General features: G+C 43.6%; 1 protein-coding gene across 1 annotated transcript; it reads left to right on the top strand.

Moving 5' to 3' along the window:
• Positions 1 to 39457: 39457 nt before the first annotated feature.
• Positions 39458 to 53866, top strand: LOC138671667 (uncharacterized). The gene is made up of 3 exons (XM_069759837.1): positions 39458 to 39709; positions 51895 to 52563; positions 53254 to 53866. Exons 1-3 carry the CDS (start codon positions 39458 to 39460, stop codon positions 53284 to 53286), a joined length of 954 nt encoding a protein of 317 aa, XP_069615938.1. The 3' UTR covers positions 53287 to 53866.
• Positions 53867 to 72089: the final 18223 nt, after the last annotated feature.

Genomic DNA, 72089 nt, shown 5'->3' with positions numbered 1-72089 from the left:
GGTCAGGAAGGTGTTTCAGGTCCTGCGGGCTAATTCCTTGTTTGTAAAGGGCTCAAAGTGTCTCTTTGGAGTCCAGAAGATTTCTTTCTTGGGGTATATTTTTTCCCCTTCTACTATTGAGATGGATTCCGTCAAGGTTCGGGCTATTTGTGACTGGACGCAGCCTGCATCTCTTAAGAGTCTGCAGAAGTTCTTGGGCTTTGCTAATTTCTATCATCGTTTTATAACTAATTTTTCTAGTGTTGTTAAGCCTTTGACGGATTTGACTAAGAAGGGTGCTGATGTTGCTGATTGGTCTCCTGCGACTGTGGAGGCCTTTCAGGAACTTAAACGCCGGTTTTCTTCTGCTCCTGTGTTGCGTCAGCCTGATGTTTCGCTTCCTTTCCAAGTTGAGGTTGATGCTTCCGAGATTGGAGCGGGGGCGGTTTTGTCACAGAGAAGCTCCGATTGCTCGGTGATGAAGCCATGTGCGTTCTTTTCTAGAAAATTTTCGCCCGCTGAGCGGAATTATGATGTGGGTAATCGGGAACTTTTGGCCATGAAGTGGGCATTTGAGGAGTGGCGTCATTGGCTGGAGGGTGCTAGACATCGTGTGGTGGTCTTGACTGATCACAAAAATCTGATTTACCTTGAGTCTGCCAGGCGTCTGAATCCTAGACAGGCTCGTTGGTCACTGTTTTTCTCTCGTTTCAATTTTGTGGTTTCATACCTGCCAGGTTCAAAGAATGTGAAGGCGGATGCTCTTTCTAGGAGTTTTGTGCCTGACTCCCCTGGAAATTCTGAGCCCACTGGTATCCTTAGGGATGGGGTGATTTTGTCGGCCGTCTTCCCAGACTTGCGACGTGCTTTGCAGGAGTTTCAGGCGGGTAAACCTGATCGTTGTCCGCCTGAGAGACTGTTTGTTCCGGATAGTTGGACCAGTAGAGTCATCTCCGAGGTCCATTCTTCTGCGTTGGCAGGTCATCCTGGAATATTTGGTACTAGAGACTTGGTGGCCAGGTCTTTTTGGTGGCCTTCCTTGTCGAGGTATGTGCGTTCTTTTATGCAGTCTTGTGAGGTTTGTGCTCGGGCTAAGCCTTGCTGTTCTCGAGCCAGTGGATTGTTGTCACCTTTGCCTATCCCGAAGAGGCCTTGGACGCACATTTCCATGGACTTTATTTCGGATCTCCCTGTCTCTCAAAAAATGTCTGTCATCTGGGTTGTGTGTGACCGCTTTTCTAAAATGGTTCATCTTGTACCCTTGCCTATGTTGCCTTCCTCCTCTGAGCTGGTCCCTCTGTTTTTCCAGAACGTGGTTCGTTTGCATGGGATTCCGGAGAACATCGTTTCTGACAGGGGATCCCAGTTTGTGTCTAGATTTTGGCGGACGTTCTGTGCTAAGATGGGCATTGATTTGTCCTTTTCGTCTGCATTCCATCCTCAGACGAATGGCCAGACGGAGCGAACTAATCAGACCTTGGAAACTTATTTGAGGTGTTTTGTTTCTGCTGATCAGGATGACTGGGTTACCTTTTTGCCGCTGGCCGAGTTTGCCCTTAATAATCGGGCTAGTTCTGCTACCTTGGTTTCTCCTTTCTTTTGTAATTCGGGGTTTCATCCTCGTTTTTCCTCTGGTCAGGTGGAGCCTTCTGATTGTCCTGGAGTGGACATGGTGGTGGATGGGTTGCATCGGATTTGGAGTCATGTGGTGGACAATTTGAGGTTGTCCCAGGAGAAGGCTCAGCAGTTTGCTAATCGCTGTCGCCGCGTGGGTCCTCAACTTCGTGTTGGGGACTTGGTGTGGTTGTCTTCTCGTTTTGTTCCTATGAAGGTCTCTTCTCCTAAGTTCAAGCCTCGGTTCATCGGTCCTTATAGGATCTTGGAAATTCTTAACCCTGTGTCGTTTCGTTTGGATCTCCCGGCATCGTTTGCTATTCATAATGTGTTCCATCGGTCGTTGTTGCGGAGGTATGAGGTACCTGTTGTTCCTTCGCTTGAGCCTCCTGCTCCGGTGCTGGTGGAGGGAGAATTGGAGTATGTTGTAGAGAAGATCTTGGATTCTCGTGTTTCCAGACGGAAACTCCAATATTTGGTCAAGTGGAAGGGTTATGGTCAGGAGGATAATTCTTGGGTGGTTGCCTCTGATGTTCATGCTGATGATTTGGTCCGCGCTTTTCATAGGGCTCATCCTGGTCGCCCTGGTGGTTCTCGTGAGGGTTCGGTGACCCCTCCTCAAGGGGGGGGTACTGTTGTGAGTTCTGTTTTTGGGCTCCCTCTGGTGGTTACTAATGGTACTGGGTGTTCTGCTGTCTCTGGTGTCCACCTGTTCTATTAGGATTTGGGAGTTTCCTATTTATCCGGGCTTTCTTGTCATTTCCCCGCCGGCTATCAAGGTTATCAGAGTGTTTTGTTACCTCAGCTTCTGGCTTCAGTAATCTTCAGGACAAGCTAAGTTTTTGATTTTCTTGTTCCACGTTTTGCTTTATTTTTGTCTTGTCCAGCTTGCATATAATTGTTTCTTTGCTGCTGGTTGCTCTAGTGGGCTGTAATTGCTCCTCATGTTCCATGAGTTGGAACATGAGTTCAAGTAATTGCAGGATGGTTTTTTGAAGGGTTTTTTGCTGACCGCGCAGTTTACTTTTGTTTCCTCTGCTATCTAGTTTTAGCGGGCCTCATTTTGCTGAATCTGTTTTCATACTGTGTATGTGCCTTCCTCTCATTTCACCGTCATTATATGTGGGGGGCTGCTATTTCTGTGGGGTATTTCTCTGGAGGCAAGAGAGGTCTGTGTTTCTTCTAATAGGGGAAGTTAGATCTTCGGCTGGTGCGAGATGTCTAGGATCAACGTAGGCACGTTCCCCGGCTATTGTTATTTGTGTGTTCAGGTTTAGGGTCGCGGTCAGCTCAGGTTCCATCACCCTAGAGCTCGTGGGTGCTTGTCCTTTTGTGATTCCCTGCCATTGGAATCATGACAATACGGACCGTATTGTCTTACGCCGAGTGTGACTCCAGCCTAACACAATGTCAAATGTGTCACTAAAAACAATCTCAGAATCACTGGAATATGTTGAAACATTGCAGAGTTATTATCACATAAAGCAACACTGATCAGAATTGTAAAATTTGGCCTGGACAGGAAGGTGAAAACAAGCTGGGGGGTGAATGCATTAACCCTTTCGTGCCCGGGCCTGTTTTTGCCTTCGTGACCGGGCAAATTTTTACAATTCTCACCACTGTCACTTTATGAGGTAATAACTCTGGAATGCTTCAACGGATCCCGGTGATTCTGAGAATGTTTTCTCGTGACATATTGTACTTTATGATAGTGGTAACATTTCTTCGATATGACTTGTGTTTATTTGTGAAAAAATGGAAATTTGGCGAAAATCTTGAAAATTTCGCAATTTTCAAACTTTTAATTTTTATACCCTTAAATCAGAGCATCATATCGCACACAATAGTTAATAAATTACATTTTCCACATGTCTACTTTACATCAGCACAATTTTGTACATCAGAAGGGGAGAATGATGTGAGCAGTCTTCAGCACCTGGCACCAGGGAACAGAGCTAACTGTACCGCTTTTTCCCAGGGCTGGTACGTGTCACACTGATGACATACGGATATCATCAGTGTGAAATGAAATACTACTAGAATCCTGTAGAAAACTTCTACCCTCTGGCAATAAAATGTCCAGGACTAAAAATAAACCATTATGGATAAATAAGACACTACAAAGTTTAAGAAGACAAAAACAAAGGGCATTAAAAATCTAGCTAGCTAGCAAAGCTAGCAAATTTATCCACAGATAGCCAGCGATATTAAAATAAATCCCCCAAATTTTTATAAATACATCAATGCCAAATAGAAAAAAAGATTGTACAGGCCCCTTAAAAGAGGATAATAACAAGATAATAATAAAGGACAAAGAAAAGGCTGACATATTAAACAGGCACTTTTCATCCGTGTTTACCCATGAACTAACTGTTCCAGGGATCATTCAACAAGGCAAAAATCAAAGTTGACCACCTGATATAACTAGTTTAAAACAAGAAGTACGTCTGCTTCTGAGCAAATTAAACATTCACAAATCCAACGGGCCAGATGGCATTCATTCACGGATACTGAGGAACTCAGATCGCTGTATCTTATATTCTTAGACTCTCTTAGGGGTGGTGCCACAGGATTGGAGGATGGCTGACGTGGTACCAATATTTAAGAAAGGTAAAAAGGTGGATCCAGGCAACTACCGTCCAGTAAGTCTGACATCAGTAGTGTGCAAAATTTTTTACGGCATTATAAGAGATGATATGTAAATGTATTGCAGAGAATAATATAATAACTGACAACCAGAATGCATTCATGAAAGATAGGTCGTGTCTAACTAACATGTTGGGCTTCTATGAGGAGGTAATTGCAAATCTGGATGTTGGTAAAGCAGCTGATGTGATTTATGTGGACTTTGCAAAGGCATTTGATACTGTACCACATAACAGCCATATACTGAAGCTACAGAGGCAAGGACTGGGGGAAACTATAAGCAGATGGGTAAAGAATTGGCTAAATGACATTAAACAAAGAGTCATCATAAATGATACGTTTTCTAAATGGGATATAGTCAGCAGTGGGGTACCACAGGGATCTGTACTAAGACCAATTCTTTTTAACCTCTTTATTAATGACCTTTTGGATGGGATTGAGAGTAAAGTGTCAGTCTTTGCTGATGACATCAAACTATGTAAGATACTTGGATCGCCCCCCAAGGGCAGTGGGGTACTCGGTACCGGGTTCTTCGGTTCACAGGGGGATGTCACGGTGGCTGACCCTGTCCGTGGCCCTGGGACGTCCGTGCAAAAGGGAAAGGTCTTTAAGGGGAATGTTCGTGACGCCACCTGTGGTATTCGGTCAGAGTGACCGACGCTGCTTTAAGGGATACGCTGGGGTGATGTTATGGCAGCTAGATGGTATACCTTCCCACAGGTGAAGTGTATCCCCAGGGCTTCCCGGTGTGTAGATGGCGAATGATGAATGGCGCAGTGAATAACAAGGACACAAGGTTGCAGTCTCTCTCCCTTTACTGAAGACTTCAGCATCCACAGTCCAGGGTACCAGATCACAGGGCAGGCAGAGTCCGGCCGGTTTGGAGGCAAGTCCAGAGTTCCCTTATCCAGGTGGAAATCAGTAGCCTTCCTTTGCGCTGCGGTGGTGTAGTCCCTTACTGCCTATGGCTTCACATAAGGGTCTCATAGATGCGATGTTTCGCTCTCTCTGTCCCCCATATAGGATAGGACAATACCCGTATGACTGGTGACTTGAGCCTGTTTATAGGGTCTCTTAGATGACCCAGCTCTGTAGTTATCACCGTGCCTCCTGGGTGTAAGTGCGGATAGGTAACTTGCAATTAGCTGTCCTGCCGGTCTCTGAAATAAGGCATAGAGGTCCTGACTCCCTCGGTGTTCTGGCTACCGGGATGTTGCACCTCAGAAGGAGACAGCTTGAGAAGGGCTGGTCCCCTTCTGGTATCCTCTCATTTGCGGTGACTCCCTTCACGCTCGCTGCAATACAGTTCTGCCTTTCAATGTCTCTTTCTGGGAGCTGCAACTCTGAGGGCATGCACAGGTCCTTTAACCTTTCATCCTCCTCAGACTCTGGTCTGGAACTGGCTAACTTTCCCCTACAGACTACCAGTTATATATATGTGGGGAGTGACCTAATAAATAGGGTCAGGAGCGCCCCCTGGTGGCCTGGAGTGTGAAATGCGTTGCATGTTTGTGATACCTGGATGCAGTTATCCTTCTTTGCCTCCAAACGAAGCATCACTCTCCCCGAGAGGAAAGCAATACCACTGTGATGACCAGGACCCTGGGGCGACGCATACTAAAATCTGACCTTGACAGTATAATTTTGCAAAATGATCTGGATAAGATGTCTGAATGAGCAAACACTTGGCAAATGAGGTTTAACCCCTTAGTGACAGAGCCAATTTGGTAGTTAATGACCAAGCCAATTTTTACAATTCTGACCACTGTCATTTTATGAGGTTATAGCTCTTAAATACTTCAACGTATCCCACTGATTCTTGTCATGATCCCGGTTGGGTTTTGAGTCCTGTTTTCCCTTTTTCCCTGTCTGGTCATGTCAAGAGTTAACCTTTCCCAGCCTCTGTCTGGGTTCAGGTTGGCTATTTATCGCCGCTGCTTCCTGCAGGCGATGTCAGTTGTAGTTTTTGCCTAGTGCTGCTGTAGCTGATTGCTCTGATTTGTCCTGCTGCATTTGCTGTCTGAACCTGTGTCTCTGTTTTCTACTATTCCCGTCTTGACCTCTGGTAGCCTCACTGCTGCACTGCAGGTCAGCTCTGTTTAGGTGCAGACCTGCTTCCTCTCTACCGCTATCTAGTGAAGCCTGCACCTACCTGCATTGCAGCAGCATGACAATTCTGAGAAAGTTTTTTCGTGACATATTGTACTCCATGTTAGTGGTAAAATGTCTTTGATATAACTTGCGTTTATTTATGAAAAAAATGGAAATGTGGCCAAAATTTTGAAAATTTTGCAAGTTTCAAACTTTTAATTTTTGTACCCTTAAACCGGAGAGTGGTGCCACACAAAATAGTTAACAAATAACATTTCCCACATGTCAGCTTTACTTCAGTACAATTTTGGAAACATAATTTTTTTGTTAGGACGTTATAAGGGTTAAAAGTTGACCAGTGATTTCTCATTTTTCCAGCAAAATTTACAAAACCATTTTTTAGGGACCACCTCACATTTGAAGTGAGTTTGAAGGGTTAAAATAACAGAAAATACCCAACAGTGACACCATTATAAAAACAGCACCCCTGAAGGTGCACAAAACCACATTCAAGAAGTTTATTAACCCTTCAGGTGCTCCACGAGAACTAAAGCAATGTTGAAGGAAAAAAAATTAACATTTTACCTTTTTCACAAAAAAATTTACCAAATTTTTGGATTTTCACAAGGGTGTCAGGAGAAAATGAACCACAAAATTTGTTGTGCAATTTTTCCTGAGTATGCTGATACCCCATATGTGGAGGAAAGCTACTGTTTGGGTGCATGGCAGGTCTTAAAAGGAATGGAGCACCGTTTGGCTTTTTTACAGCAAAATTGGCTGGAATCAATGGTGGGCGCCATGTCGCATTTGGAGACCCCTTGATGTACCTAAACAGTGGTAACCCCACAATTCTAACTCCAATCCTAACCCCAACACACCCCTAACCCTAATCCCAACCCTAACCGCAACCCTAACCATAATCCTAACCCCAACACGTCCCTAACCCTAATGTAATCCTTAATCATAACCCAACCCTAACCCTAGCCCAAACCTAACCCTTGCCCCAACCTTAACACTAGCCCAACCCTAACCCTATCCCAATTCTAACCCTAGCTCTAGCCCCAACCCTAACCTTAGCCCAACCCTAACCCTAGCCCCAACCCTAACCCTAGCCCATTCCTAATCCTAGCCCAACCCTAACTCTAGCCCCAAACCCTAACCCTAGCCCAACCCTAACCCTAATAGAAAAAATGGAAATAAATACATTTTTTATTGTATTATTTTCACCTAACTAAGGGGGTGATAAAAGGGGTTTGATTTACTTCTTTTTATTTTGATCACTGTGATAGGATCTATCACAGTGATCAAAATGAACCAATAGGAAAAAATGTCCTATTGTTGTTGGGTGCCGGCGGCAGATTTCAGAGGGTGCACTGCGCATGCGCCTGCCATTTTCAACTCAGACGAAGACGCCACCGGCTGGGGGACATCACTTTTGGGAGGCCTGCAACAACAGATTATATTTCTTGCTTATTTATGGGCTGTTGAGGAGGACTCTTGCCTCCCGATTTAGGGAAGGAAGAGGTATCAAAGCTAAATGTTCCTCCATCTCTAATTCCGATCTTGTAGTAGAGGCACCATATAAAGATTTATTAAAGTTAACAAATTCTGACAAAACATGTTTCCCACAAGTCTCCTATCCATGCCCCTAAGTCCCGTAATTACGGAGGGTTCAGAAGTCCGATTTTCCATATAAACAACTGATTTACCTCATTTTCCCTATTTTCATTGTATTTCTGCCACACATGGAAGGAGCTACTTAGCTCATTATCTCTGAGAAGGAAGGTGCATGCAGGCATAGTCACCTGCCACTGGGACTTATGTTCAGGGATGGGATTCTGAAGGTACAAAATAATTTAAATAACATTTACCATATGTCTATTTCACATCTGCATCATTTTTCAAACATCATTTTATTTTGTTAGGATGCTAGAAGGGTTAAAAGCTTAACAGCAATTTCTCGTTTTGTAAATTTCTTGACAAAATCTAATTCTATAGGGACTTTTTCAGATTTAAATGGACTTTGAGGTGCCTATATATTGGAAACTTCCTAAATGTGATACCATGTTAAAAAGCACACTCCTCAAATATTAAAAAGCACACCCCTCAAATACTTCAAAAATGCTGTCAGGAACTTGTTTAACCCTTTAGGTGCTACACAGGACTTAATGCAAAGTGGAATGCAAAAAAAATAAATAAATATATACATTTTACCTCTAAAATGTTGGTTTAGCCACAATTTTTCACTTTTACAAGGAATAGCATGACAAAATGGATACAAAATTTGTTACCCAGTTTCTTCTGAGTGCACTGATACCCCACATGTGGTCAGAATCCTCGGTTTCTACAAACGGCAGTGCTCGGAAGGGAAGGAGCACCATTTTGAATTTTGGTTGAAATAGATTGCAGGCGCCATGTAGCATTTGCAGGGCCCTTAACCCCTTTCTGACATTGGGCATAATAATATGCCCACTTTGGACCCGTTCCCTTTGATGTGGGCTTCGGCGCTGAGCCCACATCTTTCCCGGCACATGTCAGCTGTTTTGAACAGCTGACATGTGCCTCTAGCAGCCTCGTGTGGAATCGCGATCCACCCGTGGCTGTTAACCCGTTAAATGCTGCTGTCAATCTCCCATGGAAACTATTAAAGCATGTAAAAAGTAAAAACAAAGTTTTTAAAAATACTAAAAAAATAAAAGATGTATAAAAAGTTCAAATCACCCTCCTTTCGCCCCATTCAAAATAAAACAATTAAAAAAATCAAACGTACACATATTTGCTATTGCCGCATTCAGAATCGCCCGATCTATCAATATAAAAAAAGTATTAACCAGATTGCTAAATGGAGTAACGAGAAAAAAAGTCAAAATGCTAGAATTACGCATTTTCGGCACCGCTACATGGCAAAAAATGCAATAATGGGCAATCAAAAGATCGAATCTACACCAAAATGATATCTATAAAAATGACAGCTCGGCGTGCAAAAAATAAGCCCTAACCCAGCCTCAAATAATGAAAAATAGAGGCACTACAGGTCACAGAAAATGGCACCATTTTTTTTTAACCAAAATTTGGATTTTCTTTCACCTGTTAAATAAAAAAGAACCTAGACATTTTGGTGTATGTGAACTCGAAATGATCTGGAGAATCATAATGGCAGGTCAGTTTTATGATTTAGTGAACATGGTAAAAAAAAAACAACAACCTTGGAGTTGCACTTTTTTTTGCCATTTTACCACACTTTAAATTTTTTTCCCATTTTCAAGTAAACGATATGCTACAACCAATGGTGTCATTCAAAAGTACAACTTGTCCTGCAAAAAACAAGCCCTAATATGTCCATTTTCACTGAAAAATAAAAAAGTTATGGCTCTGGGAAGAAGGGGAGCAAAAAACGAAAACGCAAAAATGGAAAATGGCACAGGGTTACGGGGTTAAGATTAGAGATGAGCAGTGTTCGAGTCGAACTGTTCGCCAATCTCAAATTCGTGCTGTTTTGGGTGGTGTTTCTGTTTCTGTTCGATAACTGTTCGTTCAGCAAAAGCCTCGCTTGATTTGCACATTAAAACTGTTTATCATTGTTAATAGACTGTTTCAGTGTATAGTGGGTGGGGGGGCGGGGGATAGATCTGTGCTGAAATAATGCCGATCTCCATTTTTTTTTTCTTTCCTGCATTTACAGTGGGGCGGTGCAGTCTCTCAGCCTATCAGCAGTGCGCACACACACAGCGATATGCATGTGATGCACACAAGCAAGGGCATGTGTCATTGGCTGTGTATGTCACATGTCCTTGCCGTATAAGAACCAGCCATTTGCCCCGACGCCACCATTTCCTCACTGCTGCAGCTTAGTGGGCGCTATACAGGCAAAGAGTGTTTTTTGGAGCGTATTGTCAGAGAGATAGGTTTAGGGAGTCGGGAGGAGTCGGGGCTAGTTGTAATATCAGCCCTTTTCAGGGTAGGTTACAGCAGTTCTTAGCACTGTTTGCAAGACAGGTCTGTGCCAGTGCTGTGCAAGTGTTTGTCACAGCATTTGGTGTAATCTAGCTCAGCCAATCCTTTAGGCCTTGTAGCATTGTCTTATAGTCATCTGAGTAGCCCGCCTGTGAAACAAACTACACCGCCTGTGTATCTCTATTTTCACTGCATCAAATCCAGTTAATAGTTTAGGGCCTAGGAGCAGTGTCTGCACGTCAGCAGAGTAGCCCGCCTGTGAAACTAACTACACCGCCTGTGTATCTCAATTTTTACTGCATCTAATCCAGCTATTAGTTTTGGGCCTAGGAGCAGTGTCTGCACGTCAGCAGAGTAGCCCGCCTGTGAAACAAACTATACCACCTGTGTATCTCTATTTTCACTGCATCTAATCCAGTTATTAGTTTTGGGCCTAGGAGCAGTGTCTGCACGTCAGCAGAGTAGCCCGCCTGTGAAACAAACTATACCACCTGTGTATCTCTATTTTCACTGCATCTAATCCAGTTAATAGTTTAGGGCCTAGGAGCAGTGTCTGCACGTCAGCAGAGTAGCCCGCCTGTGAAACAAACTATACTGCCTGTGTATCTCTATTTTCACTGCATCTAATCCAGTTATTAGTTTTGGGCCTAGGAGCAGTGTCTGCACATCAGCAGAGTAGCCCGCCTGTGAAACAAACTACACCGCCGGTGTATCTCAATTTTTACTGCATCTAATCCAGTTAATAGTTTTGGGCCTAGTACCACAGTTTGGCCACTCAGTTCTGCTCGGTTTTCATCCATCGGTTGCTGTGCCAACAACTACAGATACAGAGTTGCCAATTAGTTAAGCACTAAAATGAGTGGCAAAAGGCCTGCTGATGGTGGAAAGGGGAATAGACGTGTTGGAAAGGTTATGTCTGTGGGGTAGGTGGTAAAGCAACAGTAACATCTGCAGAAGAAAGACCATCTTCCAGCAAAAGTAAGATGTCTACTTCTTTTCGTGGACAATCTGATATGATCCCTTTCTTACGACCATCGCTACAAGCATCGCCAAAAATTCCGGATGAGGCACCAAAACAGCAGGTGCTTGAACGGAGTGCTCGTTCAAGTGGGCTCTCCTCCATGTCTACTTCAACATCACAACTACTCCAGTCCTCAGAGTTGTCACCCCAATCGCACTTACTTCCTCACAGCCCCCAAGTCTCCAGCTGCCCGTCTGAGCATGGGGTAGCACACATGGTTGAGTCTGTAGAGCTGTTTACGCATACTATACAAATACAGTAATCGATAAGCACGTAACAACGTAAGTGGCCGAGAACATATTCAATGTAAAAGCTCTCCCAAATATAGGCAAAAAATATATAAAGGAGTGTCACTTCCTCATTTAGAACAATATACTAGCGAAAAAGGGAAAATAGACACCAAAACATATAAAAAATATATATAAATGATTTATTTCGGTCTCAGTATCAAAAAAAATAACATACACACAAATATACACATGACAGAATACATAAAAAATTCCAACACGTGGAGAGGAGGAAAAGGCAACCAGTACACTAAATGGTAGGACACACATCCATGAAAAGGCCTGATATCACTCCCCCTTTGAGAAAGCAATTAAGCGAAACGCGCGTCAGGGGTTGTGGGAAGGCCACACAGGAGTCCGGACTTACTATGGGTGAGTTTATTTTTCCTCATTGTTATGTACAAACATGATTTATATGAGAATATGAGGCTATGGTCTCCAAGGAATGATTCCTCATTGTAGGATCATGTTTAACTCAGGGACCGTTTGATACTTACCCAGGTCTTTTCATGGATGTGTGTCCTAACATTTAGTGTACTGGTTGGCTTTTCCTCCTCTCCACGATTTGGAAATTTTTTTATGTATTCTGTCATGTGTATATTTGTGTGTATGTTATTTTTTTGATACTGAGAACTAAATAAAACATTTATATATATTTTCCATACGTTTTGGTGTCTATGCTCCTTTTTTCGCTAGTATATTATCTTTTTATGTTACGCATACTATAGCCTGGGAATCAGAGGTCTGCTCCAGAGCTTCTGTGAATCCAGACGAGGAAATGATCTGCCCTGATGCCCAGAATCTTTGTGAGTCGGATCCAGATCCAGATGAAGAAGGTTCTGAGCATAATGTAGACCCTCGTTCCCAAACTGTAACTCCTGTTGGTGGAGACAATGAGGAAGATGATGATGAGACTGAGATACCTGATTGGAACGAAAACTTGACTTTTCGATCGGGGCAGGAAGAGGTTGGCTCTGAGGACGACAGGTGTGAGAACACACAGGATGATGATGATAAGGTTGTAGACCCCACTTACTGTCAACCCCCAGTCCGCCAGTCCATGAGGTCAGTAGAGGAGGTGGAGGAGGATGCTAGTGACGAGTCTGACGACGAGACGGAGTACTGGAAGCACGTCAACAACTGCATCCTCAACCCCAACTGTGCCTCAGACCAGAAGTCGTGGTGGCTCTTCAGGTCGCACAGGCTCTAAGCCTTGCATAGCCTGGGCATATTTTGACATCGCAAAGGATGACCCAACTCATGTTGTCTGTAAGATTTGTCAACAAAATCTCAGTAGAAGCCAAAAAATCACTAGCTTGAGTACTTCATGCATGAACCGTCACATGGATATGAGGCATAAGTTGCAGTGGGAAGCACACTGTGCTACAATGCAGCCTAGTGGACCGGGTCAACCACCGTCTGCCCCATCAAGTGCATCCGCGTCCTCTTCATCCTCTGTGACTGTGGGGACAGCAGTCGCACATAGTTTTGGATGCAGACCTTCCACCTCTTTACCCGCAACAGCTGGTGTGATTGGCAGGTCGTCAGGACATTTGCTAGTGGGAACACCTGCTGGTGTTGAGCGCTCTCTGACATCGACACCACATTTTGATCAAGGCAACATAACATCTCCGCCTGCACCTTCCTGACAGACCAGCAGTTTGCCGGGGGCACCCTACTCAACTCTGTCTAAGCACGGCAGCCAGCCCTCAGTCCCTCAGATGTGGACAAGTAAAAGACCATTTCCTCCTAGCCATGACAAAGCTAAGAGGTTGAATTTCTCCATCAGCAAGCTGTTGGCTATAGAAATGCTGCCTTTCCGCCTGGTGGACACAGAGGATTTTCGAGACCTTATGTCAGTCGCAGTGCCCCAGTACCAGATACCCAGTCGCCTCTACTTCTCAAAGAAAGCTGTGCCTGCGCTACACCAGCATGTCGCACACAACATCACTGCTTCCTTGAGAAACTCTGTGTGCGACAGGGTGCATTTCACCACAGACACTTGGACGAGTAGACATGGACAGGGGCGTTACATGTCGGTGACTGGGCACTGGGTAACTACGGCGACATCAGGAGAAGGAAGGGGCTGTTGTCCAAGTCTTGCCGTCGCCACGAGTTGCTCATCGATCCTCTGTATCTAGAAGTTCCTCCACTGCTTCTGCCTCCTCAACCTCTTCTCGGTCCTCCACCTGCACCCAAAGCCTGTCTGGTAATGCCACCCACGTTGTAACTGCGCAGAGGGAATCCTGCACACCTCCTCACTATGCTGTCACCAGGGCTCAACGGCATCAGGCAGTGTTTACATTGTAATGTCTGGGAAATGTGAGTCACACAGCAGAGGAGTTGTGGTCAGCTTTGGAGACCGAGTTCCATCAATGGTTGTCTCCACTCAACCTGAAGCCAGGGAAGGCTGTGTGCGACAATGCTACAAACCTGGGTGAGGCCCTTCGCCGGGGCAATGTCACACACATGCCTTGTATGGCTCATGTTTTGAACCTGGTTGTCCAGCAATTTTTATCCCACTATCCCGGACTAAATGGGTTTCTGCAGAGGGCACGGTCGCTGTATGCTCACTTACGCCGTTTGCATCCCGCAGCCCGACGACTTGCATCTCTACAGAAGTCGTTGGGCCTGCCAGTTCACCGGCTGAAATACGATGTGCCCACACAGTGGAATTCAACTCTGCATATGTTGCAGCGACTGTGGCAGCACCGACGAGCCCTGGTGCAATACGTTATGACGTATAGCCTGGGCCAACGAGATCAAGAGGTGGGGCAAATCACGCTGCAGGAGTGGTCTCAGATCAGGGACCTATGCACCCTTCTGCACAGTTTTGAAATAGCAACGAAGATGTTTAGTGCTGACGATGCCATTATCAGCATGACCATTCCGGTGATTTACATGCTGGAGCACACCTTACACAGTGTTCGGAGTCAGGTGGTGGAACAAGAGGAGGAGGAGGAGGAACAGGAGGAGTCATATGCGGAAGGGATCATATCTCCAAGGTCAAGAAGGTTGGCAGCACCAAGGCGGCTGACATTGGAGGCTGGGGGAGAGGGGTTACCAAGGGCACATGGTAGCTGCCAAACTGTTGAGGAAGGTGCATGATGCGAGGAAGAAGTGGAGGACGAACTGGCGCTGGGCATGGAAGACTCATCAGATGAGGGAGACCTTGATCAAATTTCTGTTGTGCGAGGTTGGGGGGAGAGGGCAGACGAAGGAAGCATGATTCTCACCTCGCCACCACCAAGATAACAAGGACTTGGTCCTCCTGGATGCGCAAGACACATGAGTGCCTTCTTGGTGCACTACCTGCAACATGACCCTCGGATTGTCAGAATCCGAAGTAATGCCAACTACTGGGTTGCCACACTGTTAGATCCTCGGTACAAAAGCAAATTTGGCGAAATAATTCCTGCCATAGAAAGGGATTCACGCATGCAGGAGTATCAGCAGAGACTGTTACAGAATCTAACATCTGCTTTTCCACAAAACACCAGTGGTGCACGTAGTCAATCTCTGAGTTCTAACTTGCCAACGGTGGGACTATCGAGTCATCACTCAAACCGTAACAGTAACATCGTATCTGGTGGTAACAGCAATTTTTTACAATCGTTTCAAGATTTTTTTAGACCATCCATTGCAAGGCCACAGGAGACAAGAAGTCTGACGCACAGCCAACGCCTAGAGAGGATGGTACAAGAGTATCTCCAAGTTAACATCGATGCCATGACTATGGAACTGGACCCTTGCTCATTTTGGGCTTCCAATCTTGAAAAATGGCCTGAGCTCGACACTCACGCCTTGGAGATCTTGTCGTGCCCCGCAGCCAGCGTTCTCTCTGAACGTGTGTTCAGTGCTGCTGGTGGTGTGCTGACAGATATGCGCACGCGGCTGTCCAGTGACAATGTAGACAGACTAACGTTAATGAAGATGAACAAATCCTGGATCCACAAGGACTTTTCTACCCTTGTGTCATCTTGGGGAGATTAAAAGCTTGATGATTTTTGAAAATCACCTCACCAACCGTTTTAAAAAACTCGGGCGAAATTGATGCCACTTAAGTAATGTCTGTGGCCGAATTTTTGGAAAAAATGGAGACTCTTTTATTTAGTCCCCTTGCTGGGTTTTACATGACGTTGCCATCGTCAATTCCAGGTGGGTGGGGTCGTCTGCAGAGCTGTTTCCTCATATTATGGCCTGGGATTCAGAGGTCTGCTCCAAAGCTTCAGTGTCTGCTAGTCAGCAGAGTAGCCCAGCCACCCACCGCCTGTTTACCTAAGTACTATTTTTAATGGCATGTAGCCCAGGAAATCCTTTTGGGCCTAATAGAATTTGGTGCTACACAGCAGTGTACCCCCCCCCCCATGGAGCAAGCTACACCGCCTGTTTACCTAAGTACTATTTTTTAACGGCATCTAGCCCAGGAAATCATTTTGTACCTAATAGCATGTTGTGCTACTCAGCAGAGTACCCCACCCATGAAGCAAGCTACACTGCCTGTTTACCTAAGTACTATTTTTTAACGGCATCTAGCCCAGGAAATCCGTTTGGGCCTAGTAGAATTTGGTGCAACTCAGCAGCGTACCCCACCCATGAAGCAAGCTACACCGCCTGTTTACCTAACTACTATTTTGTAACGGCATCTAGCCCAGGAAATCCGTTTGGGCCTAGTAGAATTTAGTGATACTCAGCAGCACACCCCACCCATGAAGCAAGCTACACCGCCTGTTTACCTAACTACTATTTTGGAATGGCATCTAGCCCAGGAAATCCTGTTGGGCCTGGTAGAATTTAGTGATACTCAGCAGCGTACCCCACCCATGAAGCAAGCTACACCACCTGTTGATCTATTTACTAATTTTTAACTGCATCTAGCCTAGGAAATTGTTTTGTACCTAATAGCATTTTGTGCTACTCAGCAGAGTACCCCACCCATGAAGCAAGCTACACCGCCTGTTTACCTAAGTACTATTTTTTAACGGCACCTAGCCCAGGAAATCATTTTGGGCCTAGTAGAATTTGGTGCAATTCAGCAGCGTATCCCACCCATGAAGCAAGCTACACCGCCTGTTTACCTAAGTACTATTTTTTAACTGCATTTGGCCCAGGAAATCCCTTTGGGCCTAGTAGCAATTTCTGCTACTCAGCAGAGTACCCCACCCATGAAGCAAGCTACACCGCCTTCTTTCTTTCTCAATCTAACCCCTCGGCTCTGGGGTGTCCACTCTCCCTCCAGCTCTCTCCTTCTCACAGGTGGACTACCGCGTGTTTACACACTGTGGCGAATCTTTAAGGGCCCAGGCATAAGAAGTCGTCGAGGTAATGGATAATATGTGCCGCCTTACAAATGTCCATGACGACACATTCGAGGAAGCAACTAAACGCCTCAAATAGTGAGCAGGATATGGAGCACCCCATGGACAAACAGCGATCTATGTAGTATGCTCCTTCACAGAAGCAGCCCAAGGGGAGGACACTATTCGGAGGCACAGGTAGTAACCGAAACGCCCCCTCAATGTCTGTTTTGGCCATTAGGGTGCCCCTTCCCAACTTCTTGACCCGCCTGATTGCCTCATCAAAGGAGGTAAAGTACATAGTACTGTACTTGGTTCCGCGTCGATGTTGTCGTTTACTGACCTGCCCCTTGGATATGACAAATGGTGGATTAGTCTGAATGTATTGAGTTCATTTTTTGGCACAAGTCCCAACGGGGGTACCACTACATCTTCTAAGGAAAGTGTTCTGAATGGACCCGCTGCCATTCTACCTAAAGATATTTATTTTTTTTGTCAAGATGTCTGGGTGTTGGTAGAGTGAGTTTCGATTTTTACTCCAGCCTTTCTTGATTTTAGAAGGGCATGACATGCCTATATCTGTGTCTCCTCCTCCTTTTACTCCTCCACCTCTTTTCTTTTCGCATAACTATATGTAGTTGTGACTTTTCCATGTTTGTTGTGTCTTCTGAGCAGTTTGCCAGCTTTTGGACACCTTTGAAGGTGTTTTCTATGTGTTTTCCATGTGTTTGTATGTGTTTGTGCTTGCCTGCCATTGGTTTCAATGGGGTTCGACGGTGTTCGTCGAACGTTCGACGAACAGTTCGGCGAACACCTCCCTGTTCGAACCAAACCGAACTGAACCCGAACACTAGGGAGGTGGCTCAACACTAGTTAAGATGCCTAAACAGCATAAAGCCCCCACAAGTCACCCAATCTTGAAAACTACATCCCTCAAGGATTTTATCCAGGCATATAGCAAACATTTTGAACTCACCGGTATTATACAGAATTTGATAACATTAGGTCGTCATACTGAAATTTTTCATTTTGTTCACTAAAATGTTGCTTTACTCTCAATTTTCCACTTTTACAAGAGATAGCACAGGATAATGGACCCCACAATTTGTTTTCCAGTTTCGTCTGAGTGTGGTGATACCCAACATGTGGTCAAAAATCTCTATTTGGTCAAACAGTAGGGCTCAGAAGGGAAGGAGCACTATTTCAATTTTGGAACACAAAAGAGGGCACCATGTTGCATTTACAAAGCCCCTGATGTACCTAAACAGAAAAAAACACAAGTGACCCCATTTTGGAAACTGCACCTCACAAGTATTTTATCCATGGGTATAGTGACCTTTTTTAACTCACATGTATTACATAGAATTTAATAACATTAGGTTGTGAAATTGAAAATTTTCATTTTTTTTCATGAAAATGTTGCTTTAGCCTCATATTTTTCACTTTTGCAAGGGGTAAAATGAAAAAGTGAACCCACAGTTTGTTAACCACATTCTTTTGAGGGCAGCGATATGCCGCATGTAGTGTTGAGCGATACCTTCCGATATCCAGAAGTATCGGTATCGGATTGGATCGGCCGATATCCAAAAAATATCGGATATCGCCGATACCGATACCAGATACCAATGCAAGTCAATGGGACACAAATATCAGAATGTAAATAAGCCCTTTCTGTCCTTCTACATCCTGTTCCGGGGGGGGGAAGAGTGTGGGCAGTGCATGGGCGAACACTGTGCGTGTCTGTGTGTGCGGGTGGGGTCTGTGCGGGCCTGCCGGGGATCTGTACAGGCCTGCCGGGGCTCTGTGCGGGCTGCCGGGGCTCTGTGCTGGCTGCCGGGGCTCTGTGCGGACTGCCGGGGCTCAGTGCGGGCCTCCCGGGGCTCTGTACGGGCTGCCGGGGCTCTGTGCAGGCTGCCAGGGCTCTGTGCGGGCTGCTGGGGCTCTGTGCGTGTGTGCAGGCATCGTCCGATGGGACTACAAGGGAGGAAAGTATCCTTCCACACTGTATTCCTCCGCCGCTGTAAAAAAATAGTCACTATTCTCACTTTTGGCATTGCTGTGTGAGAAATTTTCCCACGCAGCAATTGCCATAAAGTGAGACTTTGAACTATAGTAACCTCAGTGATGCACTGCAGGAGCCATTGTCTCCTGTCAGTGTGTCACTGAGGGTCCTATAGAGCAGTGACATCACCCGATGTCACTGTTCTATAGGGGAGATCGTCGTGGGACACTCGTTATTAATTGGACCACGGCGGACAGGTAATATACTGTTTATTATTTATGGTTTTTGCAGGCGCTGAAGTATGGTAAGTATGGTTAAATGAAGAATATTAAAATACTTTTTTCCTAATGTGTGCGTGTTTTATTAACCCTTTATTACTATTGGATTAATAATGGATAGGCTTCTTATTGATGCCTCTCCGTTATTAACCCGGCTTAATGTCACCTTACAATAGAAAGGTGACATTAACTCCTTATTACCCCATATACCACCGCTACACGGGAGTGAGAAGAGAGGGGCTAAGTGCCGGAATTGGTGCATCTCACAGATGCGTCATTTCTGGGGCAGCTGTGGACTGGTATTTGTAGCCGGGGGGGGCCAATATCCATGGCCCCTCTCTAGGCTATGAATATCAGCCCGCAGCTGTCTGCGTAGCCTTTGTGGCTATAAAATATAGGGGGACCCCATGTCATTTTTTGGGGGGGTCCCCCTATTTTAATAGCCAGTAAAGGCTACGCAGACAGCTGCGGGCTGATATTCATAGCAGGCTAGAAATATTGGCCCCCGGCCATCAGCTTTCCCCCTCTGGCGCAGAAAATTGCGCGAGAGCCCAAGCCATTTCTTTCCCTTTTTTTAAATTCAACGCTCATTAAGACCTTTTTCACACTTGCGTCAGTATGGGTCCATCGCTATGCGTCGGGCCGACGTACCGACGCACGTTGTGAAATTTGCGCACAAGGTGCGCAGCAGATGCAGTTTTTCAACGTATCCGCTGCCCATTCTGAAGGAGGGGGCGGAGTTTCTGCCACGCATGGGCGGTAGAAAATGGCAAACGCGACGGACAAAAAAACGTTCACTTGAATGTTTTTTCGTGCTGACGGTCCGCCAAAACACGACGGATCCGTTGCACGACGGACGCGATGTGTGGCTATCTGTCACGATCCGTCGCTAATACAAGTTTATGGGTAAAAAAAACGTATCCTGCGAGCACATTTGCAGGATCCGGTTTTTTTCCCAAAATGACGAATTGCGACGGATTGCTAAAAACGCAATTGTGAAAGTAGCCTTAGAAACATTGGCCTTTCTATTACATATCTATGGATATATCTATCTATAAATATATTTATAGATAGATATATCTATAGATACATAGATACAGTTCCTACAAGTAGTATTCAACCCCCTGCAGATTTAGCAGGTTTGCACATTTGGAATTAACTTGGCATTGTGACATTTGGACTGTAGATCAGCCTGGAAGTGTGAAATGCACTGCAGCAAAAAAGAATGTTATTTCTTTGTTTATTTTTTTTTTAAATTGTGAAAAGTCTTTTCAGAGGGTCATTTATTATTCAACCCCTCAACCCACCAGAATTCTGTTTGGTTCCCCTAAAGTATTAAGAAGTAGTTCAGGCACAAAGAACAATGAGCTTCACATGTTTGGATTAATTATCTCTTTTTCTAGCCTTTTCTGACTATTTAAGACCCTCCCCAAACTTGTGAACAGCACTCATACATGGTCAACATGGGAAAGACAAAGGAGCATTCCAAGGCCATCAGAGACAAGATCGTGGAGGGTCACAAGGCTGGCAAGGGGTACAAAACCCTTTCCAAGGAGTTGGGCCTACCTGTCTCCACTGTTGGGAGCATCATCCGGAAGTGGAAGGCTTATGGAACTACTGTTAGCCTTCCACGGCCTGGACAGCCTTTGAAAGTTTCCTCCCGTGCCGAGGCCAGGCTTGTCCGAAGAGTCAAGGCTAACCCAAGGACAACAAGGAAGGAGCTCCGGGAAGATCTCATGGCAGTGGGGACATTGGTTTCAGTCAATACCATAAGTAACGTACTCCACCGCAATGGTCTCCGTTCCAGACGAGCCCGTAAGGTACCTTTACTTTCAAAGCGTCATGTCAATCCTCGTCTACAGTTTGCTCATGATCACTTGGAGGACTCTGAGACTGACTGGTTCAAGGTTCTATGGTCTGATGAGGCCAAGATCGAGATCTTTGGTGCCAACCACACATGTGACATTTGGAGACTGGATGGCACTGCATACGACCCCAAGAATACCATCCCAACAGTCAAGCATGGTGGTGGCAGCATCATGCTGTGGGGCTGTTTCTCAGCCAAGGGGCCTGGCCATCTGGTCCGCATCCATGGGAAGATGGATAGCACGGCCTACCTGGAGATTTTGGCCAAGAACCTCCGCTCCTCCATCAAGGATCTTAAGATGGGTCGTCATTTCATCTTCCAACAAGACAACGACCCAAAGCACACTGCCAAGAAATCCAAGGCCTGGTTCAAGAGGCAAAAAATCAAGGTGTTGCAGTGGCCTAGTCAGTCTCCTGACCTTAACCCAATTGAAAACTTGTGGAAGGAGCTCAAGATTAAAGTCCACATGAGACACCCAAAGAACCTAGATAACTTGGAGAAGATCTGCATGGAGGAGTGGGCCAAGATAACTCCAGAGACCTGTGCTGGCCTGATCAGGTCTTATAAAAGACGATTATTAGCTGTAATTGCAAACAAAGGTTATTCCACAATATATTAAACCTAGGGGTTGAATAATAATTGACCCACACTTTTATGTTTAAAATTTATAAAAATTTAACAGAGCAACAAAACTTTTTGGTTTGTAAGATTTATGCATCTGTTAATAAATCCTGCTCTTGTTTGAAGTTTGAAGGCTCTAACTTATTTGCATCTTATTAAACCTGCTAAATCTGGAGGGGGTTGAATACTACTTGTAGGCACTGTATATCTATCCATATATCTGGCTGCTTTCACACATCAGGTTTTTGCCATCAGGCACAATCCGGCGAGTTTTGAAAAAAATGGATCCGGCGGAAAAAAACTGATCCAGCGAGAAAAAACGGATCCTGCGGAAAAAAAACGGATCAGGCGGAAAAAAAAATGGATCCGGTGGAAATAACAGATCCGTTTTTTTTCAAAACGTAAAATAATAAACAGTATATTACCTGTCCGCCGTAGTCCAATTAATAACAAGTGTCCCACGACGATCTCCCCTATAGAACAGTGACATCGGGTGAATTTTATTAAATTGGGATGTGAAATACAACATTTTAGTGGTAAAAAGGTTTTTATTTATTTTCTGCAAATTTGTCAGTTACACAAGGGTTAATAGGTGAAATTGGACCCAACAATTTATTGAGCATTTTCTCCCGAACGTGGTGATTCCCTATATGTTGTCGGAAACTACTGTTAGTAACGTGGGAACAACCGATATTTCCAGTGACAGATGAGTAGAGGCTAGCTCTGTGCTGGATAAGTTAGGGTTTTTGTTGGTAACATTTTAGGGTAGATAAAAAATTTTAATCACTTCCAGAATAAGTCTGGGATCACATTTTTTAGTGGTTTTGTTTGCTCTTTTGTGTGTGTTGTTTATTATATATTTTAAGTAACTTTTTTTTCTACTTTTTCTTCCACCTAGGCTGGAGTCACACTACAGCGAGATACGGCCGAGTCTCGCAGGTTAAAAACAAGCTCTGGCACCAACCCTCCGGATTGGAGCATGCAGCTCCATGTATTGCTATACGGCCACACGCTCCGCTCTGGAGTGCCGGTGCCAGAGCTTGGTTTTAACCTGTGAGACTCGGCCGTATCTCGCTGTGTGTGATCCCGGCCTGAGTCCCACTATGGGACATGTATATTCTGTATATTTTTTTACTTTGATTGCGGGTCTCATGCACTGCAGTACTCGTGTACTGCAGTGCCGGAGACCTATCAGTGGCTCACTTACAGAGCCTGTAAGAGCCGCCTTATAGCAGGATCTTTCAGGTCACCGTACCCTGGGATCATCAGATGGCAACAATAGGCACGTGTGGTCTATCCTACCAAAGGGGGTCTTTTAACCCCCTTTTAACCACTTAGATACCGTGATTGACAACGGAATTTAAGAGGTTAATCGGCCCCGATCAGTTTAAAAACTGACCGGGGCTGAAAACGCAGTGCATCAGGTGTCATTCACAGCTGTTATCCATGGGAATTTAAGCCACGGGAAGGCGCTATTCACTTAATGCACAGCTTTGTTAAAAAGCAGCGCTGAGGAATAATGCACCTTAACAGCCGCCGTTAAAAGGTATATCAGTCGTTAAGAAGTTAAACTTGGGATTATTCAATTTGGAAAAATGAAGACTATGAGCAACCTTATAACAGGGCCTTTGTGACTTTTATTGAAAAATGTAATATTACAAGTTATGGGTACTAGATTCTATGATGGGACATTGATCCAGGGAACTAATCTGATTGCCATATGTGAAGTCAGGAAGGAATTTTTCCCCTAATATGGAGCCATCAGCTGTTAGGGCAGCTTTGGCGAACCTATGGCATGCGTGCCAGAGGGGGCACACAGATCACTCCCTGTGGTCATGTGCGCCATCGCCGTTCGGCTGCAATGGCCCCTACTTCAGCTGGATCTCTATAATCTGGCATACATCCAGCTGAAGTGTATTGCAGTGCACGAACTTGCAATACATGCTGCTGGCCAATCAGAGGCCAACAGATGATGTCGGCATACACGTGACTGGGCGCATGGCAGTGTTGTCATGCGCCCCCATCGTTTGGATGCTGAAATCAGCTTCCAGCTTCAGAAGACGACAAGGCGCCTCGGCAGAGAGGAAGGAAGATGAGTAACAGTAGGATGGCGGACATATACCAGGATAGGGGCACATACAGTATACAATGATGGGAACATATGACATGATGGGGGCGCATATACATTGATGTGGGACATGTACCACAATTGGGATGCATATAAAATGATGGGGATATATATCACAGGATGGGGGTGCATATACGATTTACAATGATGGGGGACATATACGATGATGGGGGCGCATATATGATGATGGGGCACAAACAGGTCCTTCTCAAAAAATTAGCATATAGTGTTAAATTTCATTATTTAACATAATGTAATGATTACAATTAAACTTTCATATATTATAGATTCATTATCCACCAACTGAAACTTGTCAGGTCTTTTATTGTTTTAATACTGATGATTTTGGCATACAACTCCTGATAACCCAAAAAACCTGTCTCAATAAATTAGCATATTTCACCCATCCAATCAAATAAAAGTGTTTTTTAATAACAAACAAAAAAAACAACAAATAATAATGTTCAGTTATGCACTCAATACTTGGTCGGGAATTCTTTGGCAGAAATGACTGCTTCAATGCGGCGTGGCATGGGGGCAATCAGCCTGTGACACTGCTGAGATGTTATGGAGGCCCCGGATGCTTCAATAGCGGCCTTAAGCTCATCCAGAGTGTTGGGTCTTGCGTCTCTCAACTTTCTCTTCACAATATCCCACAGATTCTCTATGGGGTTCAGGTCAGGAGAGTTGGCAGGCCAATTGAGCACAGTAATACCATGGTCAGTAAACCATTTACCAGTGGTTTTGGCACTGTGAGCAGGTGCCAGGTCGTGCTGAAAAATGAAATCTTCATCTCCATAAAGCATTTCAGCCGATGGAAGCATGAAGTGCTCCAAAATCTCCTGATAGCTAGCTGCATTGACCCTGCCCTTGATGAAACACAGTGGACCAACACCAGCAGCTGACATGGCACACCACACCATCACTGACTGTGGGTACTTCACACTGGACTTCAGGCATTTTGCCATTTCCTTCTCCCCAGTCTTCCTCCAGACTCTGGCACCTTGATTTCCGAATGACATGCAAAATTTGCTTTCATCAGAAAAAAGTACTTGGGACCACTTAGCAACAGTCCAGTGCTGCTTCTCTGTAGCTCAAAAGTGGCTTTACCTGGGGAATGCGGCACCTGTAGCCCATTTCCTGCACACGCCTGTGCACGGTGGCTCTGGATGTTTCCACACCAGACTCAGTCCACTGCTTCCTCAGGTTCCCCAAGGTCTGGAATCGGTCCTTCTCCACAATCTTCCTCAGGGTCCGGTCTCCTCTTCTCGTTGTACAGCGTTTTCTGCCACATTGTTTCCTTCCAACAGACTTACCATTGAGGTGCCTTGATACAGCACTCTGGGAACAGCCTATTTGTTGAGAAATGTCTTTCTGGGTCTTACCCTCTTGCTTGAGGGTGTCAATGATGGCATTCTTGACATCTGTCAGGTCGCTAGTCTTACCCATGATGGGGGTTTTGAGTAATGAACCAGGCAGGGAGTTTATAAAAGCCTCAGGTATCTTTTGCATGTGTTTAGAGTTAATTAGTTGATTCAGAAGATTAGGGTAATAGGTCGTTTAGAGAACCTTTTCTTGATATGCTAATTTATTGAGACAGGTTTTTTGGGTTATCAGGAGTTGTATGCCAAAATCATCAGTATTAAAACAATAAAAGACCTGACAAATTTCAGTTGGTGGATAATGAATCTATAATATATGAAAGTTTAATTGTAATCATTACATTATGGTAAATAATGAAATTTAACACTATATGCTAATTTTTTGAGAAGGACCTGTATACAGTGATGGGGACATATACCAGGATGGGGGGTACATATACAATGATGGGGGACATATACCAGCATGGGAGCGCATATACAATGATGGGATGACATATACAATGATAGGGGACATATACAATGATGTGGCACATTTACGATGATGAAAACAGTAAAGAAAAGATTTTCAGCTCACCCCATTATCGGTCGTCTCTTGAACTCTGGATTCACCCCTACGCAAGGATTTGCCTTAGGCTCCAGGTGAGAAGTCAATGATCCAGATCCAGCCTTTTTGGAAGTGCATTGAACAGCAAGGTGTATTGCTGCTGAGGGGAAAAAGAAAAAAAATCTCTTTAAATCTTCAGCTTAGCGAGTGTGAACTGAGCGTAAGTGCGAACGGCGGTGTGTGACTTGTGATTCAGTGACTTTGGATTCAGGGAGTTTCCAAGGGAGGAATTACTGAATTGCTGTCTGTATTTTATTAACACTTTGCATTTATTTTTTATTTAGCTTTTTTGTCTGGTGCAATCCCCATTAGGAAATATGTTCCACTATTGTTAATGTCATCCAGTGCACATCTTGCCACATGTATGCAGTCCTTGAGCAGCCGGTCGAGGGTGCATACTGGTGTATGAGATGTGAGCATGTTGTGCATTTGGAAGCCCAGATTCTGGATCTACATGTGCAGCTGGCAACACTGAGATCCATTGACAACATGGAAAGGAGTCTTCTGCTCACTGAGCAGACGCTCAGTGGGATAGATGAGGGGGGATGGTAGGATGGAGCTGCAGGACAGTGGAGCAGCAAGCTGGGTGACAGAAGGCCGGGTAGAGGGAAGAGTGTCAGGGAGTCTAGTCCTGATCTGGCACACCCCAATAAGTTTGTTAAGTTGGCAGATGAGGGGGGTGCCAGTACAGGGGTAGCACTGCTGCAGCCAGGCATGTCCTCTGAAAGCCGGAGGAGTGACTGCTCCAGTAAGGAGAGAAATAGGGGAGCAGTGCAGGCCAGACAGGTGCTGGTAGTGGGGGACTCAATTATTAGGGGAACAGATAGGGCAATCTGTCACAAAGACAGGGATCGTCGAACGGTGTGCTGCCTACCTGGCGCTCGAGTCCGACACATTGCTGATCGGGTTGACAGATTACTGGGAGGGGCTGGTGAGGACCCAGCGGTCATGGTGCACATTGCCACAAATGACAAAGTTAGAGGTAGGTGGAAGGTCCTTAAAGATGATTTCAGGGAATTAGGCTGCAAGCTGAAAGCAAGCACCTCCAACGTGGTATTTTCCAAAATACTGCCTGTACCACGTGCCACGCCAGAGAGGCAACGGGAGATTAGGGAGGTTAATAAGTGGCTCAAGAATTGGTGTAGGAAGGAGGGGTTTGGGTTCCTGTAGAACTGGGCTGACTTCTCATTTGGCTACAGGTTCTACGCTAGGGACGGGCTGCACCTCAATGGGGAAGGTGCAGCTGTGCTGGGGGAGAAAATGGCTAGAAGGTTGGAGGAGTGTTTAAACTAGGGATTGGGGGGAGGGTATTCATTTTATAGGAGTGGAAGAAAGTGCAGTTAGAGACCTGGGCACAAATAAGGAAGTTGGGGGTGGCGGTGGCATGGGCGGTGGGGTTAGAACAATTAATAATTTAAGAAAAAATTGAGGTACAGAGAGATACATAAAGTGCATGTATACTAATGCCAGAAGCCTCGCCAACAAAATGGAGGAATTAGAATTAATGTTGTTGGAGCATAATTATGACATGGTAGGGATATCGGAAACATGGCTGGATGAGAGCCATGACTGGACTGTTAACTTGCAGGGCTATAGTCTGTTCAGAAATGACCGGATGGGTAAGCGAGGGGGAGGGGTGTGTCTATATGTAAAATCATCCTTAATACCCATCTTGCGTGATAATATAGATGAATCTAATGAAAATGTAGAGTCCTTGTGGGTGGAGATAAGGGGAGGGGGGAAAAATAATAAATTACTGATAGGGGTTTGTTATAAGTCTCCAAAAATAATGGAAGCAACGGAGAATATCCTCGTAAAGCAAATAGATGAAGCTGCGACTCAAGGAGAAGTCATTATTATGGTTGACTTCAACTACCCTGAAATAGATTGGGGAACAAAAACCAGCAGTTCCAGCAAAGGTAATCGGTTTTTGACAACTATGAGAGATAATTACCTTTCACAACTGGTTCAGTACCCAACAAGAAGGGGGGCACTGCTAGACCTAATATTAACCAACAGGCAAGACTGCATATCAAATATAAGGATTGGGGGTCACTTGGGGAATAGTGATCACAAAATAATAAGTTTTCATGTATCCTTTAATAAGATGTGTAGTAGAGGGGTTACAAGGACACTAAACTTCAGGAGCGCAAATTTCCAACGGATGAGAGTTGATCTTGCTGCAATTAACTGGGACGATATCCTGAGACATAAAAATACACAAAAAAATGGGAGACATTTATTAGCATCCTGGATAGGACCTGTGCACAGTATATACCGTATGGGAACAAACATACCAGAAATAGGAGGAAACCAATATGGCTAAATAGAGCTGTAAGAGGCGCAATAAGTGACAAAAAGAAAGCATTTAGAGAATTAAAGGAAGTAGGTAGTGATGAGGCATTAAATAAATTCAGAAAATTAAATCAATTCTGTAAAAAGCAAATCAAGGCAGCAAAAATTGAGACAGAGAGACTCATTGCCAGAGAGAGTAAAAATAATCCCAAAATATTCTTTAACTATGTAAATAATAAGAAACTAAAAAATGATAGTGTTGGCCCCCTTAAAAATAGTCTGGGTGAAATGGTGGATGAGGATGAGGAAAAAGCCAATATGCTAAATGACTTTTGTTCATCAGTATTTACACAAGAAAATCCCATGGCAGACAATATGATCAGTGATAACAAAAATTCCCCATTAAATGCCAAATGCTTAACTCAGCAGGAAGTACGGCGGCATCTAAAAATCAGTAAAATTGACAAATCTCCTGGCCCGGATGGGATACACCCCCGAGTGCTGCAGGAATTAAGTACAGTCATTGATAGACCATTATTTTTCATCTTTTACCCCTTAACCCCTTAGGGTGGTTTGCACGTTAATGACCGGGCCAATTTTTACATTTCTAACCACTGTCCTTTTATGAGGTTATAACTCTGGAACGCTTCAACGGATCCCGGTGATTCAAACAGCGTTTTCTCGAGACACATTGTACTTCATGATAGTGGTAAAATCTCTTTGATATTACCTGCGCTTATTTGTGAAAAAAATGGAAATTTGGCGAAAATTTTGAAAATTTCGCAATTTTTCAAATTTGAATTTTTATGCCCTTAAATCACAGAGGTATGTCACACAAAATACTTAATAAGTAACATTTCCCACATGTCTACTTTACATCAGCACAATTTTGGAAACAAAATTTTTTTTTGTTAGGGAGTTATAAGGGTTAAAAGTTGACCAGCAATTTCTCATTTTTACAACACCATTTTTTTTAGGGACCACATCACATTTGAAGTCATTTTGAGGGGTCTATATGATAGAAAATAACCAAGTGTGACACCATTCTAAAAACTGCATCCCTCAAGGTGCTCAAAACCACATTCAAGAAATTTATGAACCCTTCAGGTGCTTCACAGGAATTTTTGGAATGTTTAAAAAAATGAACATTTAATTTTTTTCACACAAAATTTACTTCAGCTCCCATTTGTTTTATTTCACCAAGGGTAACAGGAGAAAATGGACCCCAAAAGTTGTTGTACAATTTGTCCTGAGTACCCTGATACCCCATATGTGGGGGTAAACCACTGTTTGGGCACATGGCAGAGCTCGGAAGGGAAGGAGCGCCATTTGACTTTTCAATGCAATATTGGCTGGAATTGAGATGGGACGCCATGTTGCTTTTGGAGAGCCACTAATGTGCCTAAACATTGAAACCCCCCACAGGTGACACCATTTTGGAAAGTAGACCCCCTAAGGAACTTATCTAGATGTGTGCTGAGCACTTTGACCCAAAAAATGCTTCACAGAAGTTTATAATGAAAAGCCGTAGAAATAAAAAATAATATTTTTTCACAAAAATGCACTTTTCACCCCCAATTTTTTATTTTCCCAAGGGTACTAGAAGAAATTGTACCCCAATAGTTGTTGTGCAATTTGTCCTGAGTACGCTGATCACCCATATGTGGGGATAAACCACTGTTTGGGTGCATGGCAGAGCTCGGAAGGGAAGGAGCACCATTTGACTTTTCAATGCAAAATTGGCTTCAATTAAGATAGGACGCTGTTGTGAATTCTGCTCTTGGGCTCCCTCTGGTTGTTATCAGTGGTAGTGCTGCTGTCTTTGGATCGCAGCATTTATCAGGTGTGTCCACTTATTGCAATTTGGGCTGGGCTATATAGTCTTGCTTGATCTTTTAGTCTGTGCCAGTTGTCCATTGTTTTTGGAGGATTCACATCCATACCTGGTCTCTCCTGTTTTGCTGTTATTTTCAACAAAGATAAGTTCTGGCTTTGTTTTTGCTGTCCACATGCTGTGGACCTTATAGTTCAGTGCATTTTCATGTTTTGTCTTGTCCAGCTTTGTCTGTGAAGGATTTTTTGCAGCCAAGCTTTGTCTCTGGAGATGCAGATATACCCTCCATGTCTTTAGTCAGATGTGGAGATTTGTATTTTCTGTGGTGGATATTTTCTAGTGTTTTAATACTGACCGCATAGTACTCTGTCCTATTCTTTCTTTTTAGCTAGAAAGGCCTCCTTTGCTAAATCCTGATTTCAGTCTGCGTATGTCATTTCCCTCTCCTCTCACAGTCAATATTTGTGGGGGGCTGTCTATCCTTTGGGGATTTTCTCTGAGGCAAGATAGTTTTCCCGTTTCTATCTTTAGGGGAAGTTAGTTCTTAGGCTGTGTCGAGGTGTCTAGGGAGCGTTAGGTACATCCCACGGCTACTTCTAGTTGCGGTGCTAAGTTCAGGTTTGCGGTCAGTACAGGTACCACCTTCTCCAGAGTACATCTCATGCTGCTCCTCGGCCACCAGATCATAACAGTACAACTGTCCAACAATGAGTTAAACGCATCTCAGAAGAAGGGAAGGAAAGTGCTGAGCCATTTTTTTTTTCTGTAGTCTGTTTTGTCTTTCCTTTCCTCTTTACCTCTGGGTGGCTCAGGAGTTGGGCGCTGGCATGGAGGTTCAGGAATTGGTTTCTCGTGTGGACCAACTTGCTGCTAGAGTACAGGGTATTTCCGATTATATCGTTCAGACTCTGGCTTTAGAGCCTAGAATTCCAACTCCTGATTTGTTTTTTGGGGACAGATCCAAATTTTTGAGCTTTAAAAATAACTGTAAACTGTTTTTTGCTCTGAAACCCCGTTCTTCTGGTGATCCCATTCAGCAGGTTAAAATTGTTATTTCCCTGTTGCGTGGTGATCCTCAGGATTGGGCATTTTCCCTGGAATCTGGGAATCCTGCTTTGCTTAATGTAGACACCTTTTTTCAGGCGCTAGGGTTATTGTATGATGAACCTAATTCTGTGGATCATGCAGAGAAGACCTTGTTGGCCCTGTATCAGGGTCAAGAAGCGGCAGAATCGTATTGCCAGAAATTTAGAAAATGGTCTGTGTTGACTAAATGGAATGAGGATGCCTTGGCGGCAATTTTCAGAAAGGGTCTTTCTGAATCCGTTAAAGATGTTATGGTGGGGTTCCCCACGCCTGCTGGTCTGAGTGATTCTATGTCTCTGGCCATTCAGATTGATCGGCGCTTGCGCGAGCGCAGAGTTGTGCACACTGTGGCGTTGTCCTCCGAGCGGAGCCCTGAGCCTATGCAGTGTGATAGGATTTTGTCTAGAGCTGAACGACAAAGATTCAGGCATCAGAATAGGTTGTGTTTTTACTGCGGCGATTCTGCTCATGTTATTTCTGATTGCCCTAAGCGTACAAAGAAAATCGCTAGTTCTGTTACCATCAGTACTGTACAACCTAAATTTCTGTTATCTGTGACCTTGATCTGCTCATTATCGTCATTTTCTGTCATGGCATTTGTGGATTCAGGCGCCGCTCTGAACTTAATGGACTTGGAATTTGCCAGACTTTGTGGTTTCCCCTTGCAGCCTTTGCAGAACCCTATTCCTTTAAGGGGGATTGATGCTACACCGTTGGCTAAAAATAAACCTCAGTTTTGGACACAGCTTACCATGCGCATGGCACCAGCCCATCAGGAAGATTGTCGTTTTCTGGTGTTGCATAATTTGCATGATGATATTGTGCTGGGTTTTCCATGGTTACAGCTACATAATCCGGTGTTAGATTGGAAATCCATGTCTGTGACTAGTTGGGGTTGTCAGGGAGTTCATGGTCACGTTCCTTTGATGTCAATCTCCTCTTCCCCCTCTTCTGAAATTCCTGAGTTTTTGTCAGATTTCCAGGATGTATTCGATGAGCCCAAATCCAGTTCCCTTCCACCGCATAGGGACTGTGATTGTGCTATTGACTTGATTCCAGGTTGTAAGTTCCCTAAGGGCCGACTTTTCAACCTGTCTGTGCCAGAACATGCCGCCATGCGGAGCTATATTAAGGAGTCTTTGGAGAAGGGGCATATTCGGCCATCTTCTTCACCATTGGGAGCAGGTTTTTTTTTTGTTGCCAAGAAGGATGGCTCCTTGAGACCCTGTATTGATTATCGCCTCTTGAATAAGATCACGGTCAAATTTCAATATCCTTTGCCTTTGCTTACTGATTTGTTTGCTAGGATTAAGGGGGCTAGTTGGTTTGCTAAGATTGACCTTCGAGGGGCATATAATCTTATTCGTATTAAGCAGGGTGACGAATGGAAAACTGCATTTAATACGCCCGAAGGCCATTTTGAATACCTTGTGATGCCATTCGGACTCTCTAATGCCCCATCTGTGTTTCAGTCTTTCATGCATGATATCTTTCGGAGTTATCTTGATAAATTCATGGTTGTATATTTGGATGATATTTTGATTTTTTCCGATGATTGGGAGTCTCATGTGAAACAGGTCAGGATGGTATTTCAGATCCTCCGTAATAATGCTTTATTTGTAAAGGAGTCGAAGTGCCTCTTTGGAGTGCAGAAGGTTTCTTTTTTGGGCTTCATTTTTTCTCCCTCATCTATAGAAATGGATCCGGTTAAGGTTCAGGCCATTGATGATTGGATTCAGCCCACATCTGTGAAGAGCCTTCAGAAATTCTTGGGCTTTGCTAATTTTTATCATCGTTTCATTGCCAACTTCTCCAGTGTGGTTAAACCTCTGACCGATTTGACGAAGAAAGGCGCTGATGTGACGAATTGGTCCTCCGCGGCTGTTTCTGCCTTTCAGGAGCTTAAACGCCGATTTACTTCGGCCCCTGTGTTGCGTCAGCTGGATGTTTCTCTTCCATTTCAGGTTGAGGTTGACGCGTCTGAGATTGGGGCAGGGGCCGTTTTGTCTCAGAGGAATTCTGATGGTTCCTTGATGAAACCGTGTGCCTTCTTTTCTCGGAAGTTTTCGCCTGCGGAACGCAATTATGATGTCGGCAATCGGGAGTTATTGGCTATGAAGTGGGCATTTGAGGAGTAGCGTCATTGGCTTGAGGGGGCCAAGCACCGTATTGTGGTCCTGACTGATTATAAGAATCTGATTTACCTCGAGTCTGCCAAACGACTGAATCCTAGACAGGCTCGATGGTCCCTGTTTTTCTCCCGTTTTGATTTTGTGGTCTCGTATCTTCTGGGTTCTAAGAATGTTAAGGCTGATGCCCTCTCTAGGAGTTTTTTTCCTGATTCCCCTGGGGTTCTTGAGCCGGTCGGCATTCTGAAGGAAGGGGTGATTCTTTCTGCCATCTCCCCTGATTTACGATGGGTTCTTCAGGAATTTCAGGCTAATAAACCTGACCGCTGTCCAGTGGGGAAACTGTTTCTTCCTGATAGATGGACTAGTAAAGTGATTTCTGAGGTTCATTGTTCTGTGTTGGCTGGCCATCCTGGGATTTTTGGTACCAGAGATTTGGTTGGTAGGTCCTTTTGGTGGCCTTCTTTGTCGCGGGATGTGCGTTCTTTTGTGCAGTCCTGTGGGATTTGTGCGCGGGCTAAGCCTTGCTGTTCCCGCGCTAGTGGGTTGCTTCTGCCTTTGCCGGTCCCTGAGAGACCTTGGACGCATATTTCTATGGATTTTATTTCAGATCTTCCGGTTTCCCAGAGGATGTCGGTTATCTGGGTGGTTTGTGACCGGTTTTCTAAGATGGTTCATTTAGTACCTTTGCCTAAATTGCCTTCCTCTTCTGATTTGGTTCTGTTTTTTCAGCATGTGGTTCGTTTGCATGGCATTCCGGAGAATATTGTGTCCGATAGAGGTTCCCAGTTTGTTTCTAGGTTTTGGTGGGCCTTTTGTGCTAGGCTGGGCATTGATTTATCTTTTTCTTCCGCATTTTATCCTCAGACAAATGGCCAAACCGAGCGAACTAATCAGACTTTGGAAACTTATTTGAGATACTTTGTGTCTGCTGATCAGGATGATTGGGTGGCTTTCTTGCCATTGGCCGAGTTTGCCCTTAATAATCGGGCTAGTTCTGCTACCTTGGTTTCGCCTTTTTTTTATAATTTTGGTTTTCATCCTCGTTTTTCTTCAGGGCAGGTTGAGCCTTCTGATTGTCCTGGTGTGGATTCTGTGGTTGACAGGCTGCAGCAAATTTGGCTCATGTGGTGGACAATTAGGTGTTGTCTCAGGAGGAGGCTAGGCGTTTTGCTAACCGTCGTCGGTGTGTTGGTTCCCGGCATCGGGTTGGGGATTTGGTCTGGTTGTCTTCCCGTCATGTTCCTATGAGGGTTTCTTCCCCTAAGTTCAAGCCTCGGTTTATTGGTCCTTATAGGATTTCTGAGATTATCAATCCAGTGTCTTTTCGTTTGGCCCTTCCTGCCCCTTTTTCCATCCATAATGTTTTCCATAGATCTTTGTTGCGGAAGTATGTGGTGCCCGTTGTTCCCTCTGTTGATCCTCCGGCCCCGGTGATGATTGATGGAGAGTGGAGTATGTGGTTGAGAAGATTTTGGATTCCCATTTTTCGAGGCGGAAGCTTCAGTATCTGGTCAAATGGAAGGGTTATGGCCAGGAAGATAATTCTTGGGTTGTTGCCTCCGATGTTCATGCTGACGATTTGGTTCGTGCCTTTCATTTGGCTCGTCCTGATCGGCCTGGAGGCTCTGGTGAGGGTTCGGTGACCCCTCCTCAAGGGGGGGATACTGTTGTGAATTCTGCTCTTGGGCTCCCTCCGGTGGTTATGAGTGGTAGTGCTGCTGTCTTTGGATCGCAGCATTTATCAGGTGTGTCCACTTATTGCAATTTGGGCTGGGTTATATAGTCTTGCTTGATCCTTTAGTCTGTGCCAGTTGTCCATTGTTTTTGGAGGATTCACATCCATACCTGGTCTCTCCTGTTTTGCTGTTCTTTTCAACAAAGATAAGTTCTGGCTTTGTTTTTGCTGTCCACATGCTGTGGACCTTATAGTTCAGTGCATTTTCATGTTTTGTCTTGTCCAGCTTTGTCTGTGAAGGATTTTTTGCAGCCAAGCTTTGTCTCTGGAGATGCAGATATACCCTCCATGTCTTTAGTCAGATGTGGAGATTTGTATTTTCTGTGGTGGATATTTTCTACTGTTTTAATACTGACCGCATAGTACTCTGTCCTATTCTTTCTTTTTAGCTAGAAAGGCCTCCTTTGCTAAATCCTGATTTCAGTCTGCGTATGTCATTTCCCTCTCCTCTCACAGTCAATATTTGTGGGGGCTGTCTATCCTTTGGGGATTTTCTCTGAGGCAAGATAGTTTTCCCGTTTCTATCTTTAGGGGAAGTTAGTTCTTAGGCTGTGTCGAGGTGTCTAGGGAGCGTTAGGTACATCCCACGGCTACTTCTAGTTGCGGTGCTAAGTTCAGGTTTGCAGTCAGTACAGGTACCACCTTCCCCAGAGTATGTCTCATGCTGCTCCTCGGCCACCAGATCATAACAGGACACCATGTTGCATTTGGAGAGCCCCTGATGTGCCCAAACATTGAAACACCCCACAAGTGACACCATTTTGGAAAGTAGACCCCCTAAGGATCCTATCTAGATGTGTTGTGAGAGCTTTGAATGCCCAAGTGTTTCGCTACAGTTTAAGACGCAGAGCCGTGAAAATAAAAATTATTTTTTTTTTCACAAAAATTATTTTTTTAGCCCCCAGTTTTATATTTTCCCAAGGGCAAAAGGAGAAATTGGACCCCAAAAGTTGTTGTCCAATTTGTCCTGAGTACACTGATACCCCATAAGTGGGGAGAACCACCGTTTGGGCGCATGGCAGAGCTCAGAAGGGAAGGAGCGCCATTTGGAATGCAGACTTAGATGGATTGGTCTGCAGGCGTCACGTTGCATTTGCAGAGCCCCTAATGTACCTAAACAGTAGAAACCCCCCACAAGTGACTCCATATTGGAACCTAGACCCCAAGGAACTTATCTAGATGTGTTGTGAGAACTTTGAACCCCCAAGTATTTCACTACAGTTTATAACTCAGAGCCGTGAAAATAAAAAATCATTTTTTCCTACAAAAATGGTTTTTAGCCCCCCAAATTTTTATTTTCTCAAGGATAACAAGAGAAATTGGACCCCAGAAGTTGTTGTCCAATTTGTCCTGAGTACGCTGATACCCCATATGTAGGGGTAAACCCCTGTTTGGGCGCATGGGAGAGCTCGGAAGGGAAGGAGCACTGTTTTACTTTTTCAACGCAGAATTGGCTGGAATTGAGATCGGACGCCATGTCGTGTTTGGAGAGCCCTGATGTGCCTAAACAGTGGAAACCCCCAATTCTAACTGAAACCCTAACCCAAACACACCTCTAACTCTAATCCCAACCACACCCCTAACCCCAACTCCAACACACCCCTAACCCTAATCCCAACCATAACCCTAACCACACCCCTAACTCTGACACACCCCTAACCCTAATCCCAACCGTAAATGTAATCCAAACCCTAGCTTTAACTGTAACCCTAACCCTAGCTTTAACCCTAACCCTAGCCCTAACCCAGCCCTAACACTAACCCTAGCCCTAACTCTAACCCTAACCCTTGCCCTAGCCCTAACTCTAACACTAACTCTAACCCTAGCCCTAACCCTAACCCTAACCCTAGCCCTAACAACACTAACCCTAGCCCTAACTCTAACCCTAACCCTAGCCCCAACCCTAACCCTAGCCCTAACCCTAATGGGAAAATGGAAATAAATATTTTTTTTATTTTTATTTTTTTCCCTAACTAAGGGGGTGGTAAAGGGGGGTTTGATTTACTATTTATAGTGGGTTTTTTATGGATTTTCATGATTGGCAGCCGTCACACACTAAAAGACGCTTTTTATTGCAAAAAATATTTTTTGCGTTACCACATTTTGAGAGCTATAATTTTTCCTTATTTTGGTCCACAGAGTCATGTGAGGTCTTCTTTTTTGCGGGACGAGTTGACGTTTTTATTGGTAACATTTTCGGGCACGTGACTTTTTTGATCGCTTTTTATTCCGCTTTTTGTGAGGCAGAATGACCAAAAACCAGCTATTCATGAATTTCTTTTGGGGGGGCGTTTATACCATTCTGCGTTTGGTAAAATGGATAAAGCAGTTTTATTCTTTGGGTCAGTATGATTACAGCGATACCTCATTTATATTTTTTTTATGTTTTGGCGCTTTTATACGATAAAAACTATTTTATAGAAAAAATAATTATTTTTGCATCGCTTTATTCTGAGGACTATAACTTTTTTATTTTTTCGCTGATGATGCTGTATGGTGGCTCGTTTTTTTGCGGGACAAGATGATGTTTTCAGCAGGTCCATGGTTATTTATATCCGTCTTTTTGATTGCGTGCTATTCCACTTTTTGTTCGGCGGTATAGTAATAAAGCGTTGTTTTTGCCTCGTTTTTTTTTTTACGGTGTTCACTGAAGGGGTTAACTAGTGGGACAGTTTTATAGGTCGGGTCGTTACGGACGCGGCAATACTAAATATGTGTACTTTTATTTTATTTTTTTTATTTAGATAAAGGAATGTATTTATTGGAGCAATTTTATTTTATTATAATTTTTTTAGGATTTTTTTTTTTTTTTTTTTTACTTTGCCCCGGGGGGGGGGGGGGGGGGGGGTTGTTTGGGGGGAGGGACATCACAGTAAAGTGACAGATCACTGATCTGACACTCTGCTGTGCACTGTGTCAGGTCAGCGATCTGTCATGCACAGCAGGGAGGCTTCCCGACACCTGCTCTGAGCAGGCGCTTGGAAGCCACCTCCCTGCAGGACCCGGATGCAGCCCCGCGGCCATTTTGGATCCGGGTCCTGCAGGGAGGAGGAGGTAAGAGATCCTCAGAGCAACGCGATTACATCGCGTTGCTCCGAGGGTCTCAGGGAAGCCCGCAGGGTGCCCCCTCCCTGCGCGATGCTTCCCTATACCGCCAGAACACTGCAATCATGTTTGATCGCAGTGTCGGGGTTAATGTGCCGGGGCGGTCCGTGACTGCTCCTGGCACATAGTGCCGGATGTCAGCTGCGATAGTCAGCTGACACCCGGCCGTAATCGGCCGCGCTCCCCCCGTGAGTGCCGCTGATCGCGCTGGACGTACTATCCCGTCACTGGGAATTAAGTCCCAGGTCACCTTGACGGGATAGTACGTCCAATGGGATTAAGGGGTTAAAGACACCATAACAACAGGGTCTGTACCACAGGACTGGCATATAGCCTTTTTTAGGGAGCAATCGAGGCCGGTCAAAAGGAAGACGAGGCAGGGGGGGCCAATGCTCCAGGGGACACCAGGACTCAAGTGACAACCAGATCACAGGTAGGCAACTCCCTTTAGTCATTAACATCTCCTCAAAAAACTTAGATTCCCAATACCAACTCTCGGTATTACAAAAGGGTCTTTCTTCTGTCCAGCATACAAATTTAATTTTTTTTTAACTTAATCTGGACCTGCAGAGATTTTTTTGTAATCTCAGACTTAAGGTACATTTCCAAGGTGTGCCGGGTACTATAACTCTCCACGACAGTCCAGCCTTATTACAATTCAAGGGACTGGGCCTACGTACACCAAGTTCCTTTATGCCACCTAGAAATAACCCCCCTATCAAAACATTTATTTCCCTGGTTGAAAGGGACATGGAGACATTCAATCCTGAGGTTAATCAAGGAAAATTCCACCATCAAACTAATCTAACACCCATGGAAAAATTAGCACTTGACCAGTTATCATCCGATAAATCCCTCATTATAAAACCAGCAGATAAGGGCGGGGCCATTGTTATTATGGACAAATCAGAATATATGTCTGAAATACAGAGACAACTAAGCGACACTAAGGTTTATGAGGCTATCCCACATAACCCTACCAGCAGTATAGCTAGCAAAATTCTGCCAATTGTAGATCACCATTTCCAAGAAGGCACTATAGACAAGAAGCTGAGGAACTATCTTATCAAAACTGACTCAATAACACCGTTTTTTTATGTACTACCTAAAATACATAAGAGTTTGCACAAACCACCAGGTCGCCCTATAATATCATCTACCGACTCCATCCTTTCACCTCTAGCCATCACGTTGGAAAAAGTCTTGACACACTAACCAAAAATACTAAATCATTCTTGCTCGACACAAATGATTTTTTTAAATTGATTAAAGCCTTGGGTCCGCTACCCACATCTGCCATACTTGCTACTTGGGATGTGAGTAGCCTGTATACATCCATCACACACACCAAGGGGATGGAGGCCACTGACCGACTATTGGCAGAAGCAAATATTGATCCCAAGATCAGACATTTTTTTTCCGATATATTGGGCCTTGTCCTCAGGGAGAACCATTTTATGTTCCAGGACACATTCTACGTCTGACGCCAGGGGACCGCGATGGGCTCCAACGTAGCGCCACCTTATGCAGTGGCCTACATGGTGGCTTCTGAGGAAGATTTTGTATTTAATCATTCGTTGTTCAAGCAGCATTCCAAAACATGGCGAAGATTCATAGATGATATCTTCTGTGTCTGGGATGGGCCAGTTGAAACGCTTCTTCTTTTTGATTCCCATATTAGCAACATTTGGCCTGAATTAAAATTCACTTTACAACATAGCATGGATAACATTAGCTTCCTGGACACGAGGGTACATTAAAATATTGATGGCACACTTTCCATTGATCTCCATACCAAGAACACTGACAGAAATAGTCTTTTACAATACACTAGTTTTCACCCTACGGCCATAAAGAAATCTATCCCAATATCACAATTTCAGAGGGTTAAAAGGATAGTAACTGATGATGACATGAAAAATCAGAGATTAAACCAGATGGAAGAAAAATTCTCCAACAGGGGTTACCCTAAAAAACTTTTAACCCAAGCCAGACAATCTATACCCAAGCCCAAAAATCCTGGGTTACGTATACCCTTTGTGAACACTTATCATCCCTATTCCAGGCGGGTTCAGGCCTCACTCCATAAACACTGGAGTATTTTGAGTAAAAGTTATACTAATGTTCCTGAATTTCAGCAGCCTTTCCTCTCCTGTTACCTTTGCCCCACCAACATTAAGGATAGATTGGTAAGAGCGGACGTAGGATCAAGCACCAGGGTACCTAGGCAGGTATTTTTACGCATGCAAAAACAGGGAACCTTCCCGTGTCTCAATTGTCTTCAATGTAATACCATCCAAAAAGAAGACCATATTTTCCACCCTCACACTGGAAATGGTATCCCCATCAAAGGCTTCTTCACCTGCGAGTCCTCCTATGTGATCTATATGATCAAGTGTCCCTGCGGCTTGCCCTACATAGGGGAAACAACTCAGGCCATACGCGATAGGATATCGCAACATAAATCAAACATACGGTGTAACAAGGACCACCTTCCCCTCCCACATCACTTTTGGAATACGGGACACAGTATTTCCCGGCTGAGATTCCAGGTTTTGGAACATATTGATCAAGGTGGAAGGGGACAAAACAGGGTAAAACTACTGAAAAAGCGTGAAGCATACTGGATCTTCACTTTACAGACCTTGGAACCGAAAGGACTTAATAGGGACTATGATATATCTAGTTTCCTTTAAAATCGTTGTCTTGGACTATATATGGACATTCATTATTGAGCTGTTGATACTACCTATAAGTGGGCAGCACGGTGGCGCAGTGGTTAGCACAGCAGCCTTGCAGCGCTAGAGTCCTGGGTTCAATCCCCACCAAGGACAACATCTGCAAAGAGTTTGTATGTTCTCTCCGTGTTTGCATGGGTTTCCTCCGGGTACTCCGGTTTCCTCCCACATTCCAAAGACATACTGATAGGGAATTTAGATTGTGAGCCTCAACGGGGACAGCGATGATAATGTGTGCAACCTGTAAAGCGCTGCGGAATATGTTAGCACTATATAGAAATAAAAGATTATGTGACAGAGGGCCGTTTTTAATCCATGTTTCTTTTGTTTTTCCCTATAGAATCGTTAATCCTCTTCTCTATTTCTCACTGGGCACCCTGTGCTATCCACGGTACAGTATATATGGTATTGCGTAGTCTGTAGTGCACTCTATGGCTCATAAGATTCATTGTCCCTGTTCTTATCACCAGCCGGTACCCCTGTTTTATAATCATGTCTATCTTTTCAAATACACCAGGGAGATTATATACATTCCACCACATATAGAGACTGAATGTAAAATACAGCTGAGAGAAACATTTACGTTGACATTTGCAACCCATATCCCCCATATATACTTTTCCTTAAGGGCAGGCTGCCACTACTTCCCATGTCCGCACATAGCGCCATCTCAGCAGCACACAATTCCTCATACACGTGACCGCTATGATGCGCGGTACCACGTGAAACACACTCCCAGATGCATAAACCCGGAAGTACACTCCGGGAACACAGCATGTCTTCACTAGCGACATAGAACGCCACCAGCGCTGGAGTTACCTGCACTGGTAAGTGGACCGCTTATGTCCATGTCTGCCCTCCCTGCTTGGGGACATTTCACTCATACATCGTCTGCTTTTTTTACAATATACAGTGTGAGTTACCATTTTCCTAAGCGGCATAGTACACCACAGCCCCAAACCCGTGTATCGGTATCGGTAAGCGGAATAGATACATTCATGTGGTTGCTTCTCCACTATTTTGATTAAATCTCACTGTCATTCTGCCTGTTTAAATATTTCAGCAATAGTTACTGTGATAACTCAAAATATCAGAGGGACCTCCGATCTGATTATACAGGCTAACCCAGCACTCCAGGTGAACATAATAATAGTACCCCAAATTAATTGTTTAGACTTAAAATGACATGGTAACATTCATTAGCCTGCACACACGGTCTCTTCACTATGTATGCTGTATCACCCTTTCCTTTACAGTCATCACTGCATTGTAGCCATACTTTCTCTCCCAACTGCAGGGACTTAATTTGGCACATTTATACACCATAATTGTATTTGTCTCCTTAGGCACGTTAAACTATGCACTACTATATCTAGATTACAAGGAAGAAATCGTCCACAACTTCGAATTTATGTCTACAAGGAAGCCTCACTACTTTCCTTAAGGAGCACGTATATCCTTTTTCTATTATGGCTTCCCTTTCATTATGTTCTGTTTATGGTGACTTCTTGAATCGTATTTTCAGGTTGTATAATGATCAAAGTATTGCTTGCACCTTGGTCATGTGTAGGGTTGAGCGAAATGGATCGGTCAATTTCATAAGTCGCCGACTTTCGGCAAAGTCGGGTTTCATGAAACCCGATCCCAGCGTGGGATCGGCCATGCGGTACGCGATCTTCGCGCCAAAGTCGCGTTTCATATGACGCGTTCAGCGCCATTTCTCAGCCAATGAAGGTGGACGCAGAGTGTGGGCAGCGTGATGACATAGGTCTCAGTCCCCACCATCTTAGAGAAGGGCATTACAATAATTGGCTTGCTTTCTGCGGCGTCACAGGGGTTTTAAAGGGGCGTGCACGCCAACCGCCATCTTACTTCTGTCGATGTGAGCATAGGGAGAGGTTGCTGTAGCTTCGACAGGGATTTTGTTAGGGAGGAAAGCTTAACCCCCAAACCACTTGTGCTGTAGCGATTTCCACTGTTCAACACCACCTTTTCTTTGCAGGGACAGTGGAGGCTAGATTTCTGTGCATCAGCTCTGTAGCTTATAAGGCTCCCTGATAGCTGCATTGCTGTTTGTACGCCACTGTGCAAACCAACTGCTTTCCTATGGCAGTCCTTTTTATTGCTGCCATACTTGTCCTTTGATCAATGTAGGGAGATTGAAATTCTACTACAGCCCTTGTATTTTTTTATATATCTGCCAACCACTTTCTGCCACTCAAACTGTGTAGTGTAATACAGTGGGCCTGATTTTTTCCTGCATTCTCCCACACATAAAAAGGGAGATTTACATTGCCACTGAGTGCATCTGCATCAGTCCTGATTGTGGCATATCTGTCATCCACTTTCTGCCACTCAAACTGTGTAGTGTAATACAGTGGGCCTGATTTTTTCCTGCATTCTCCCACACATAAAAAATGGAGATTTATATTGCCGCTGAGTGCATCGACTCATGGTGCGGAGGTGCCACTCTGCATCCCAGAGCTTCCAGCTAGCAAGACAAAATCATGATAACCAGCTGGACAAGGAAACAATTAACAAATAATAACTATCAGGAACTTAGCTTCTGCTGGAGAAGACAGGTCACCAGAAAGATCCAAGAGCGAACTGAACCAATGCAGGAACATTGACAGCTGGCATGGAGTAACGATCTGAGTGGAGTTAAATAGAGCAGCCAACCAAAGGATAAACCACGTCACCTGTGTAAGGAACCTCAGAAGCAGCAGCTTCACTCACAGCCACCAGAGGGAGCCCATAGACAGAACTCGCCGAAGTACCATTCACGACCACAGGAGGGAGTTCGACAACAGAATTCACAACAAGCGACCAAGGTTATTAGAGGACTAGGGGGTCTGCAATACCAAGATAGGTTATTACACTTGGGGCTATTTAGTTTGGAAAAACGAAGGCTAAGGGGTGATCTTATTTTAATGTATAAATATATGAGGGGACAGTACAAAGACCTTTCTGATGATCTTTTTAATCATAGACCTGAGACGGGACAAGGGGGCATCCTCTATGTCTGGAGGAAAGAAGGTTTAATGATAATAATAGATGCGGATTATTTACTGTAAGAGCAGTGAGACTATGGAACTCTCTGCCGTATGATGTTGTAATGAGTGATTCATTACTAAAATTTAAGAGGGGACTGGATGCCTTTCTTGAAAAGTATAATGTTACAGGATATATACACTAGATTCCTTGATAGGGCGTTGATCCAGAGAATTAGTCTGATTGCCGTATGTGGAGTCAGGAAGGAATTTTTTTCCCCAATGTGGAGCTTACTCTTTGCCACATGGGTTTTTTTTTGCCTTCCTCTGGATCAACATGTTAGGGCATGTTAGGTTAGGCTATGGGTTGAACTAGACTTAAAGTCTTCCTTCAACCTTAATAACTATGTTACTATAAGGCATCCTATAGCTGAAGTGCGTAGGATGGTTGCTCCTCTAGTTTAGTCCTGTGGCTGCAACATGCTGCATTGTATTTTAATATGTATAAAATAAGTTGAAAGTATTACTTATCTTCTGCTGCCCATAGTCGCTGGATTTATACCACTTTTTTTTCTGGATCGTATATGATGATAAGGCGCATAAACAATGATGGGGGACATATACAATGATGGGGGACATATACAATGATGGAGGACATATACCAGGATGGGGGGACATATACAATGATGGGGGACTTATACCCCCGCTCAATGTCGGTGTCCCTCTTCACCCAACTGCACTCTTGCCCAAAATGTAGACACCAATACAAAATATAAAGAAATGGGGAAAAATTACAGTCTATGTAGTTCAAAATCCTCAGTTAGTCTAATAGGCATACCTGGGTGTGCAGCCTGGTTTAAATTGGTATTTCCCGGATGTGAATGTTAGGTGTCGAGTTCCCGCCACTGCACAGGGGGAATCTTGAACCATGTCCACTGCGGTCTCCCATTCTCCTCCAGCCGCAGTGGAACCTGCTCTGCAGAGACGTCGGTCCCAGCATCTGGCTCAAACTGATAATGTGCGCTTGGTTACTGCTGCCTTTCCAGACTCAGCCTTTGTACCCAGCACTGTTCAGCAGCGAACAGACGTTCCAGGGACTAAGTCCTGCTTTTTCTCCTACTGAGCAAGCCCACGGGTCGACCTCTCATTGAAGGTCGGGGGTCACATGCTCAGGTCCTGTAGCAGCTCCTATGGGACCACTAGGAAGGTCCTGGAGAGCTACAGCTATAAAATGTTCGCATGGCCGCTCAGCCATGTGCTAGTATAAAACCTAAATTGTGTGTGTTTGCTTGTATGATTGTATTTGGTGAACGCTCCTTCATGATCCTCTTCCCTCCGGTTGTTGCTTGGGCATTAGGGTGAGTGGAGCTAAGATACAGCGCCAGTCAGTGGCTAAGCCTCCGCCACACACTAGGCCAGTGTCAGTAGCGGCGTATGCAAGCGCGACGCTGCACGCACTCCGTGCGCTATTGCTTTCCATTAGCGGTTCGCAGTCGCGTTCGCATTAATAATCTTAGCACAATACCTGTGTCAGAGTAGGGTGGGAATTCCTGCTTGAACCCAGCATCTGTCTCTGGGCGTCCTCAGGCGCGGGCTCAAAAGCCACTGAGTGATAGAGTGGGTTCAACCACCAGTGTAGTGGGGGTTAGCGCTAGGGATCCCACTACATCCTACTCTGCTGAACTCTGTGTCAGCTAACAGGGTACAGCATTCTATTGTGCTCTGCAGTTCTGTGAAGTAATTGAGCTTGCGTCTGTTCACACCGGGTGACGTTAACCCGTGTGTACTTTGGTGTAATACCGCCATATAGTGCCGCCATTACCGAGCAGCAGGTGACATCTCTGCACAGTGGACCCCGGGCTGCGAACGCACCTTATTCCTTACTTATTATTATTTGGTGTGTTCCGCTAGCCCTAACAGTTAATGTGCGCCATATACAAAATGGAAATGGTCAAGGGCACAGAAATCTCACATGCAGGAATAGTCCCTACAAGCGGTGAGGGAAAGGAGCCCTGTTTCTGGAGAACCCACAGAGTATTCATGCTGGTTCTCATACTTCAAAACACCATTGAGTGTATTAGTATTAAACATGGGGACAAATTACACATATACAAGGATGGGGGCATATACACCAGGATGAAGTACATATACACCAAGGTGAAGGGCATATACAAGGATTGGGGGCATATACAAGGAAGGGGAATATACAAGGATGGGGGGGCATATACCAGGATGAAGAGCATATGCCAGGATGGGGGCATTACAAGGATGGAGCCATTACAAAGATGGGGGCACATACACCAGGATGAAGGGCATATACACCAGGATGAAGGTCGTATACACCAAGATGATGGGCATATACAAGGATGGAGGAGCATATATTAGGCTTGGGGGCATATACAAGGATGGGGGAACATATACTAGGATGAAGGGCACATACCATGATAGGGGCATAAAGCAGGATGGGGGTAAATACAAGGATGGAAGCATATGCAAGGATGGGGACATACAGTGGGGCAAAAAAGTATTTAGTCAGTCAGCAATAGTGCAAGTTCCACCACTTAAAAAGATGAGAGGCGTCTGTAATTTACATCATAGGTAGACCTCAACTATGGGAGACAAACTGAGAAAAAAAAATCCAGAAAATCACATTGTCTGTTTTTTAACATTTTATTTGCATATTATGGTGGAAAATAAGTATTTCGTCAGAAACAAACAATCAAGATTTCTGGCTCTCACAGACCTGTAACTTCTTCTTTAAGAGTCTCCTCTTTCCTCCACTCATTACCTGTAGTAATGGCACCTGTTTAAACTTGTTATCAGTATAAAAAGACACCTGTGCACACCCTCAAACAGTCTGACTCCAAACTCCACTATGGTGAAGACCAAAGAGCTGTCAAAGGACACCAGAAACAAAATTGTAGCCCTGCACCAGGCTGGGAAGACTGAATCTGCAATAGCCAACCAGCTTGGAGTGAAGAAATCAACAGTGGGAGCAATAATTAGAAAATGGAAGACATACAAGACCACTGATAATCTCCCTCGATCTGGGGCTCCACGCAAAATCCCACCCCGTGGGGTCAGAATGATCACAAGAACGGTGAGCAAAAATCCCAGAATCACGCGGGGGGACCTAGTGAATGAACTGCAGAGAGCTGGGACCAATGTAACAAGGCCTACCATAAGTAACACACTACGCCACCATGGACTCAGATCCTGCAGTGCCAGACGTGTCCCACTGCTTAAGCCAGTACATGTCCGGGCCCGTCTGAAGTTTGCTAGAGAGCATTTGGATGATCCAGAGGAGTTTTGGGAGAATGTCCTATGGTCTGATGAAACCAAACTGGAACTGTTTGGTAGAAACACAACTTGTCGTGTTTGGAGGAAAAAGAATACTGAGTTGCATCCATCAAGCACCATACCTACTGTAAAGCATGGTGGTGGAAACATCATGCTTTGGGGCTGTTTCTCTGCAAAGGGGCCAGGACGACTGATCCGGGTACATGAAAGAATGAATGGGGCCATGTATCGTGAGATTTTGAGTGCAAAACTCCTTCCATCAGCAAGGGCATTGAAGATGAAATGTGGCTGGGTCTTTCAACATGACAATGATCCAAAGCACACCACCAGGGCAACGAAGGAGTGGCTTCGTAAGAAGCATTTCAAGGTCCTGGAGTGGCCTAGCCAGTCTCCAGATCTCAACCCTATAGAAAACCTTTGGAGGGAGTTGAAAGTCCGTGTTGCCAAGCGAAAAGCCAAAAACATCACTGCTCTAGAGGAGATCTGCATGGAGGAATGGGCCAACATACCAACAACAGTGTGTGGCAACCTTGTGAAGACTTACAGAAAACGTTTGACCTCTGTCATTGCCAACAAAGGATATATTACAAAGTATTGAGATGAAATTTTGTTTCTGACCAAATACTTATTTTCCACCATAATATGCAAATAAAATGTTAAAAAAACAGACAATGTGATTTTCTGGATTTTTTTTTCTCAGTTTGTCTCCCATAGTTGAGGTCTACCTATGATGTAAATTACAGACGCCTCTCATCTTTTTAAGTGATGGAACTTTCACTATTGCTGACTGACTAAATACTTTTTTGCCCCACTGTATATACCAGGATGAAGGGCATATACAAGGATGGGGAGCATATATCAGGATTGGGGGTATATACAAGAATGTGGGGAGCAAATGGTAATCCAAATGGAGGTCCCACGATGATCCATATCTTCTTCATCCAGTGTATGGAACTCAGTTCAGAGAACGAAGCTCCATAGATTGGAGTAGCATCCACTGCTGTGTCTCATGCTGTACGCCTAGAGACCCGGCCGCTGTGAACTGAGATGATGTCAGTATGGTTACCTCAGTTCACAGGCACCGGTTCTCACGAGGGCAGTGTAAGAGCTTAAATGATAGATGCTTCTCTATTACTAACCCATGGGCTTGATGTCAGCGGAGATTACACAGCTAACATCAACCCCACAATCCCATTATCTCAATCACCGATGTACCAGGGAAATCAGGAAGAGCTGAGGCTAAGTACCAGAATTGGTGCTTGTAATGGATGCGCCATTACTGGGACAGTTGAGGGCTGGTCATATTAGGCTGGGAAGGGCCAAACTCCATGGCCCTTCCCAGCCTATTAATATTAGCCCCCAACTGTCTGCTTTGTCTTAGATAGTTATTAAAAATGGGGACCCCACATCAATTATTTACGGTCTCCCCATTTTTAGTAACCAGCAAAGGCAAGGGAGACAGCTGTGGACTGATTTACAGCTCTGGCAAAAATTAAGAGACCACTGCAAAATTTTCAGTTTCTCTGATTTTTCTCTTTATAGGTATATTTTTGAGTAAAATGTAAATTGTTCTTTCAATCTATAAACTTCTGACAAGTCTCCAAATTTCCAAGCAATACATTTTTTTATTTTTTTTCTGAAAAGGAGAAATGGTCAAAATAAAAAAAAACAGTGCTTTCAGACCTCAAATAGTGCAAAGAAAACAAGTTCATAATCATTTAGAAACAGCAATACTAATGTTTTATCTCAGGAATAGTTCAGAAATCAATATTTTGTGGAATAACCATGATTTTTAATCACAGCTTTCATGTGTCTTGGCATGCTTTCCACCAGTCTTTCACACTGCTCCTGGTGCAGTTCTTCTTTGTTTGATGGCTTGTGACTATCCATCTTCCTCTTGATTACATTCCAGAGGTTTTCAGTGGGGTTCAGGTCTGGAGATTGGGCTGCCCATGACAGGGTTTTGATGTGGTGGTCTATTAATTTTTGCCAGAGCTGTATATAGGCTCAAATGGTTCAGCATAATAAGACCAGCTCACAGCTGTTTGCAATCCCTCGGGTGGTAATACAAATAGGGGGGCCAGAAGTGCTCACAGCATTAAAGTTTGTTAATTGGCTGCGCTGCAGCCTTTCAACAAGCTTTATTAGACTGCTGAACCCGAAAAGTACTACAAATATACAGTAAAAAATCAGTACAAACTCTGAACTTTACAGCTTGGGTTCACTCATCCCTAGATATCAACACTAGTAGAAAGCTGGTCAGAAGAATGTTGTGCAATCTGTGTTTAGATGCATTCATGCTGCTGTCTCCCTGTGGTATTGGACACTGCATTCAAAGTAATAGTGTATGATCTAAAACTGTCGTCAAGTGGAGCATCTGTGTGAGGACCTAGTAAGCCTGTGAAGATCTCAGGCAAGCATACATCAGTTGAGTTGGCTTGATCAAAATAAGTCAAGGCCTACTTTGAGCAGTAGATCCACTATTTTACTACAGATTTAGACAAAGTAAGATGAAGTCTTTGTCTTGAAGACACACATTTGAGAAGCTGAGACATCAGGCAGCATTCATAGTCATAGTAGTGGGTCAGGGTTGGTGGAGTTCTTGCAATACAGAAAACAGACATAAAGGTCAGGGCAGGTTGCAGAAAAGGAAATGCAGTCAAGAAATAACCATGTTGCAACCCATAGAAATAGTAACTAGGCAAACCTTTACACGTAAGAGGAAGTTTAATAACCTTATTGCTGAGATAATGAGTCTAGGGCAGTGTTTCCCAAACTCCAGTCCTCCCGGACCCCAACAGATCATGTTTCAGGATTTCCTTAGTATTGCACAAGTGATGGAAGTATCAGAAGTTCTCTCACTTGTGCAGCACTATGGAAATCCTGAAAACATGAGGTCCGTGAGGACTGGAGTTTTGGGAAATACTGGTCTAGGGGTTCAGCATGGAGGAGGCAACCACCAGCAGTCAGTAGTGATGGCTGCAGCAGCAAGTGGTTGTGACAATACTTTAGCCATTGACGTATGTTTGCACTTGTGTTTGACTCCCTTAGTCATACTGTAATTGCAAAAGGATCTTTAAATGGATATTCCTAAGTTGTCTCTTGAAAAGTTCAGAACAATGCATTCTCCATAGTTTCCATACTTCCTTGTTTCTAGCAGGGCGGACTCTCCTCTTTGAGAGACGGTTTTGGTGAATAGTTCAACTGTAGTATTAGTAGAACTGTACAACTTAGCACAAGTTCTACTGTAACCACTCAGCCATCAGTGGTTTGTTCTGAAATGTACACTTTTGTCACTACATTTACAGATAGAGATAACAGGGCATTTGGACAAGCAAAGGGCTCCGACAGACGGGAGCCATGATTAGCAGACTTGCTGTGAAAGTTGAAGGCTTGTGATTTATAACGGCATTTTTTCAAGAGAAGGAAGGGAGCAGGAAGAAGGTGAACAGAAACACCTATATAGAAATCAATGGACTTGAAAGAGTTGATGTTAAGCTTTAACTCGTCACCTCGAATGTAACTAGTGCACGCTCAACGCCAGAGCCTAGAGACCAAGCTCCATGGAAACGAGCTATACAGTATAAAAGATAAAAGCTGTCATTGCAGGAGAATGACAGCAGATAGGAAAAGCAAGTTAATGGCAAACTTACTTATTTTCATGCTGTTTAACTAATTAAAACAACATAAAAACTCAAGAATCCCACATTAAACTCTGCTTGAAGCCTGCTATAAAACAGGTTATGCAATATTCAGGCCTATAAAACACTGTATGAAGTGTGTGAATTCTTTTCTATAAAAATTACAGAAGTGCACTCAAATATCAACTTTTTATATTTAAAGGGTGTTCTTCAGTCTAAAACTACAAGGCTACACTCACTCTATGTACATACAGACTTGCAAATCCTCATATCACACGCACCTTGTGCTGTCAGGATTCTCTAGTGTTAGTTATGCATACTCCTGGCCACAATCCGACTAGACAGTTTCAGCCCTCGCTCAATAAACTTGCATTGTGGCCGGGAGCGTGCATATCGCATACTTGCGGTCACATGGCAGTCATTCCTCTGCGACGTAAGGATTCACAAGTTGGCAGTGACATAGAGTGAAAACCCCTTTAAAGTTTAATATTGGCTCATGTGGAACATATTTTCCTTCTAAGCACAAGTGAGTAAATGGATTCTCCCTGGTGAAATCCCACTGCCACAGTGATTTCAATCCTTGGACCATGGATCAAATTATCTGACTGAGTGTTCTATCACATTTAACATGATCAACTCCAGGAAAGGCTGTAAAAAAAATGGAAACATTTTCATTTTGAATTGGTCAAGATAGGAATTTGAAAAAGATCAAACAATTTCTGGTATTAGATAAACAAAAATGATCATTTTCCAATGCTCCTGACAAACATGAACATGAATATGAACTGGAAACATGATAGTGTGAACAAGTCCATTTTATTATGCTCATAGAAGGATTGTAATTAGGAAGACACAGTTAAAGCACCATTAGTATAATTACATTTTTCTGCTTCCCTCTACATTACCTTACTCAAGGTGCTTGTTTGCCTTTACTACATTGCGAAAAAAAATTAATTAGTGGCAGAAGTGACTTATCCAAAAAGTTAGATTTTGAGCAGAAATGTTACAATATTGGATTCTATTCAGATAGAATTAAGTTAGGGTATGATGTTATTGTTAGCAGCTTAAACATTAGTAGGTTGTACAGATTGACATGTCACTCTAGTTAGCGCACCGCCTGTCCTCTCTCACTCACTTTTGATACAGGACTTCTTTCTTTAGCTGTAACCCACTACATGACAACAAGAACAGGTGCACTGCTTAGGATGGTGCCGTTGCCCCAACCTCCATAACCGTCCACCAACCCCACCTTTCTTGCCTTTCGAAGCGACCACATGCTCAGTCTAAATGGAGCAACCATTCAAAAAATGACTTGCTGAGGTGTCAGTGGATCAAGTGGAGTTGCTCGCTACCAACAGGTGCTCCTTGCCTGCAGTGCATAAAAGTGATGGGAGCCCGGGGGATGGTGCTGCTGATGAGGACAGAGTCAAAGCCTAAAGGCGTATACTGCAGGACCATGAAGTGTGTGAGTGGTGGCATTGGGCAACCTGTGGACTGTAGCAGTGGGTTACTGTCTGATGCTGAAGATCTTGATAGTGTAAGCGACAGCTCAGAAAAGTCTCTTGGTGGAGGAGATGACGGCGGCTACAGTAGCCCATCCGGGGACAATAGGGGCAAAAGGAAAAGGAAGAGTAAATTGTCTGGAGTCAGCAAACAAAGACAAGCTGCCAATGCACGAGAAAGAGACAGAACACACAGTGTGAATACAGCCTTCACTGCTCTAAGGACTCTTATCCCCACAGAGCCTGCAGACCGCAAGCTGTCCAAAATAGAAACCCTGAGGCTGGCTTCTAGTTACATTTCTCATCTAGCCAACATCTTGCTACTGGGAGAGGACTGCATGGATGGACAGCCATGTCTTCAGTACAGGGCTTCAGTGACCACTACTGCCCCCAAACCCATCTGCACTTTTTGCCTTAGCAATCAGAGAAAAATAGTAAGTACCGTAATAGTCTGATAACCTTTACACATGAAGCATAGTCATAATCATTATAGTCAGTATATATCTTTAACTATATAATTTCCATGTACCTTATTAGACATAGATGTCCTGGGACATAGCCTTTTGCAATGAAACAACATTTTGTCAGGGGCCCTATTAATTTTGAAGTGTGTAAAGTGTCTAACTGTGCATGTCTACATGTGCTCTATAAATAGTCACTACAATCATTACAGCATAGTAATACACAAATGTATTTTGTATTACTGTTGGTAAAAAAAAATAGTTGGTTCAGAGAAAAATGATTTTCTAAAGCTGCCTTTATATTATAGGGCTCTCCCTTTTTTTTTTGTAAAAAATATATACTGTTTGCCAATAATGTTGCCGTGGAATCCAATGGCGCTTTATAAAATGAGTAAAATAAATAAAAATAAATGAAATAAATATATGAAAATAAATTTTCATTTTATAAAGAAAAAAAATGAGTTGTTTTCTTTTCCCCTGCCAAATAAGCTAACTTAAGACATTAACATACCTAGAAATTATAACATTTCAGTCCAGTTTAACTATTAGGTCCCATTATTTATAGATCATTATCAGCAGCGTGTATTTGCGGTTATGTCCACAGTCTGCAAACTGTGACCTTATGAAACGTCTTCTAATCTAGTCTCTGTGTTTTCTTCACAGCACAGGGACGGGGAGAAGCACTTGTCTATTTAAGGTGTATGTGGACATTTACTCTGAGCAGCTTGCACAATACTTGCACTGAATATAGACCTGTTCTAAATATACCCACTTGATACTCTATGTTTACATGGAATTTTTGTAAAGCAGCTTACGTCATTTTTATGTGTAAACAAAAGGAGAAACCATCATGAAATGCACTTTATTTTACACCGAATCAACTTGATCTAAGACCATTTTCAGCGGAAATCTAACTCAGGATGGAAAGTTGCACCTGGTGTTGTTACTATTTTAGACCAAGAAATGTTAAACCTAAGTACGATACCGGTGGTGGTTAAACCAACGACACATGATGTAACATGATCCTGGACACGCAATGCTTTCATCAGAGTGTGTTGTCATAACACATCTTCACCTGTGCTTCTAATAATCAAGCCCCCTTAATAGGTGCAGCCCCTTTAAGAATACATTTGGAATTAAATAAAAACTGGGACATAAAGTACGTTATAAAATGTTCTTTAGGGGATAATATTATGAGTGTATGAAATGATATATTCCTGAAAAAAATGTAAAATATTTATCTGCATACAATTTGCACTAAATATGATTTAATATCATTACTTTTTACTTGGCACCCTATTTAAATAGAACAGGTAATAGAAATAAAATTATTAACATGATGTAATTATATATATATATATATATAAAAAAAAAATCTTAATTATTCGAATCTTGAAAATAATTTAGAAATTGCTTCATTTCCTGTCACATAATGAAATCAACTCTAGTACCATGTAGTTGAGAGACTACTGTGGGCTGCAAATGACTAGAAATGTAATATATGTTAGCTCCAGTGACATTTAATGTACTGGAGGATGTGATATATCGGCCAAATGTATGCTTTAAGGGTATGCTCACACTGATTTACTTCATGCATATTTAAAGGGAATCCGTCAGCAGGTTTTGGATATATACTCTGAAGACAACATGAGGTAGGTAGTGATGAGCGAGTGTACTCGTTGCTCGGGTGACCTCCGAGTATTTGTTATTGTACGGAGATTTAGTTTTCATCACGGCAGCTGAATGATTTACAGCTACTAGCCAGGCTGAGTACATGTGGGGGTTGCCTGGTTGCTAGGTAATCCCCACATGTAATCAATCTGGCTAATAGCTGTAAATCATTCTGCTGAGGCGATGAAAACTTAATCTCCGAGCAGTCATAAATACTCGGAGACCACCCGAGCGTGCTCTGGAAAACCCGAGCAACGAGTACACTCGCTCATCACTAGAGGTAGGGGATAAAACACAGATTTCAGCAATGTCTTTCTTATCAAGTGCTATGGTTTTATTTGCTTGCGTTGATTGTTTTAGCACCAGGAGATTATCATTGCTGGATTAGGGCGTGGTGAGCATGCTAGTCCGACACACACTCTCCTGTGATAAGCAGCTCACTGTTTATGGACTTTGTACATACAGAGCCTGGTGTGGATGAGGGCAGCTTTCTCAGATCTGCTTTATTCTAAATCTAAAAACTCTGTGTCAGAATGGATGCACCCAGTAAAGTAAGTGATACATCGTTAGATTCAGATTCTATTTGCCTATATCATCCTGCTCTCAGATGATGTAGCAAAAACATGCTGACAGATTCCCTTTAAGCTTTGCACCAAAAACTGGGTGAAACAAAAAAGGGAACATGACATGCAAGTCTCAATGCAAGGAGCTCAAGAAGCCTTTTTCAAATTGCAAAGTATTCAAAATCTGCCATTTTGGTCATATAAAATGACTCTTCGCAAACATTATATTGGCAATACAAAAAGTGCCATTTTGGTGAAATAACATGTCCTTTCTCAAACATCAGATTGCAGAAGCTAATTAGAATTGAAAACAATAGCACAGTGGGTGGCAGTATGACCGTTCTAGTAAAGGTATCATTACACTAAACGATTTACCAACGATCATGACCAGCGATATGACCTGGCCGTGATCGTTGGTAAGTCGGTGTGGTCGCTGGAGAGTTGTCACACAGACAGCTCTCCAGCGACCAACGATGCCGAAGTCCCCGGGTAACCAGGGTAAACATCGGGTTACTAAGCGCAGGGCCGCGCTTAGTAACCCTATGTTTACCCTGGTTACCATTGTAAATGTAAAAAAAAAAAACACTACATACTCACATTCACGTCCCCCGTCGTCAGCTTCCCTGCACTGTGTAAGCGCTGGCCGTAAAGCAGAGCGGTGACGTCACCGCTGTGCTTTGCTTTACGGCCGGCCGGCGCTGACACAGTGCACAGACACCGGAATGTAAGTATTTAGTGTTTTTTTTTTTTACATTTACAATGGTAACCAGGGTAAACATTGGGTTACTAAGCGCGGCCCTGCGCTTAGTAACTCGATATTTACCCTGGTTACCAGTGAACACATCGCTGGATCAGCGTCACACACGCCGATCCAGCGATGACAGCGGGTGATCAGCGACCAAATAAAGGTCCTGATCATTCGCAGCAACCAACGATCACCCAGCAGGGGCCTGATCGTTGGTCGCTGTCACGCATAATGATTTCGTTAACGATATCGTTGCTACGTCACAAAAAGCAACGATATCGTTAACAAAATCGTTATGTGTGACGGTATCTTAAGAGCCACCTTTCAACAGAACAGTCACACCTCCACTCACTGCGCCGCTTATCTTTTACATTCTGATTAGCTCCTCCAAACCAATGTTTGAAAAAGGTCATGTTATATGTCCAAATTGGCACAATTGGATTGCCTAACAATAAACTGTATATCTACACTTTGCAGTTAAAAAAAAAAGATTACAAGGTGTCAGTAGTCAGCTCCCTGTAATCTTCTAAAAGGACAACCCCTTTAATAGAGGTAATAGAAAGTTTCTGATACTAAACATTCTAAAATCTACTTTATTCATACAAACATTGCAAACTATGTGCTCACAATGTATTATCAATCATTTGTTGTTAAATGTAAGGTAATAATTAGGCTTGTCAATTGCATTTCTAATAAGCAGAAGGTAATACAATGGACAGTCATATAGTTAGTCAGCACTTAGATTCAATTATTACATATTTGATAAATGGAATTGTGGGGCATATCATTGCAGTAATAAGAACATCACAGGTAGAGTTAATAATTATGACACTTTAAAGCGGAGCTGTCACTAAGAATTACTACAGAAGCGTTTCCCTTTTAGTTTTAGTTATATTTTTTCTTTTATTTTTTCTTTTCTGTCTAAATGTAGTACATTTACTTAAAATCTGTACCTATAATAGTTCACTTATATGAAAAAGTACAATTGTTTACTACATAGTGACAAAAGATATTAAGACAAGCCTTGATCAATCACTTTAGTGAAACATGTTGCATTACTGAAGACATAATGACAGGCCCACTTTAATGGACTTTACAAGAAATGTCTAAATACCTCAAAATGTGCATGATTGTATAAATTACTGAATGTACTGTATTTATGGAAATTTTGTATATTTGGTTGTTTATTAGCTGTACACAAGATGACACTGATCTATATCATGCATGAATACTATCTTCTGTACTGTAAATACTTGATGTGAAGAAGGTTCCGACAATTGCCTCATAAAGCTCCTCTGCTATTTCTGAGATTATGTTTAATGAATAGTGTGGCTATAATAGGTTATGTGTCACTTTAGTTTACATTCAGTCAGACAGATGAACACGGTGCCAGTACTCCTACTGTTTACATGCTAGATAGCTTCCATGGCGCATGAAAAACGACACTACTTAGAGGGCTTGTCCAATAACTATAATGCTCTTCATGAATATCTATCTAATTTGTTTTATTATAAAATTCCCTAAAATTCTCCCTATACAGATTTTCCCTATGTATGGTTTTTTTTTTTAATTCCTGCGACGCTTTAAGAGGAATCTCAAATAGGACATTGTAGAAGGATGCAGTCACTTCTCTGAAGGTTCTATCATCCTTTCTGACATAGGACATCATCAAAGGGCAGCACTGCGGTCAATTACCACCGCTTCTGTCACCGTTGCCCCTTCATAAGGTCCTGTTTCAGTAGCTGTGATAGAGAAGTGACTTCCGTGGCCTCTGTCACGCCTTTTCGGTCTCTGCTGATCACATCCTCAGTCGCCACCACAGTGCCTGCTTCTGACACTACCGCCTCCTTCCCTGAAATGAAACTTTCTCAAAGAGCGGTGATAGAAGCAGGGTGAATGATAGCCTCACCACAGCTGGCCCTGAAACAAATCATCATCAAGGGGCCGATTGGTGTCACTCACCCTTCATCGATCACTGCCCCCTGATAACAATTTGTTTGAAGGTGCTGATAGAAGCTGTGGAGTGGTGCTGCCGACACTCATCCTACTTCTATCTCTGCACCCTGATGATGCCTCGTTTCAGTGAAGGACATGGCGGTGTCAGAAGCAGAGACTGTGGTGGTGGCCACTGAAGAAGCGGGCATCGTGGACAGAAGTGCGGTCATTTCTTCATCACTGCTACCAGGATGTTATCAGAGGACAGTGATGAAAGAAGTGTCAAAAGCTGTTGTAAGTGACTACCGTGTGGCACTCTGATGACATTTTGTTCCAAAGGGGGATAGAAGTGACTGGAGAGCCACCCTCTTGTGGCAATCTGTTGGAGACTCACCTCAAACGAAAGGGAAAAAAAGCACATATAGGGATTAGCAAGATAGGAAGAACATTAATGCTAATTACAAAAATGGCTGGGGTTTAAAGATAGGTATTTATAAAATATCAGATACCCCATTAATGAAATGTAAAGGGGGTTGTCTAATCAGCATGTTGTCACTACAGTGATTAGGTGATAATTAAAGGTCCCACTGTTAGCACCCCAGGCAAATGGCTGACTTGCTGGGGGAAGCCACTGCCAGACAGGCAATTTTCCTATAAAGATTGCAGCACAAATGTAGTATTACATGGCCATCCATATAATACAAGGACAGCTCAGTGCAGAAACACCTTTCTGTTTTAGCTCCTCATAGAGAGGATTATTTAAAGGGCTAATTTCCAGTTGTCTCTTGAGCAACACACAGCTTTCCAGTCTCATTCACTTCCTGATTTCTAGCAGGGCAGGAACTTCTTCTTGTGTGACAGTTCTGGTGAGTAGCATATCTGTATTATTGGTACACATATAAAACTCATCAAACGTTCTGCTCTAACACATTCAGTTACCAGTGATATGTTCTAGTGTCTACATGGTTATCACTGTATTTGCATGTAAAGATAACTGTGACTTTGAACAAGCACACAGCTTTGGTCAGTGAGAGTTGTGAGGCTGGGTGACAGGGATTGTGATTCTGCAGGGTTGATAAGAACAGCTCATATATAAATCAATGGGCTGGAATAGGATGGGATATTAGGAGTTAACTTCTATCCCAGAATGTAACAACAGAACACTCTTGGGCAGGGTCTCAGCAGGCACTAGTGGTCAAGCTACATGGAAACAAGCTGTACACTATGAAAGATAAAAGTTTCAATTGCAGGAGAATTACAGCTGAGAGAAAAAGCAAGTTAATTACAAAGTTGCAAATCAATTTATTACTTGAGAATACCCCTTTAAGCTTGGTCTCCCACCTCTATGATGTCAATATGCCTTAACGTTAAAGAAGATATATATATATATATATGCCGTATATATATATATATATATATAGATAGATAGATAGATAGATAGATAAAATCTATACTGCAAGTACATATATGTATATAAACATATATACACATATTATACACATGTGCAGGCATGTCCGGATTGGCCATCTGGCAATTCTGGAAAATGCCAGTAGGGCCTGTCTGGTCGTGGGCAGAATCAGTGTTCTCAAGGCACCCATACTGTTAAGAATTGCGACAGAGCACAAAGTCACTGACTTGGTCACTTAGCCCAGCAGGCCACGGGTATCATTAGAAATTTTGGTCTTGTAGTAAATTTTCCTTTCCTCCATCCAGGGTAATATTAGTAATATATCCCATCTGGTACTTGGGGACGGGGACAGCATGGGCCTGTGTGATTTCAAATGCCACGGCTAAATTTCAGTTCCAGTCCGTACCTGCGTGCAGGTATGTATGGTGTGGTAACACAATTTCATGTCCAATTGATAAAGCCACTGAGCCTAATACTCTGCCTCACTTAGAAATTCCTAACAATCCTTGAAGGGAATCTGGCAGAAAGATTTTACCATGTAATCAGAGAGCAGCATGATGAAGGAGCTGAGACCCGGATTCCGTTGAAGTGTCACTTAATAGACTGTGTGCTCTAGTTTCAATAAAATCAGTGTTTTATCATCAGGGGATTATCAATACAGGACTTTTGTGCCTCCTAGTCCTCCTTCTGTGTGTAATCACACCCCCAACAGTGATTAAGAGTTCACTTTCTTTTCTGTCAATATACCGTGTACAGACAGCTGTCAATGGGCAGGGTTATACATGGCTCAGAATTCAGAGCACTGCTAGATCTGCAGCAGAGAAAGCTGTATTATCACAATTGCTGCACCCAGCAAACTAAGTGATACATAGCTGGAATCAGGGTCTCTGTGATTAGATCATGCTGTTTTCAGATGAGGAAGTAATAACCTGGTGACAAATACTCTTTAAGATATAGAATATTGTTTAAAAAAACTAACATCATTATAATGTAGAATAAAAGAACTGAGAGCCTCTTTAAAGGGACTCTGTCACCTGAATTTGAAGGGAACAATCTTCAGCCATGGAGGCGGGGTTTTGGGGTTTTTGATTCACCCTTTCCTTACCCGCTGGCTGCATGCTGGCTGCAATATTGGATTGAAGTTCATTCTCTGTCCTCCATAGTACACGCCTGCGCAAGGCAAGATTGTACTATGGAGGACAGAGAATGAACTTCAATCCAATATTGCAGCCAGCGGGTAAGGAAAGGGTGAATCAAAAATCCCAAAACCCCGCCTCCATGGCTGAAGATTGTTCCCTCCAAATTCAGGTGACAGTGTCCCTTTAACATAAAATACAAATGTCCTATTTACTATAAGGTGCTAGAGTGAATTAGGAACGTTTGTTACAGATCAATCCTTAATGGTACAATGCACATTAATCTTTATCACTCTGCATTCAGTGTATTTTATGTGTTACTTAACTGTAAATGAACGTTGCTGATATTTTTTAAAATAATGTTATACAAGTGTGGCTCACATAGAATTTATTTTGTGATATTTTAAATTTCTATGAGTATTTTAATAAATAAAGATTGAAGCAAGATATGCCTTTGTACACTTCATTTAGTCTTATTTTAACTGTACTAGGTTTTAACTACTTTGTTTTTCTCTAATATATGACACAGCGACAAGATTTCTAAAATGTTTCACACATATATACAGTATTTCGACACATATAAAACATTTATATACATTTTATAGGCACTTGTTCCACAGATGGCTAGATCTCCGACCCCAAGCACACTGAAGAAGTAGAGGCCATTACCTCCTGACACCCTCATAGGACATCCGTGGAGATAAGTATATCAGCAGATATTAAGTAGGGGGAGTGACCGCAGGGCAGCAAGCATATTTGGGGGACAAGGGGCAGGAAAGAGTAACTGTGTGTGTGGGGAGAGGGAAGGGTACTCCTGCTGCCATCTTATATGAGTGAAAGCCCTGGTATCACAGAAACCATAGGAGGGTGAAGATAGATTGAAAACAAGTGGGTGTAAGCTGCTCAACCTTGTCTAGTGTACATCAAGCAACTAATTAGCATTTTATAAAAAATTACTTCTTGCAAATGCAAAAACTGATTAGGTCATCTAAGATATTATTTTCATTAGAGCATTCATTTTATGCTGAAAGCCTTCCTTTAAGTTTGATCTGGATTTTCACTAATTTGTTATCTTTCAGCTGCCATGAACCAGAGTCAGAAATCTACTTCAGTCGTGAACTGAAGTACCGTATATACTCGAGTATAAGCCAACCCGAGTATAAGCCGAGACCCCTAATTTTCACACAATAAACTGGGAAAACTTAATGACCCGAGTATAGGCCCAGGGTGGAAAATGCAGCAGCTACCGGTAAATTTCAAAAATAAAAATAGATACCAATAAAAGTAAAATTAATTGAGACATCAGTAGGTTAAGTGTTTTTTAATATCCATATTGAATCAGGAGCCCCATATAATGCTCCATAAAGTTTACGATGGGCCCCATAAGATGCTCCATACAAAAATATGCCCCATATAATGCTGCAATAAAGATTGATTATGGCCCCATAAGATGCTCCATAGAAACATTTGCCCCATACAATGCTGCATAAAGGTTGATTATGGCCCCATAAGATGCTCCATAGAAACATTTGCCCCATATAATGCTGCACAAAGGTTGATTATGGCCCCATAAGATGCTCCATAAAAACATTTGCCCCATATGCTGCTGCGATTTAAAAAAAAGTGACATACTCACCTCTTGTCCTGAGCAGGCGGGGACACCGACACTTGCGATATTCACCAGCTCTCTGCAGTGACTGTTCAGGCAGTGGGCGGCGCACACTAAACACGTCATCGCGCCCTCCGACCTGAACGTCACAGCCAGAGGACACAGAAGATAGAGTGGCGCGCAGCGGTGGAAAGGGGACAGGTGAATATCGCAATGCTCACCCTCCTCCGATATACTCACCCTCCTGGCGCGGTCTGCACGTCCCTGCTTCTCTGATGCGATGGTCTCTCCAGGGCTGGTAGCTTGTTCCTGTGTTCAGCGGTCACTGGTACCGCTCATTAAAGTAATGAATATGCGCTCCACCCCTAAGGGAGAGGAGTTGCGTCTATATTCATTACTTTAATGAGCGGTACCACGTGACCGCTGAATACAGGAAGAGCTGCCAGCGTCAGAGACAATCGGAGAAGCAGGGACCATGCCGGGAGCAGGTGAGTATGATGTGACAGAGAGACGGACCGGGGAGAGGGGAGACAGACCCGTGGGGGTGACTCAAGTATAAGCCGAGAGGGGCACTTTCAGCCTAAAAATATATACTCGAGTATATATGGTACATTCCTGCTTAATTTACACCACTTTTGGTTCCCCACCAATCGCCGAGCAGAAAATCTAAGCAGCCTTGTATTTCCCTAGAACTAGGCCTTGGATAGGGAAGGGGGGATGAGCACTGATCTGGGCACTGAAGGGAGACAAACAAGGGGAGAGAAACTTAACATGAGCAGACTCCAGAGAGGTAACACCAAATGTCCTCCAAGATCACTAGAAAGTAAGACGACTCCTATAGCTCCAAGCCTATAAACACCCAGGACCAGGTGGGTGTCCACCGGAGGGAGGTTGCCACTGGGTCCAAAAATCAGAAGGATTAAGGAGTCTGCAATGCCAAACGCAGAGACCTTCTGCAGCCAGATGCAGAGCGACTGTCTGTTGCATCTGACACAGCCGTAACAGTGAAATTCCAGCGAAGGATTTTTGGCTTTGCTGTTTATTTGCTATACTTTGTACCTACCTTCTGTTTATCATTAGAAAGTAGGCTGTATATTTGTACAGTATTTGCTTTATTCGTTATTTACTTTATTCTCTCTCTAGGTTCTTTCCTTTGTTCAGAACACTTCTCTTCTTGTAGGTAATTCACACTCTGCTCTGCCCTCTGGTTCTTTAGGAGAAATGTGAAGCAACTGGCTTTAGGCAGCTAAGGCCAGAGATGCCATCTCCTAGTCTGTGGCTAGGTCTATCTCTGCACCCGCAGGTACCACTTAGGGACTCCGGAGTCAGGCTATCTAGTCCATCTAGTACAGGAACGGGCAGGGTCAGTTGCAGTTTTTAGTGTATAACCTATTTTTCCGAGTAAATTGCTACACAGGCATAGCGATACAAGGAGCTGTTAGGAGTGAGTCACCGTTGAGTGGGGGTGCCATTGCGTTATTTTAGGATGCCAACCTCCACGTTCAGGTAAGGACAGAACAGGGTCAGAGAAGGGCTTATACCAGTCTGAACCGGGATCTGTCAGGTTAAGGTATTTGCCCCCTGGTTTGTATGCTATTCGTGTGCATGTGCTTGTGCAGTCATGACAGATGTCTATACCACAGCTCCATATTTCCTGTGATGTATATAACACAGTCACATGTCTCCTGTAATGTTTATACTGTAGCCCCACTGTCTCATGTGATGACTATACCATAGCCCCATATCACCTGTGATGTCTATACCGCAGCCCCATATCTTCTATGTGATGTATATACAGCAGTCTCAGAGTCTCATATGTGATGTATATAGCAGATCTTCCACAGCCTGAGTTCTATACTATTATATAGGTATGACAGGTTCTTCTGCTCGTTAGTGCACCTTTCCTCACACACTTACAGCTCTCCAGTTCATGTACATCAGTCTTGTCCAATTGAAAATATCACATGAGAAAACTGTGCTACATTCAATTACAAAAAATATTTTTAGCCCCAATTGCATTCATTTAGGTAAGAAAAAATGTTCTCAAATATGGACAACTCCTTTTAACTATGCATGTTAAAGACCTGTATTGTAATAGGTTATAGTTGTTTTGTCAGCTCGTCAACTGTATTCCATCCATCAGAAGTGCATGTAAAAATATCACACTCATTAGTAAAAATGGAACCGTATTTCATTAGCCTACAGTCGGTTTCAGTTTCACTTGATGCGAATGTGACATAGGTTGCTTTCCACGGGGGCCGGAAATGACATGGTTAAACTGGATGTGACGTGGGATGCTGACGTCCGCAACCGAAAGTATAGTGTGGCAGCGCAAGCACAGATTGAGATCGCAGGTATTGCGAGCTGCGCCTGGTTTCCTTTCTCTTCCCATTCAAATAACGCCTGGCTTGCCACATGGAGAGGTAGGACAGTAGTGTTTAGGGACCATCCATATTTACTTTAACACACCTTGACATGGTTAGATGAATTTTGCACTCTTTCATCAAAAAACATTGGTCACCTTACGTTTTTAACATTTACAGCAATACTGGAGTTCATGTGTTCATTAATCGCAGTGTGCTAACGCATCGTGTATTTATAGATTACTGTGGCGACGCATGCGCAGATTGCGATCACGGCTCAATTATGTCTTTTAGAGATTTAATTTAGCCGGGATGTAAACCTGCAGAGGCGCCCGGGCTTTATAAAAAAAAAAAACCTTGCTCAGGTGCCTCCCCCCACGCATTGTGCTGCCCTAGGCACCTGCCCTCAAGTGCCTAGTTGCAAATACGGCCCTGCCTGGACTGAGGACTACTACCATCAGTAAACCAGATAAAAGACTTTGCAAACTTGTGTCCTCGTTCTTTGTGCATTCATCGGCTTACACCATCTTGCCATACACTTGGGAAGCCCTGGGGACCCGGCTTCACCTGTGGGAAGCATCACCATCTGGCTGCACACCATCACCCTAGAGGACCCCTTTAAACAGCGTCGGTCCCAACTGACCGAACACCACAGGTGGCGTCACGAACATAGACATTACAAATCCCTTTAAAGACCTTTCCCTTTACTTGGATGCCCAGGGCCACGGACCGGGCCACAGCCACCGTGACATCCCCTTTAAGACTGGACCCGGTAACAAGTACCATGCTGCCCTGGTGTGGGCGCTCCAAAACCTGGCGTTACCAACAGGATGGACTGACCCATTGAAGTGGGTCATGTGTGCCTTAGAGACTGTGATTTGTTGTGTGACTATTGAACTGTAAATTGCGCCAAAACTGCCGCCATTATAGCACCATGTGGCGTGCAGGAGGAAATGGGTGCGTTGTCGTGAGCGGCACCTGGAGGAATGGCGCGAAAACCATGGCCGCCCCTCATCAGTATTACTATGTCCGACAAATATGCCCATCAACTGGAGAGGTCCGCCTCCTGATGTGGGATGGTGGAGAGAAGAAAAGGAACAGCCCATGAAGACGAGCGTGGTACTGTGAAACCGCGGGAAGCAACGCCGAGGAGGCAGAACCGGAAATCAATATGGCGGAGGGAGGTGAGCGGACCCTGGAGCATGGGATGGAGCAAGAGGACTCTCCCAGCCGGGACCTGCAAGAACTGCACCCGTCACCAACAATGAACCCAGACCTCCTGAGGAGAGAAGTGGAGGAACCAACCCGACAACTTACGCAGTTGCAGCAGGAAACCATGACCGGGTGGAGAGAGGCCTTGATCGAAAGTCTTGCCGGATGACCGCTGACTACCCTGACCGGTCCGGAGCCGAAGAGGAGTTCCGGTGCTCCGGAGGCAGAGGTAAGGGGCATGACCCTGACAACCCCGACGGCGAAAGGCCCCAGTGACTTTCCCAACTCACCTCCCCCGCTGTACACGCCCGACCAGGGTGATGAGGCCACATTAGGAGGGCTGATCCTAATGACAGAGTCCCTTTAAACAAATGTATCCATGTAGAGTTCCTGTTAAAATGTTCCTGCTCTATCTGATCATTATAAGTATAAAAAGAGAATAAAAATACAATGTAAGGCTGCCGTCACACTAGTAGTATTTGGTCAGTATTTTACATCAGTATTTCTCAGCCAAAACCAGGAGTGGGACAATTAGGCCGGCGTCACACTTGGCATAAGACAATACGGAACGTATTATACGTCCGTACTACGCGTGTAATACGCCAAAATGTCCCAGAAATCTACTTCCGTAGTTAATGCGTTGCTTAGGTGTGGTCGCGTATTTTGCGCATGTGCTTGTGCGTGTGTAATCCGTATGTGATCCGTATGGCGTATTTTGCACGCACCATCACAAAATGGACATTTAACGGTTTTCAGGCCTGCAAATCATTTAAACCATCATTAACAACACTATTTAAGCCCTCTACAACAGGTGGACCCCTCCCATCTGCCCTATATGTTCTCTAGCATTTTTTGGCTGTGTTGCTTTGACCTTACAAACATGTCTGACTGTGTATTTAAGCACAACTCAGCGGGTGTTGCTTCACTGGGTGTTGTCTCGTCGCTTTGGCCAGCCATATCCGGTCAATGTTGATCCGCGAAGGAGGAGACGAAGATTGTGGGTACATCCTCTATTGACCCAACGCCAGAGTAAAGGACATTTCCAGAGACTATATTCAGCTTTGAGGGCACATCCTGACAAGTTTTACCTGTATAGTCGCATGTTCATCAGGACTTTTGACATGTTGTTGGAGATCTTACGTCCTGGGATCACCTATCAGGACACCTGGATGAGAAAAGCCATCTCTGCTGAGGAGCGTCTGCTCCTAACCTTACGGTATGTATTCAACATTCGCACATACTGTATGTTGATGATCTTTTTTTTAAATGTGTTGTGTCCTACTATGTTTCAGTAACTTTACTTGGTCATGAAGGCACAAGCACATCAACAAAACTGGTGTTAATATTCTAGTATAGTAAGAATGTTAAATGAACATTTTTATATAGTAAATAATGTCATAGTAAATAAAATATATACTTGTGCTTATTCATGTTTTCTTAGTCCTCATGTTAATGTTTTATTTTTTTTTTCTTGTATTTCAGCTTCCTGTCCACAGGCTTGTCCTATGCGGGTCTACACCTGGAGTTTCTAATTGGGCATTCGACAATTTCACGCATTGTTCGGACAACCTGTTCCCAAATATGGCTGAAACTACAGGAAGTTGTGATGCCTGAGCCCAAACAGGAGGATTGGCTCAAAATCGCCACTGGTTTCAAAAACACTTGTGACTTCCCTAACTGCATTGGAGCTGTGGATGGGAAACATATCAGGGTGCATAAGCCGCCGAACTCTGGTTCCCAATTCTACAATTACAAACAGTTTTTCTCTGTAGTTCTGTTAGCAATTGCTGACAGTAACTACAGGTTTATAATTGTAGACATTGGGGCCTATGGGCGAACTGGAGACTCTAGGGTCTTCAATTCGTCCATAATGGGTCGGCGGCTATGTGACAACCAGTTGAACCTCCCACCACAACAACTCCCAGGCTCCAATGCGGAAGCAGTGCCTTTTGTTTTGGTTAGATATGAGGCATTCCAACTGACGAGGCACGTCATGAGTCCTTACCCCAGGCGCAACCTTGACCGCCGGCGGAGGGTGTTTAATTTGAGACTTTCCAGGGCACGGAGACTGGTTGAGTGCGCCTTTGGGATTCTTGTAGCCAAATGGCGGGTTCTTCAGTCTGCCATTCAGCTGAGTGAGGCTACAATCAATGAAGTGATCAAAGCCTGTGTTATTCTACATAATTTCACCAGAATACATGATTGTTCCTCACCAAATTTTGAAGATCACCTCATGAGCAATGTTAGTAGGCCTACCCCATATGTCCCTCCTCCACGTCGTCCACTTTCTGGCCTCAAAGTTCAGGATGTCTTGACAAATTATTTTTTGACTCCTCAAGGTGCTACTCCCTGGCAAGACTATGCAATTTTGCATGTGTAATTATTGAGATATATAAATATTTTTTGTCACAATTTTGAAACTAGGTCTGTTGTATTTAATTATTTCACATATGGTTATGAGCATATCATGTGTGTGTGATGTAAGAATGAATAGAGCGCATACAGAGTTTGATTGTTAGTAACGTAAATTTTACTTATCTAACTTTTTTTTTGTTGGTTATTGTTTTGTCATAACCTTTTTTTTTTTGTAAATTCCACAGTTTTTTGTGGCCATAAAAATTTGGATCAACATCCACATTACAAATTGCTATGTAAGCACAAACAAACACAATATTGTGTATACAAATCAAATATAAAAAATAAGCAAAATGGTTAAATTAAAAATAAAAACAAAAACAAAACAAAAAAAAATTCACAAGTCCTGGTAGGTAGGTGCTGAAGATGTTGATTGCTCAGGGTCAGCATCAGGTGGCCTTTATAGGCCCAATTGTCCAGCACCCTGTGCGGATGTGGTAGTGGCCTGAGGGACATTATGCCTGCTTTGATGCTGGGCACTTTGAATATTTGGGACAGGATTTTGGAGATACCCCTGATGTTGATAACCATATGGGCGGGAATCATACCCCAAACCAAAATGACCATATTGTCCAAACCCAGGTTGGGACCAGCCTCCAGCACTGGGTGTGGACAAGTGGCCATATTGGGATGGTTGCTGATATCCCGCCATATGGTACTGAGGTTGCCTTTGTGGGTTCGTTGTGGGTTGTGGTTGAGGTGTTGGCTGACGTGGAGGGGGTGCTTCAGATCCTTGTTGAGCATGCATGCCTTGTAATCTCTGAGGCCGCAAAATATTTTCTGGTGACATCTGCCACTGTTCAATCATCTGCAAAAGATTGTATGGGTTATTTGGGGGGGTGCATGCATCAATAAGGATCTGAAAACACCATCTCACACGAAGCCTCAACTCCCACTCTATGGACCTTAAGTACTTGGCAAGGCTCCTGGTAAAGCCCTCCTCCCCATCATCCTCTTGAACCCTTGACAAAGAGTTCATGACCCCAACATCCACGTTTCTCCTGCTTTGGAGAAGCTTTCTCCTGCGGCGTGAACGCTGTGGTCTGACTGCCGCCTGTGGTGATCGCTCCAGGGCAACAGTAGGGCTGCTGCTATTTCCAGGGTCATCTGATGATGCTGCAGATGAGAACTGTGGGGCCTCTTGATGTTCTGCTGCAGCTGGAGCTGGCTGGATCCTGGAGGGATGGAGCCTGAGGGAGCAGCAGATGGACCAGCCACCTCTTCACCTTCACCAACTGGGTCAATGACCAGTTCAGAGTCAGACCCTGTCTCCCTGTCAGTGAGGTTAGACTGTGTTCTGTAAATGAAAAATTTATTTAGTTGAATTTTTATTTCTAATCATTTCTCTAACTTAAAAAAAAAAAAAAAAAAGGTTGTGATGATTGTACTTACAGCCTGAGGTCCATGCTGGGGTTCAAAAAGGTTAGCCGGTCAAAATAAACATATTTCCTTTTTTTAGGAGGTGCCCCGGCTCCACTTCTCTCCCGCTGCTGCCTCTCCCTCCTGTATTGGTCACGGATACTCCGCCACCTTGTTGTAACATCACCCACTGAAACAACAAAAATTAAACACATTGATTAGCCCATTATGCAGAGTGCTCACACAAGGTGTAATTGACTACACAGATTTAAGTGTAGCATAGAAATAGGCAGTTGTGGATCACATTTATTATTAAATTTGAAAAACTCACACAATTATGAAGCAAGGCCACAAGGACAGAGTCCGCTACCCTCTATCCCAGAAAGCAAAATTACAGGAAAACACTGTTAGTAAGGGACACCTGTTCAAAACATTACTGAAATCTGTTTATCATGGCCAACACCATGTATCTACTGGTGTGCTTTCTATTACTTTCTGGATTAATTAATAAATTCATGTTTAGAAATTCAAAGTAGTAAGGGCCTGCTGTTTAACAAGAACATTACATTTCAAACATGGGTGTACTTACTTATTTGTCGCTGTGCCTCACGTGGCTGCTGGTCATAATGTGGGAAGAGGGACCCACACACGCTCCTCCATGCTGCCTCTTTTTGTGCCCTGTTGGCATAGTGTGGGTCTCTTTGGTCCCAGATCACAGGCCTCTCTTGGACCAAAATGATCAGCATGTCTACATTAATTATGCTGGCCATGCTGAATCTCACTCCGTGGAGGCATGCAGCAGACTTCCGGGTTCACTGTCTGGCTTTTTCAGCTAATTAGCATGTCTCACCTGCCTGATTGAGGCCTTTGGACATTTCCGGACATCTGCCAGTGAGTTGCGTATTTCTCGCAAGACACACGCATGGTCCGTATGCATTCCGTATTATACGCTCTCCCATAGACTTGCATTGGCGTATTTTTTGCGCAATACGCTGACAAACACAGCATGCTGCGATTTTGTGCGGCCGTAGAACGCTGATAGGACTAGACCCATTGAGAATCATTGTGCCGTATGTTATGCGAGTTTTACGGACGTAGTTTCTGCGCTCTTACGTCCGTAAAACTCGCAAGTGTGACGGCGGCCTTAGAGGAAAAGTATAATAGAAACATATGCACCACTTCTGCATTTATCACCCACTCCTGGTTTTTCCTGAGAAATACTGATGTAAAATACTGACCAAATACTGCTAGTGTGACGGCAGCCTAATAGTCCAAATTGAAGGAATTGAATTCCCGACTTTGTTAAATTATTTCTGGCTTCTAATAGATGGAGCTTGTGATCTGGAGTATTTTAAAACCTGTGATTGACAAGAGCAGGGGTGCAACTATTTTCTACCGCTTTCTAGGACCAAATGTTCTCACTTCATTGAACAGTATTCATCTGCAATGCTTTCATGAGAGCTGATCCCTGGCAATATATCTTTGCAATTACACACTTCTAATATATATATATATATATATATCTTGTAGATTGTGAGCCCTCGCGGGCAGGGTCCTCTCTCCTCCTGTACAAGTTGTGACTTGTATTGTTCAAGATTATTGTACCTGTTTTTATTATGTACACCCCTCCTCACATGTAAAGCACCATGGAATAAATGGCGCTATAATAATAAATAATAATAATATATATTATGGATGTGGTTATTTGCTGTAGTTTTATTATTTCCATTTGGTTAGAGGCAGAATGCTGGGCAATTAAACCACCTGGTCTGAGATTATTCTTTTATATTGTGTTAGAGTGTGTGAACAAGACATCTTTTTCAGGCTGGCATGCTCCATAACCTGCCTGAAAAAGCGCTCAATAAATGTAAAAAAGAATGAAGATATGCACTGCAAAGACAAAATGACTGGCTGTTCATTCATATGTTCAGTCTATTCAATTTCTTGTAACCACTTCAGGTTAGCAAAGATGTGAAGCACCTAAAAGAAATGACCGTTCTATTCTTCACGTGGCTTCCGCTTGGAATCCATTCACTAGTTTATAGTTTAGCAAAAAGACACTGGCATTAAAAAACTGTTGCAAAAATGACTGAAAGGACACCAAAGAAGATGTTTCAGGAAAAGCACCACTGACATTTTCCTGAAGCGCCTTCCATTAGGAAAAATCAATGGGTCAAAAAGAACGCTTGAGCACACACCTTAAGGTTATGTTCCTAGGATGAGTTTTTGGTGATGTTTTTAAGCTACGTATTTCCAAAAAAATGCAAGTAACCTATTTTACTTAATGGGTGAAAAAATGGTGCACAAAATCTGAAACATTAAAAACTCACCAAAAGCTCATCATGGGAACGTTGCCTTAGTTTTTTGACGTTGCAGAATTTCTGCACCTATTATTTTAATTTGGTTATTTGCATTTTTTCATTGCATTTTTAGTGCGTTTTTTAACACGCATTTTTATTGGATTTTGACGGTGCGCTTTCTGTCTCTTGTTGGTATGTCATGTTTTAAATGAAGCTGCTTTGTTTTTCAAACTTCCTGGTGTTTGGCTTTGACAAAACTTTATTCACATACTTAGGTGTGGAATACATGCATTTTTGATGCGTTTCCGCCACAATTTTAGTGCATTTCCACTAGGGTCAGGACGAGGGTTAGGAAGGGTAGGCCAGTTGCCTAGGGCGCTACCTCTTGCCTACCCAAGGGGGACACACTTTGCAAAAAACTTTGTTGAATGTCTGCGGTCACCCGACATCTTCTTGCAGCCGCAGACATTCAGCACAGTGATGGTCAGGGCACAGGCACAGAGGTGAGCAATGTCAGTCACTGACACCGCTTTTTTAAAATTGTTATATTACTGTGCAGGGGGGGAATAAAATGAGGGGATATGCAGATGGGGAAATAAACTGAGGGGCTGTGCTGATGGAGGAATAAAATAAGGTGAGGGACTGTGGTGATGGGGGAATAAAATGAGGGACTGTGCAGGTGGGAGGGAATAGTCTGAATAATTGTGCTGATGGGAGGGTAATAAACTGAGGGGCTGTGAAGATGAGGGAAATAAACTGAAGGGCTGTGCAGATGGGGGATAT

Source organism: Ranitomeya imitator, chromosome 3, assembly GCF_032444005.1.
Source record: "Ranitomeya imitator isolate aRanImi1 chromosome 3, aRanImi1.pri, whole genome shotgun sequence".
In the NCBI taxonomy this organism is placed as follows: domain Eukaryota; kingdom Metazoa; phylum Chordata; class Amphibia; order Anura; family Dendrobatidae; genus Ranitomeya; species Ranitomeya imitator.
The sequence above is the reverse complement of the archived record's forward strand: the minus strand, read 5'-3'. Positions and strand labels throughout refer to the sequence as shown.

What these genes read in the sequence shown, in the direction of transcription:
- LOC138671667 (XM_069759837.1), top strand. Translation starts at nt 39,458, where the DNA reads ATGGGCTCCAACGTAGCGCCACCTTATGCAGTGGCCTACATGGTGGCT. An exon ending in TTAGCTTCCTGGACACGAGG is followed by an intron (nt 39,710 to 51,894) that starts GTACATTAAAAT and finishes TGCCTTTCGAAG; the next exon opens with CGACCACATGCTCAGTCTAA. An exon ending in TTAGCAATCAGAGAAAAATA is followed by an intron (nt 52,564 to 53,253) that starts GTAAGTACCGTA and finishes TTTTCTTCACAG; the next exon opens with CACAGGGACGGGGAGAAGCA.